This window comes from Mustela lutreola, chromosome 16, assembly GCF_030435805.1.
Source record: "Mustela lutreola isolate mMusLut2 chromosome 16, mMusLut2.pri, whole genome shotgun sequence".
Lineage (NCBI taxonomy): Eukaryota > Metazoa > Chordata > Mammalia > Carnivora > Mustelidae > Mustela > Mustela lutreola.
This window is the reverse complement of record NC_081305.1, coordinates 59616865-59684618: the sequence shown is the minus strand read 5'-3', so window position 1 is coordinate 59684618 and position 67754 is coordinate 59616865. Positions and strand designations below refer to the sequence as shown.

At 53.6% G+C, this 67754-nt stretch overlaps 4 protein-coding genes and 1 long non-coding RNA gene across 14 annotated transcripts; 3 read left to right on the top strand and 2 right to left on the bottom strand.

Moving 5' to 3' along the window:
- Positions 1-7391: 7391 nt before the first annotated feature.
- LOC131817527 (interferon-inducible GTPase 5) lies at positions 7392-11105 on the top strand. 4 transcript variants are annotated; one of them, XM_059150977.1, is made up of 2 exons: positions 7392-7667; positions 9570-11105. In XM_059150977.1, the coding sequence occupies exon 2, from the start codon at positions 9635-9637 to the stop codon at positions 11027-11029; it is 1395 nt and encodes a 464-aa protein (XP_059006960.1). In that variant the 5' UTR covers positions 7392-7667; positions 9570-9634; the 3' UTR covers positions 11030-11105. The 4 variants fall into 4 exon arrangements, with proteins under 4 accessions (XP_059006960.1, XP_059006961.1, XP_059006959.1 ...); XM_059150978.1 differs by having other exon boundaries at positions 9532-11105; XM_059150976.1 differs by lacking the exon at positions 7392-7667 and adding an exon at positions 8071-8095 and having other exon boundaries at positions 9532-11105.
- Positions 11106-11500: 395 nt separating this feature from the next.
- Positions 11501-17428, top strand: LOC131817528 (interferon-inducible GTPase 5-like). Of its 3 annotated transcripts, none has more exons than XM_059150979.1 (4): positions 11501-11556; positions 12966-13095; positions 14140-14785; positions 15376-17428. In XM_059150979.1, the coding sequence occupies exons 3-4, from the start codon at positions 14182-14184 to the stop codon at positions 16017-16019; spliced, it is 1248 nt and encodes a 415-aa protein (XP_059006962.1). In that variant the 5' UTR covers positions 11501-11556; positions 12966-13095; positions 14140-14181; the 3' UTR covers positions 16020-17428. The 3 variants fall into 3 exon arrangements, with proteins under 3 accessions (XP_059006962.1, XP_059006965.1, XP_059006964.1); XM_059150982.1 differs by having other exon boundaries at positions 11513-11566; XM_059150981.1 differs by lacking the exon at positions 11501-11556 and adding an exon at positions 11579-11734.
- An 11-nt stretch (positions 17429-17439) lies between these two features.
- SMG9 (SMG9 nonsense mediated mRNA decay factor) lies at positions 17440-36749 on the bottom strand. Of its 3 annotated transcripts, none has more exons than XM_059150970.1 (14): positions 36459-36746; positions 33782-33937; positions 31410-31484; positions 31056-31320; positions 30868-30965; positions 29015-29127; positions 25587-25698; positions 23732-23827; positions 23225-23310; positions 20634-20740; positions 19808-19915; positions 19511-19639; positions 19056-19200; positions 17440-17970 (listed from the first exon to the last, which is right to left on the bottom strand). In XM_059150970.1, the coding sequence occupies exons 2-14, from the start codon at positions 33929-33931 to the stop codon at positions 17892-17894; spliced, it is 1563 nt and encodes a 520-aa protein (XP_059006953.1). In that variant the 5' UTR covers positions 33932-33937; positions 36459-36746; the 3' UTR covers positions 17440-17891. The 3 variants fall into 3 exon arrangements, with proteins under 3 accessions (XP_059006953.1, XP_059006951.1, XP_059006952.1); XM_059150968.1 differs by lacking the exon at positions 17440-17970 and adding an exon at positions 17977-18597 and having other exon boundaries at positions 36459-36749; XM_059150969.1 differs by lacking the exons at positions 17440-17970; positions 36459-36746 and adding exons at positions 17977-18597; positions 35610-36213.
- A 218-nt stretch (positions 36750-36967) lies between these two features.
- Positions 36968-47723, top strand: LOC131817529 (uncharacterized). Its single transcript, XR_009348541.1, has 3 exons — positions 36968-37219; positions 38507-38649; positions 47584-47723. It is a non-coding gene; the product is annotated as an uncharacterized LOC131817529 (long non-coding RNA).
- Positions 46739-60056, bottom strand: KCNN4 (potassium calcium-activated channel subfamily N member 4). Of its 3 annotated transcripts, XM_059150972.1 has the most exons (9): positions 58773-59888; positions 55614-55709; positions 53955-54388; positions 51947-52082; positions 49594-49704; positions 49352-49470; positions 48935-49004; positions 47714-47881; positions 46739-47296 (listed from the first exon to the last, which is right to left on the bottom strand). In XM_059150972.1, exons 1-8 carry the CDS (start codon positions 59220-59222, stop codon positions 47717-47719), a joined length of 1581 nt encoding a protein of 526 aa, XP_059006955.1. In that variant the 5' UTR covers positions 59223-59888; the 3' UTR covers positions 46739-47296; positions 47714-47716. The 3 variants fall into 3 exon arrangements, with proteins under 3 accessions (XP_059006955.1, XP_059006956.1, XP_059006957.1); XM_059150973.1 differs by lacking the exon at positions 55614-55709 and having other exon boundaries at positions 58773-59895; XM_059150974.1 differs by lacking the exons at positions 46739-47296; positions 47714-47881; positions 48935-49004; positions 49352-49470; positions 49594-49704 and adding an exon at positions 51463-51687 and having other exon boundaries at positions 58773-60056.
- Between the last annotated feature and the right edge of the window lie 7698 nt (positions 60057-67754).

Sequence of the window (67754 nt, the reverse complement as noted above, 5' to 3'; positions counted from 1 at the left end):
CAAGAAGTTTTAAAACAAATCCCAGATGTTGTATTTTCCACAGAAATACCTCATTGTGCATCAGAGCCTGCACGCATAACCTCTGTATTACGTGTCCTTCCTGGGAGGGAGAACAGACTGAAATAAAGCCGCTGACAGTTTCCCAGACCTGCCCTTGTCCCTGTCCATTAGCAAAAGGCCCTGGAGTGTCCCAGCCTTCAGGGGAGATCTCCCCTTACCCCCGGGGGCTGCGATATTCTTCTCATGTCAGAAGTGCCTATCTCGATATGCAGATGGAAGTCGCACCAAAGAGAGAGAGAGTGGTTAAGAGTGTGGACTCTGGGAGTCCCTGGGTAGCTTGGGCGGTTAAGTGTCTGCCTTTGGCTTAGGTCTTGATCTTAGGGTCCTGGGATCCAGCCCCCCAACTTGCTCTCTGCTCAGTGGGGAGCCTGCTTCTTCCGCTCCCTCTGCCCCTAACCTGTGCTCCTGTTGTGCTCACTCGTTCTCTCTCTCAAATAAATAAAAAATTTTAAAAAGATTTTATTTATGTATTTGACAGACAGAGATCACAAGTAGGCAGAGAGGCAGGCAGAGAGTGAAAGAGAGAAGCAGGCCCCCTGTGGGGGCAGAGAGCCTGATTCAGGGCTTGATCCAGGGCCCTGAGATCATGACCTGAGCTGAAGGCAGAGGCTTTAACTCACTGAGCCACTCAGGTGCCCCTAAATAAATAAATTTTTTTTTTAAGATTTTTGTTTATTTATTTGACAGAGAGAGATCACAAGTAGGCAGAGAGGCAGGCAGAGAGAGAGAGGAGGAAGCAGGCTTCCTGCTGAGCAGAGAGCCCGATGCGGGACTCGATCCCAGGACCCTGAGATCATGACCTGAGCCGAAGGCAGCAGCCCAACCCACTGAGCCACCCAGGCGCCCAATAAATAAAATTTTTAAGAAAAAAAAAACACAAAAGAGTGTGGACTCTGGAGGCACCTGGGTGGCTCAGTTGGTTAAGCGTCTAACTCTTGATTTTGGCTCAGGTCATTATCTCAGGATCATGAGATAGAGCCCTGTGTTGAGCTCCACACTGATCGTGGAACCTGCTTGTGATTCTCTCTCTCTTCCTCTTGCTCTGCCCCTCCCTGCTTTCTCTCTCTAAAAACAAACAAAAAAAAGAGGGTGGACTCTGGTACCAGCCTGTCTGGGCTCAAATGCCAGCTTTGCCAGTTACTAGTTTTGTGACCTTGGGTGAGGACGATATGTGCACAGAAATCAGAATTCAATACAAGTATACAATAGCCTTTAATGAGTAACCTTGGGGAGGCTGAGCGCCCTTTGGGTCACATGGCCCAGATATGTGTTTAACTCCCAAAGCCCCTTTCTTTCTGCACCTAGTATGGCCTCCTGTCTGCCTGGCTGGATGCCTGCCTTAAGGTGGGGTGCAGAGGAGCCTGGGGTGGCGAGGAAGGAAAGAGACACGTTTCTGTGAGATTGGAGGCCCAGGGGGAGGCAGCCAGGATGTGATCCACCTTGGCTGAGATGGGAGCCCGCAGAGATGCTCAGGAAATGCTTGCAGGCAGAAATAGCCATCTGGTGACCGTGACCCTGGGGTCCGTGGGGGTGGGGGGTCGTGGAGGGGTAGGGTGGAGGGAGTCCAGCCTGGGCAGAGAGTTTAATTTTATTGTACGTTCCTACTTTTCTGTAAGGGCACCGATGAGAGCACATTATTCAAGTTTTTCACATTTATTACAAAAAGCATACACAAACAAACACAGCGTAAGCTGTACTTCTCAGCACTCAGCTGACAGGAAGCCTTGAAACAGCTTCAGTCCCCGTCGGCCCCTTCCCTGACCACTGCCTTTTCCTCCTTCCTCTCCCAAGATAAGTGCTACCCCGAACACCATACCTGTCATTTTGCGACAAATGCACATGCTTTGAATTTTTTCCCTTTTCCTTTTCCCTCCTCCCCCTCTTTCCTCCCCATAGACTGTCCCCAGGGAGAGTGCCCCTCCCTGGGATTTCACGTTAACAGCTTCCCGGAGCTCCTTGTGTTATTCTCCGAAGTCAAACAATCCTGTACAGACGTTTGATGCGTAAACACGTACAGATGCGTTCATATGCCTGCCTTGATATCAGCATGTGCGAAGATACATATACACGGGCACATGTATTTTGGTATATAGGGGTGTTTTTATGGGATATTGGGTCTTTAATAGGGTATTGACTGCAGCTCTCTGCATCTTGCTTTTTCTCCCTCAACAGCGCCTCATGGAAATTCTCCAAGTCTTTTGATTCACCCCCGTTCAGTGACTGGATGGCGTGGTCTTCCCGGCCTGTGGAGTGGATGTACCAACATTTATTCATTCGGGGTCCCACTGAAGGAATTCATGGTTCCCATCCTGCTCCTCCCCACCATTGGAGCCAGCAGTAAACATGCTGACAGCAGTGTTTATGTTTCTGTATGTCTTTTGAAAATGTCAGATGCATTTGAAAAGTTTGGATGACATAGGCCTTTAATGCATTGAAAGTTACTTCTAAAATGTAAATGAAATGGAATGGGGCACCTGGGGGGCTTAGTTGGTTAAAGCGTCTGCCTTGGGTTCAGGTCATGATCTCAGGGTCCTGGGATCGAGCCCCGCATCGGGCTCCCTGCTCAGTGGGGACCCTGTTTCCCCCTCTCCCTCTGTCCCTCACCCTGCTTGTGCTCTCTTGCTGTCTCTCTCGCCACCCAGGCGCCCCATCTTGGGGTTTTGACCAGTGCCATGCTGAGCCATATTGAAACCTGATGAAAAAGGCCCTGTATACATACTTTGGCTTCTTTTTTAGTGGTTTTAATTTTTTTTCCAGAACACTAAAGTAGTTGGGAAAAAATACTGAAAAAAATAAGAGGGGCATATAAAAATTCACATTAGTTTTAAAGTATTTTATTTATACCAAGAAAAGAATTTAACATAATTTTATTTCAGTCAGTTAAAATTTGTTTAACATCATCATTTGGCCAAAAGAAACTGTCAAGCATGAAAATTCTCTTGATCGAAAATGTGATAAGGGGCACCCAGGTGGCTCAGTCAGTTAAGTCAGTGAAGTTAAAATCCAGTCGTGATCTCAGGGTCATGAGATGGAGCCCCGTGTCAGGCTCTGTGCTCAGTGCAGTCTCCTTGGGGTTCTTTCCCTCTTCCTCTCCCTCTGCCTCTGCTCTCTCCCACCACTTCTGTGCTTGCATGCACACATGCACATGCTCTCTCTCTCTCTCTCAAAAAAAATTCTAAAACAAAATGTGATCAGCCAAGATGCAGATTAAAAAAAAAAAATCATTGATGAGTTGGCTTCCTGCAAAACCAGGAGTGGACAGTTTTCCTTCTGCTTCAAGCACCAACATGGCTCAGCATGTTGCTGGCCTTTATTTAAAATTTTGGGATCCTCTTCATTAAAATATGGATTGGGGTGCCTGGGTGGCTCAGTGGATTAAAGCCTCTGCCTTCAGCTCAGGTCATGATCCCAGCATCCTGGGATTGAGCCCCGCATCAGGGCTCTTTTCTCAGCAGGGAGCCTTCTTCCTCCTCTCTCTGCCTGCCTTTCTGCCTACTTGTGATCTGTCTGTGAAATAAATAAATAAAATCTTAAAAAAAAATAAAATAAAATATCATGGATTTTTGCATTAATTTTTGTTTTTTAAAAAATATTACATTATAATATCATTTATCTCGATAACAGTTTTTTGCCCCCCCCCCCCATATTTTGCACCCAAGGCCAGTGTCTCACTTGTTTGGCCATAGTCCTGGCCCTAGTTCTAACCAAATTGTGTTGCTGAGGGCAGAATGATCCCTGCCTCATCCCTGTGCTCCTCTCACGACACTCTTCAAAAGGCCTTCAATGCTTTCAATGAAAGCAACAGGTAGCAGTTATATACATCCTCAGTGTGGTCTATCATGAGATCTGGGCCCTGATTGCCTCTCAGACCTCATCTTCTAGCACTCTCTCCTTGGGTCACTCTGCCCCAACCACACCAGCCACTGGGATTCTCCCCCAGACACACAAGACTCAGTTATGCCTCAGGACCTTTGCATATCCATGCCTTCTGTCTGGGCATGTCTTCCCCCTGATGTCCACATGGCTTGTTTCCTTACTTCATTCAGACCTTGGCTCAAACAGAATGTCACTCTCGGGCCTTCCTGCACCACTCTTTCAAAAATAGAACACTTTCTCCCCCAAGTCACTTGGCTATTTGGTGGCCTAAAACAATGCTTGATTTCCCACAAGTCTGTCCCATAAGTGGGAAATTCTAAGCTCAGCTGGTTCTTCTGTTTCCATGTGGTAGCAGCTGGGGTGGTTCTTGCGGCTGCATTCATTTGGAAGTCAGTGGGGACCCGAATGTGGTGGGTGGCTTCTGTCTTTCCATGGGATCTCTCCAGCTGGGTAGGAGGACCTCTACTTGGTAGGTCACTTTCTGAGAAAGAGAAAGCAGAAGGCGCCACCTCTTAAGTCTAAGCTTGCAAGTCTCAGCAAGTCCCTTCAGCTATATGTCATCGATCAGAGCAAGTTACAAGACCAGCCCAGGTTCAAGGGGAGAGGCCAGAGACTCCCACTCTTAGTGGAATAGTGGCATGCACCACCCAACATTACAGGCAACCGACTTGATCCTTGCTTTCTTGTTCTTTTTTCTTCTCACTATTGATACTACCTTATTTTGGTTTATTATCTTTATCTTTCAAAAAAATATAAGCTCCACGAGAGTAGGGGTGGTCTGTATGTCAGTGCCTACAACTGTGTCTAGCCAGTACATACTGGAAGGAAGGAAGGAAGGAAGTCAGTCAGTCAGTCAGTCCTTGGGGACCAACTTCCGGTTTCCTCAGGACTGTGGTGACTGGAGACAAGGTGAAGACCACATGTGTCGACGTTCCTAGGGAATTGCTTTAGGCTTTTGAAGAGACACGGGGAGGACAGGGAGGGAAGAAGGATTGGGAGCAGTCAGGAGAAATGGGAGGAAGAAGAGGAGGCAAAGGGCTGGGAGTTCTGTGAGGGAGGCAGGGCCTGGCACAAAGCAGGTGTTCAGCAAGTGTGTGTTCTGTGAATGAACTTCCTCCAAGAAGCCCTCCCTGACTCCACCTTCTCCAGCGCTGGCTCAGGCATCCCCTTGGTTCTCACACTCATCCCGGGACTCCAACCCTACTTTACCCCTGTGGGTTGTCACTGTCAGGGGAGGGTTCTATTTCCCTCACCGGACTCCTGTGAGTCCTATGCTGGGTTCCGAACATCAACCAACAGGTCCTCGGTGCTCAGCAAGCATATGCTGCGGAAACTGCCCCCCTGTAGGAAAGGGCTATTGCTGTCATTGCTGTTCCCAGCCTGGCAGACACAGAGTGGACACTCAGGAATCACCTTCATTGATTCTAAGATGCACTCCCCCTGCCCTGCCCCCACATTTTGACGATTCTGAAATCAGGAAGAGTCACCGGGCATGGCACTTAACAGTCACCGTGGGCCAGGCCGCCATTGTGACGTAGCCTTCACTGCCTGAGGTGATAATGAGCTGCTTTTAATAGCATCGTCCCTGCTCCTGATGGCACGGGAGGGTGTGGTGTGTGGGAAAGCAGGGGTGTCCGCTGCTCAGAGGCAGGAGTGATCCAACAGCGTCAGACTCTGTGGTTAGCAACAGCTTAGCCAATTTATTTCCCTTGTATCTTCCTAGTAAGATACACCCACAAAGTGATGCACAATAAAAAAAAAAAAAATCGGTACTTTCTACGTTAGTCTACAAAGAGTAAGTGTAAAATAAAAATTTTAAGTGACAAGGAAACGTCGTGTCAGACTTGTATTGGCAGCAATTTGTCCCCTTGTTAGGGGAATGGAAAATGGTGCGACTGACACCCAGTGACACCTTCGATCTGATTATACAGGGAACCCGTGGAAAGAAGGAATGAATAAATGCGTTCATCTCATTTGTCTCCGTCTTCCTCTCGATCCCAGTCTCAGCTCCTGGGTTTTATGTCTGTCTGGGGATGACAGGTGGGAGAACAGAATTCTAGTCCCAGTTAAATGAGCTACCTCGTCTGACGGGCTTCCCACGGCGCCTGGCACTTTGGAAACACCCAGTCCGTGGGCGCTCTGCCTCGTGTGTGGCTGTGTCAGCCGCCCACAGCAGCCTGTGGGGCCTATAAGGGCAGGGATGAGTTTGAGTCTCACCTCCGGACCAGTACAGGGACTTGGCTATTCGGTTTCAGCAGATGTTCGTGGAATGACCGAATAACCGTGTGAATTACAGGGTAAATGGGAACTCTCTGTCGTATCAGGGTCTTTGCACCAGCTGGTCCCTTGGCCTGGGAAGCAACTCCCTATCAGGCCGTCGGGCTCACAGATCTCAGCTCAGCTGCCCTCTCTTCCAGGAAGCCCTCCCTGACCCCCAGGCGGGGTCAGGTATCCCCTTGGCGTTCCCACAGCCCTCTGGAGACCTCCGTTGCAGTGCTGGGTCATCACTGTCTGCGGATGGATGAGACTCCCACATGGGAGAGAGCCCAGGGCGATCTTGGTCACTGCTGCCCAGGCTAGTGTGATGAATGAGCAGGAATGAGAAGGCTTGGCAGACAGGCTGCAGCCTCTCCCTGGCGGGCACCCTCAGGAATGGGTAGCGGCGCCCCTGGCAGCATGCGAGCCTGCATCAGAGGCATTTCGGCAGGTGTCCGGCTTTGTCTTGGCCCTCGGTCACCCGGGGCCGAGGGCAATCTTCCTTCCCTCTGACCTGGAGCCCCTGAGGGCAGAGCCTGGGGCTGAGCACTTCCGGGGCGCTGGCTCGTGGCTGGCTGGGGCCTGGGGATCCGGAGCGGGGGCTGAACGAATGAGGCCCATGAAGCGGGAGGTGGGCTCCCAGGGCCACGGCCCGTGTGTGTCGTCCACGTGTATTGGAGTCTCTCGTGGCCGCAGGGCTGTGTGTGCCTGAACGTGTATGGCTGCACGTCGCCTGACTGCCGCTGTCCTGTAACAACTATATTGGGGGGTCTGGGTCTCTGCTCTCCCTCTTGGGCTGGTGCGCGTGTCTGTAAATTTAGGGAAGAATCCAGGTCTGCGTGCTTGGTGTCTGGGAACGTCCGCAAATATTTTTTAATCTCTTGACCTCCAGCTCCTTCCCTGCGCTTCCGTCCCATCCCGTGGCTCTATACCTTCTCGTCCCCTCCGTAACCGGTTCCTCTGACAGGTCCTCCCCCGGCTCTCTCTGAGGTGGAGACTGGTCCATTCTGTCTTCCTGCTGGCCTCTCCCTCTACTTTTTCTAGGGGCGTCTCTTTCCCCAACCCCAACTCTGCCTTGTCCCGGGGCCGTTGCCTCAGCCTCGCTTCTCATTCATGTTGCTCCCTACTTCCACCTCACCATTTGTCACAGTGCTGCCACCTTCAGTGATCGAGAGGAAGCAGAGGAGGCAGAGGGACCGAGGGGACCAGGATGTCACACTCGATTGGGCAGAGAGCTGGGATTTGGACGGGCTGGGCTGGGCAGGAGAGGACGGAGGACGTTAACGTGCGGGGCAAGGAGAGGCCTGGACACTGGATAGTGCACAGAGCTGTGGCACTGCGTTAGTCCTGGCCAGGACCCAGCAGAGCCGTGCTGGCAGTGACCTTGTGGGTGTTGCAGACCTGGCCTGTCCCCGCAGCCAGCACTGGCGAAGCTAAGCCAGCAGCCTCAGAGTACGCACACCGTGGGACAGTAGGTGAGTAGATGGTGTGGAGAAGAGAGCGTGAATGGCTTTTTGGGCAATAGTCCCCTGAAAGGAGAAGAAATAGAGGGTGGGTGGTGAGCAGGGTCAGGCCCTTGGATATGAGGTGGCAGAGCTGGGACTGGGTCCTATGGGTGACGGAGAGCACAGATGGGTGGTCCTCCCCTTGTTGAGGGGGGACTGAGGGCCCAATGTGACCAAGAGGGGGGCCGCAGGAGCAGCTGGGGGAGGGGGTCCCTGCCCCAGAGTGGGACCCCGCCCCCTGACATCACTGTCACATTATTGCGCTAGGGTTGGCTGACCAATAAGCTGCTGCTTGCTCTTATAATGGGTCCTAGCAACGGGTCTGACCTTGGGCTAACAGGAGAGGAGACCCCACCAGCGGGGAAAGTGTGAGGGGAGAGGGAGAGCCTGCAGGGCGGGTGAGTCTGGCTGGGCCCTGTGGATGAAGGGAGGCGGGGGCTGCCAGGACCAACCCGAGCTCCCTGGCTGCCTGGCCCTGGCTGCTGGGACTTGCCCCCGCACCTGCTTTCCTCTCCTTGGGCCATATCGTTCCATGGCTCAGGGGGACAGGGTGCAGGGAGAGTGGGCATAGCACGGGAGAAATGTCCCTATCCGGGATGGGGGTGCAGAGCTGGCGGGAATAATGTAATAAGGAAAATTTCTGTGGGGCGTACACAGGGACAGCCAGGAGGCAAAGAGGGAGGCAAAGACGCGTAGCCGAACGGAGAGCTCCGGAGGGATGAGGGAGCCCAGGGAAATAAGCTTGAATCCTGGCTGGACCTCCGTGCAGGGACCTCACTTGGGTGGTCTGAGCGCCTCGGTCCCTCTGTCTGATGGGGACAGTGATCTCTAGTGTGAGCTTACCTTGGCCACCGGGGCAGGGCTGGGTGTTTAAGGAGAGGGACTCCCAGTGTCTGGGCATCTCCTCATGCCAGGCTCCGTCCACCAGCTGAACCCCAGGACGTTGCCTAGGGCCAGACGGGTGAGCTCACGACCCTCACAGGCCGCCTTAGCCCCGTGAGATAGCAAGGGTGTCTTCCGCGTGTCTTCCTCGGGGCACTCGAAGTCTCACAGCTTGAAGTCACCCAGCTAGGAATGCTAACCAGGCTGAGAACGCTTACTGCCTGCTGTGAGCCACGCAGTTTCAAAACACTTTCTATGTATCAACTCACTTAATTCTCGAAGACCTGAGTAGGGGTTTGCTATTAACCACAGTGACTGGCTTCATCTTACAAATGAGGGGAAGGAGACGGAGTGTTTCAAGTCACTCAGCCCGTACGTAAGGGAGCCAGGATTTGAGCCTGGGTCTGGCTCCAGGGTCGGGGTCCCCCTCAGCACCCCTTCCCGCTGCCCCCCCATGGCAGTAGGGGCAGGAGCCGAGTGTGCTCAGCCTCGGCCCAGGGGCTGAGCTTCCACCCTTTCCTTCGGAGGCCAGGCTACCACATTCGTGCAGCCTGGTGCCCAATGAAAACACAGGCCCCTGGCTCAAGTATCTGTAAGAATTTCAGTCAGCATCAGCAGAGCGTTAAGCTGAGAGCTGAGCCTTCCAAGCCTGGGGCTCTGTGTGACCGCCTGGGTCACAAGCAGCCATCAGGCCCTTTCCCTGAAGACTCCTGCGCACCGCAGGAGGCACTCGCTATGCCTTTTACGCAGAGGAACAGGCTCAGAGAGGTGCCTCGCTCTGCCCCAGGTCACACAGCAAGTCAGAAGCAGGGATGGGATGTGAGCCTAGGTCTGTGAGACCTCAAAGCCCCCCACCTCGTGCCAGATCTGTACCCGGGTTTTTTGAGAAGGGGTGGGCCAGAGGGACTGCCCTTATGTCCTTGGTGTCTCTCTCTCCCTACCCGGCACCAAGGCCTAGGAGAAGTGAACGGCTCCCTTCTACCCCCGCAGACGCTGAGGACCACGCGTCCTGTGACTCTCCCCCAGCTCCCGTGCCCTCCGAACCGCTGGTCACCATGGCTACTTCGAAGTTGCCAGCAGTGCCCGGGGAGGAGGAGACCACCATCCTCATGGCCAAGGAAGAGCTGGAGGCCCTGCGCACGGCCTTCGAGTCGGGCGACCTCCCGCAGGCGGCCTCTCGCCTCCGGGAGCTGCTGGCCTCCTCGGAGAGCATCCGCCTGGAGGTGGGAGTCACAGGCGAGTCCGGCGCTGGCAAGTCCTCCCTCATCAACGCCCTCCGCGGCCTGGGCGCCGAGGACCCCGGTGCGGCCCTCACAGGCGTCGTGGAGACCACAATGCAGCCCTCGCCCTACCCACACCCCCAGTTTCCCGACGTGACCCTGTGGGACCTGCCGGGGGCCGGCTCTCCGGGCTGCCCGGCTGACAAGTACCTGAAGCAGGTGGACTTCGGCCGCTACGACTTCTTCCTGCTGGTGTCCCCCCGCCGCTGCGGGGCCGTGGAGACCCGCCTGGCCTCGGAGATCCTGCGCCAGGGCAAGAAGTTCTACTTCGTGCGCACCAAGGTGGACGAGGACCTGGCGGCCACACGCACCCAGCGGCCGTCGGGCTTCAGCGAGGCAGCCACCCTGCAGGAGATCCGGGACCACTGCGCAGAGCGGCTGCGGGCGGCCGGCGTGAGCGACCCCCGCATCTTCCTCGTGTCCAACCTGTCGCCGGCCCGCTACGACTTCCCGCTGCTCATGTCCACCTGGGAGCACGACCTGCCAGCCCACCGGCGCCACGCCGGCCTGCTCTCTCTGCCCGACATCTCGCTGGAGGCCCTGCAGAAGAAGAAGGACATGCTCCAGGAGCAAGTGCTCAAGACGGCCCTGGTGTCGGGCGTCATCCAGGCCCTGCCCGTGCCCGGGCTGGCGGCCGCCTACGACGACGCCCTGCTCATCCGCTCGCTGCGCGGCTACCACCGCAGCTTCGGCCTGGACGAAGACTCGCTGGCCAAGCTGGCCGAGCAGGTGGGCAAGCAGGCGGGGGACCTGCGCTCCGTCATCCGCTCCCCGCTGGCCAATGAGGTGTCGCCAGAAACAGTCCTGCGGCTCTACTCGCAGTCGTCCGACGGTGCCATGCGGGTGGCCCGCGCCTTCGAGAGGGGCATCCCCGTGTTCGGCACCCTGGTGGCCGGTGGCATCAGCTTCGGCACCGTCTACACCATGCTTCAGGGCTGCCTCAACGAGATGGCTGAGGACGCCCAGCGGGTCCGCATCAAGGCCCTGGAGGAGGACGAGCCGCCGTCTGAGGTCAGCCTGGAGGCTGCCGGCGACAATGGCGTGGAGAAGCGGGGTTCCGGGGAGGGGGGCTGTGAGGAAGCCCCGCTCTCGACCCGCCGGAAGCTTGGCCTCCTCCTCAAGTATATTCTGGACAGCTGGAAGAAGCGGGACTTGTCGGAAGAGAAGTGAACGTGCAGACCCACCCCCTGCCTCACCCACAGACCAAGCCTTAACAAAACCAGCTTAACAAAGCCTGTGTGCTGGAAATGTGTACGCCGAGGGCCTGAGCTTGTCACTGGGGGGGGGGGGGGGGGCGGGAGGCGGCGCAGAGGAGCCCCGGGAGGCCTGTGGGACACACTGAACCCGGATGGGACTTGCTCGGGGCGGGGAGAGCTTCAGGGTGTGGATGGCAGGCCAAGGGCGCCTTGGTGGGGTCTCTCTCCCTGGTCCCCTGGTAGCCAAGGGAGATTTGTGGGGCAATGGGACAGCCAGGCCTGGATCCAAGACAGGCATCAACTTAGTGGAGACTGGGGCTGGCAGTGGTACTTATTTTTGCTGCCATCTTCGGTCCCTTTCCGGGAAGCCCCGCATCCCACAGGCCTCCTCTGGAGGGGGAGGGGCAGCCAATCGGTGCCCAGGATGGGCACAATGGTGCCTGGCAACCGGTCAAACAGGGTGGGGGACATGCAGGACATCCTGGGTCAGTCCTGCTGCCAGTGAGTGATGGTGGGTGTGGGGGGCCGGGGAGGTGGGAGGCCCGACGGCTTTGTGCTGGCCTCCGTGGGGAGCCTGGGGCAGAGGGAAGCTGGTGGTCCTTTCTCTGCCCATCGGAGGAGAGAAGGGGCTGAGGGTGAATCCTGCCACCTAGAATGGGTCGCGTTGGAGAGCGTGCAGGTGTGTGTGTGGGAACCTGTGTGGTGATAAGCTTTCTGGTGTGTGTGTGAATGTGAGGGGCCTGGGTGAGCGTCCAGGATTCCAATGCTGTGGGTCTGAGGTGGTGGGCAGCCCGCTGACTGGAGTTGGACCTGTCGTGTCTGCCTGGCTGTGTGGGTGCACGAAGGCTGGGGTTGTGCTGAAGGCCAAGGGGCCCAAGCCAGGGTGACAGCGGGGGGTGGATGGGGAGACTCTTGAGAGGCACATGGCTGCAGGCGTCCCTGTGTGTGGGCAACATGAGGCAAGGGGATCCGTGTCTGCAAAACCAAACCCGGGGCGTGCGCTCACTCTGCCCTTGGCTCTTCGGTGGGAATGCAAAAGTGAACCTGACCCCTTCTACACGCTCAAGCCCGACCTCACATGCCAAGTCAAGGGTCACATATTTAGAAAATTTAAAACTACCCGATTAGGGGCTCTGGACAGGACGGGCTGCCCCTAGGGCTTCTGTGGTCTTGGACAAGCGGTCGGGGAAGGGCTGGATTTAGGTGCAGAGAAAGATGAGTTTCCAGGAATTTACAAGGCAGCTGTGTGCAAGACCGGTGGCGGAGCAGGGACTGGAGGGCAGGGGAGATGGCCTCATCCCTAGGTACTCACGAATACTGCCTATGGATATTCCTAGATCTGGGGAGGGTTCTTGCCTTCCTTGGGGGCCTCAAATGACCTTGAACCTAGGAAACAGGTCCAGACAAGGAGGGGCCACTTTCCCCTGGGGGATTAAAGAGGGTGCCAGTCCCCTCTGCTGCAGAGCTCTGGGTTTTGCAACAGGATTCTTCCTTTCCTGGAAGGCTCTGTCAGGACTCTGTTTGGGTTCACCTGGACCTTTCTGCACTCAAGAGGATGTGGGGATGATGGAAATTATAATAGTAGAAATCCCAGACTCCCAGATATGAGGTCGGGATGGTCCACTCCAAATCTGTTCTCAAAAACACAGCCCACATCCCTATACCTGTGCACCCTCAGACATCATCCTAAACACAGGACCCCTGGGCCCGAGTGGCTGGGATGGAAAGGTCAGGCGTGAGTAGTGTTGCTCCCCACACAGATCCCAAGGTTAAGACCCATGGGTCACCCTGTCCTGTCCTTCCTGCCACCATCTCTGCCTCTGCCTCATCCCGCAAAGGCCACTGGGGGCGCTTTCAATGTCCACCACGCACCTCTCCCTTACCTGTTGAAAACCCATGGCTACCCACAGAGAAAGACCAAGTGCAGCCTGATTCTCCAAGCTCTTCCCAAGCTGGCCTCCGAACCTCGTCGACAGTAGACCCTGAGTCTTCCTAAAACAGAGCTGGAGGGCCCTGGGGAGTCATCGACCCATTTCACAGGTGAGGAACGGAACGGATGGGGGAAATAAAGGCTGCAGAAGGGGACAGAAGCCACCCAGTGTAACCCAAGTCCCTAGCATGGCTGGGACTAGTCGCTGTCCTGCGTTCAGTGTCCGCACTGGTTACCCAGGCCGTCACACCAAAGAGGACTCGGAGGCTCAGAGGCTGGGCGGGGTGCGTGGAGGCGCGCACTGCGGTTCCCGGGCAGATGGGGGTACTGGGAAGCCAGTGACAGTGGGGGCGGCATCTTCACACATGCTCCAGGCCCGTCCTGTCGAGTCTCTCTTCTTGGTGTTGGAGCTGCAGTGCCCAAAGAGGTCCTGCCTGGCCCACAGTGGGTGACCGGCTGCGCAAGGATGGGGTGGGGAGGCTGTATGGCAAAAGGATCGGAGGGGGCCGGTCCATATCCTGGCTCCAGGGCAGGCTGGAAGACATTTGGTGAGTGGCTTTTACCTCCCTGAGCCTTGGTTTCCTACCCTGCATAGTAGGGACTTCATCAAATGATGCTTGTGGTTAGAACAGTGGCTGGTCCTGGGTACACAGTGAGCAAACATTAGCTGCTGTCAGCAATGATGACAGGTCTGGCCCTTCATCACTGCCCTATATTGCTGATCACGGTGTTTGGCCTCTTGCTTGATCTCAGGGTTGTGAGTTCAAGCCCCATGTTGGGCAGAGAGATTACTTAAAACTAAAATCTTAAAAAAAAAAAAAAAAAAGAATTTGAATTCTACCATCGTAAGACCCACTTCCCATTCCCAACACTTCATGCACGAGCTGGGGGCCTTGGGCATCTGATTCCTCCTCTCACTGCCAAATGCAGATAGTCAGGGAATCTCCTTTACCGGCTGTTGGGGTTTTCGGAGATACTCCAAGGAGGAGAACCTGGCGGTGATGAATCAGAGTGAACTGAACTCAAGCATTTAGCACCAGGGCCTGGCATATGGTTGCTCTCTCAGTACGACTGCCGGCGATGCCTCAAGGACTGGGGCGTGCTGAGGGGTGAGAGAAACGAGGGCAAACGCTCCCTCACCTGTCCTGTTGAAGGTCGTCGATCCTGAAGACGGACGCCTGGATGTCGGGGGGCCCATGGCGAGCAGAGTCTTCCCGTCGAGCCTCAGCCAGTCCAAGATACTGAAGCTATGGGGGGACAGCAGCACTCTGAAGGGAGTATTCGAGGCAGGGGACATGTCATCAGTAGCCACCAAGCTCCAGGCCACCCTTTACTCGCTGGAGAATGCCAGGCTGGATGTAGGCATCACGGGGGACATGGGCTCAGGCAAGTCGACCTTTGTCAATGCCATCAGGGGGCTGGGAGACGAGGACCCCAAATCGGCCTACACGGGCGTGGTGGAAATGACGGTGGGGCCCACGCCGTACGCACACCCGAAGTACCCCAACGTTGTCATCTGGGACCTGCCGGGCATTGGCGCACCCACCTTCCAGGCTGAAAAATACCTCCAGCGGGTGCTGCCAGCCCGTTACGACTTCTTCATCATCATCAGCTCGGAGAGCTTTGCTGCCCACCACGCCCAGCTGGCCCGTGAGCTCCGGCAGTGCGGCAAACGCTTCTACCTCATCCGCTCCAAGGTGGACGTGGACATCGCCGCCTCCCGCAGCCGGCGCCCCAGCACCTTCTCGGAGGAGAGGGTGCTCAGCCAGATCCGGGATGACTGCTGCCGGCGGCTGGAGGGTGAGGGGCATGCGCTAGGGGCCAGGGCGGGTGGGTTCTGGAGGGGTCCCCTGCCCCTTCCCCTGCCTCTGCCAGCCAAGGCCCGCTGAGAGGAGAGAGGTCGTCCAATGTCACACTGTGTGACCGAGCTGGGCCCCGCGGTGGGGTGAGGCTCACAGCTGCCATTCATTTACTGAGAGTTGGCGCTCTTCAGGCACAGGTGACAGAGACCAATCACCTGCATTAAGGAAACGGGAGGTGGGCTGGCTCGCGTATTTGCCAAGTTAGAGCCGTGCAAATGCTACGTGCCTGTGGGGCATGGGCACCTGTGGCTGAGCACAGCTAGTGTTTAAAGGATTACCACAGGCACTGCTTCCATGCACTCACTTCACCAACCGGTTTCCCCCTTGTGTGGTTTGGTAACTTGCCCGAGGCCATTCGGGGGGGGGGGGTGTGGGGCGGCAGGGAGCAAGGCTGGGATCCGGGGCGGAGCCCACACTCTCCAGCAGGGCACTACACGCTCCTGGGAAGTGCTCGGCCTCCTGGGCAGCTGTAGGGACCTCGGGGCCTGCTCTGGTGCCAAAACGGCATGGTGCTCTTGTATTCTGCAGTGGGGGGCCTGCAGGACCCCAAGGTCTTCCTGCTCTCCATGTTTGAGTTGGGTAAGTATGACTTCCACCTGCTGGAGGAGATGATGGTGAAGGAGCTCGAGAGCCACAAGCAGCATGCGTTTCTGCAGGCCCTGCCCAACGTCTCGAAGCCCATCCTGGAGAAGAAGGCAGCCTCGCTGCGGCAGCACATCTGGCTGGTGGCCGCGGTGGCCTCTGGCATCAACCCGAGCCCCGTGCCAGGTGTACGGGATGTGGCATGTGACCTACACATGCTCATCAACTCCCTGCAAGGCTACCGCTGCAGCTTTGGGCTGGACAAGGACTCCCTTGTCACGTTGGCGGGGCAGACGGGTCAAGCCCTGCACAAGATCCTGGAGGCAGCACGGGGCCCAGAGACCCAGGTCACCGAGGCACTGGTGGTGGAACGACTGGGCCAGGCCTCCCGGGATGCCTCTGCTTTCACCCAGGAGCTCCTCAACGTGCCCATCCTTGGCACCCTGGCCAACTGTGGCATCTCCTTTGCCACCATCTACCAGATGCTCCGCACGTCTCTGGATGAGGCGGTCAAGGATGCCCAGAGACTGCTGCTTCAGGCCTTCCTCGACGACTCCGAACACGAGTTCCCAGACAGATCCAATCCGTGATCCCAGCCCTGAGCCTAGGCCAGCTGGAGGTGGCAGCGATGGACTGGGAGGATACGGGTTCTGTCCCCAGGCAGGGTGGTGCTGGGGGAGGGAAAGAAACTCAAGCTCTAGCTCTCCTGGACTGAGCCTGTGTGCCGTGTTTGTGGTTTTGAGCTCTGGGTTTCACGCCCTCTTTGGCCACTGCCCCCACCTTCCCTGCTCTGAACCCCCGCGTCAACCAGCAGTCCCCTGGGATGGAGAAGGAACAGGCAGGACACGGGACAGGTAACCTTTGACAAGGTGGGGAGGAACACCATTGTCTAGCTAGAGAGGGCACTTTGGAAGGTGTTGGCATAGGTCAGGGCAGTGGGGCAAAGGGTTCAGAAGCATTTCCCTAAGAGGACAGTGAATGTCACAGCTCGGAAACGGCCAGTGAGAATGATTGAGGTTCTTGCCTAAGGTCTCGGTCAGCAAGTGGCAGGGCTGGAGCCTGCTGTGGGTCTCCTGCCCAAACCTCAGCCCCTCCCTCTTGGGCTACTCCTGGCCCGTGTTTTCTTCCCCATGCCCAGGATTCCAACGACCAGGACACCAGGACTGTGTGGGTATGCCCAAGGGCAGGAGAAGGCAGGGAGACCAACGGGGTATGGGGCAGCTGGCGGACAGACTCAGCTGGTGACTGAAACCAGCGGCATCCGTGAAGAGAGTGGAGCAGCAGGACTGGAGGGTCACGACTAACTGGGGATGGGTGGGATGGCCAGACCGATTTGGAGACAAACTTTGAGAAACAGCAAGCTAAGACGTAACAGATTGAAACCGAGCAGATGAGGGCAGGGCCTATACTGAAGGCCATGGTGTATCTGACCGAGGGTCCATTCTGGATTTAAAGGTAGAGACTACTTTTCAACAAGAGTAGGTAAGGTCTAAGGGGAAAGGAGGCCTCCATATTTAACCAACAGGAGGCATCGTGTGTAAGGGTAAGGTCCTGTTTGCATAAGGGTAGAAGCTGTTTCAACTCAGGGTAAATACTATGTTGAACTAGAACATGTCCTACTTTTTAACCACGTACTGAATTAGGTCCTGCATTTAACTAGGCATTTCACCAAAGGCAGGCACTGTCTTCAACTGAACGCAGAGGACATGAGGGTGCAACTGCATTTAGCCAAAGGAGGGCATGGGATTTTCCTATCAGTAACACGGAGATGGGAGGCTTGATGTCACCCCAGGAAACAGAACAGCCATTCCTAGGGGCTTCCTCCTCAGCAAAGACTGGTTTCCATCTGCTCCTGACAACTCTATGACCTACAGTGGATGTGTCCCCGTGGGAAGGTCACTCAGGCTCTAATGGTGGCTATAGGTAATGTGCCCCCAAAGGCTGGGACCCCACTTTGTTGCTCCCATGACAGCTCACCGAGGAGGTAAAGAGAGAAGCACCAGAACAGGCTTGTGTGATTGTTTTTATTCAAACCACCAGGTCTGCCCCAACGAAGAGCTCCCCAAGACCCTGCTGCACCTCACAGGAAAGGGCTCAGGGTCAGGGAAGAGGGACCTGCTGCTCCTGTCCCTGCAGAGGGAGGTCAAGATGGAACCTGGGATGCTTGGGGACCATTCAGACTACTCCCACTGCCTGTCCCTGCAGGGAACCGAGGATGGGCTGCCCTGTCCCAGATTGGGGGTGGGATCTCAAAGTTGCCCCCCTGAACAATACTCCATTTAGGGTGGGGGGCCTAGCCCTGGACACCTCATGTCTCTGGGCGAGAATGTCGCGGTCCTTCATCCATCAGGCCTGCTGCCACTCTCCACCCACGGTGGGGCGGGGGGCAGGACAAGTGTGGTCCCTCACCAACCATGGGGACCCAGAAGGGGGTTCTCCACATGACGCTCCTTCCCTCGGCCTCAGGCCAGCAGGCGGCTGTACTCTGCCAGGGCAGAGGACTTTTTCACGCCGTCCCAGATCCGGGCAGCGTAGTGGAACCTGTGGGAGGAGGTCAGCAGTCAGCTGCCCCGGCTGCGGCCTGTCAGCCTTGCACTGACCTTGCCGGGTGGGAAAGCAGGCACTGCATACGACCTGCACACCCTGAGACCAGAACCTCCGCGGCCCGGACACATGGAAGACAGCAATGCTGATGGGACTGGCCAGGCTCACCCCGGGTGAGCCACACTGAGGGTGCCTGGTCTGGAACCCAGGCCTCAAGCCCCAATTCCGAGTCCAACTCCGAGTCGCCCCACCCCACACAGTGTTGGCCTCTGTGAACTCCCTCCAGAGTCTTACAACAGTTAGTTGTTAACAGCTACGTGACCCTTGCCTCCCTGGGCTCTGCCACTGACAGTGAGAGGAACAGAGCTCCCTGTCCCCACCCCTGAATGGCTGTGCTGCTGTGTGTGCTCCCCAGAACCCCTTCTGGCCCCAGCTGACCACAGACCCAGGGGAGCCACGCTAGAGGCTGCACCAAGGCCAAGCTAGTTCCCTCTCAAATGTGTGGCTCCTGGAAACGAGATGATGCCGACCTGAGATGCAGACCTGCTGTGGGCTCCGGACACAGTCACATAGAGTTGGGGCTGGGGAGGCTCGGGGCTCTGTGAGAGCAGGTAGGAAAGCCAGCTGGCAGAGAAGGAGTGAAGGTGGAGGCGGACAGTGGGAATGTGCCGTCCAGCGAGAGCTGGAAAATGCAGCTGCTCTGGGGACTTTCCAGTGTCTTCTGGGAGGCCACACTTTCTGCCCTCAGGGCCTCAGAACAAACACTCCTCGAGCCTGACTGGGATCCCTGTTCCCACTCCTCACTGTCAAATGATACCTGGCCACAGCTGCTGTGACAGAGCTATGTGACATCTCCTGTCTCCAAGCCTAGATTTCCCCACTAGTAAAACTGGTGACAAGACTTCAACCTGCTGGCTACTTGGGAGGACTCAAGATCCCATGGAACAGCATCCTGCCGGGCATGGAAGCCATCAGCGATGTTTCCGAGAAGGAAACCGAGCTGTGGAGGGATCACAGAGACCTTCCTCTTGCCTGCACCAGGGTGGGGCCCTCACACTGACCCCTCTGCCAAGAGCTCTTACCAGTTCTTCTCAGTGAGGATTGTGTGTGACAGCTGTGGCCGGGCCATGGACATCACTTGGCTCCGGAGCTTGCTCACCAAGGACTGGAAACTGGGGTGGCCCCGGTACCCAGGGAGCAGGGAGAAGAGCGGGCTGGAGCCGGGTCCTAGAACGATGAGGTAGGGAGGATAAGGGCGCCAGCCTGCCAAGAGAGGGCCTTGCCTTTCTCCTGGCCACCCAGCTTCCTGGACTGGGACACCAGGAGTACGGCCCCGTTCAGACCAGTCCTTCCTGTACTTCCACAACTTGGACACATGCTCCTAAGAAAGGCTCCAAGCACCTTAGGGACAAGCCAGAGTCTCCCCTCAGACCAGTGTGGGTCCCTACCACCCCAGACCAGGGCATCCTGTGTCTCCCTCCAGACCAAGGAAGAACTGGCAGCCCTTGGACCAGATTCCCTCAAGGAGGAACCGTACCTGCCCTTGGTGGGTTTTCACTCTCTGCTTCGCTGTCCATGAAGGGCACCAGGAACAAGTTGACCTCAGAGTCCAGGAAGTCAGGTGGGAGCCCAGGGAAGACATTGCACTGTAGCATGGACAGGGTACCTGTGGGAGAGAAGCCATCAGCCTGCAGGTATGATGCCCAGGGGCAGGGGAGGTACACGGATGATCTTCAAGCTAGGGGCAGGAGGCCAGTCTGGACGCCGGGCCATGGGACCAGACCAGGAGTCAAGAGGCCGCTGGCCAGCGTTGGCGTGGTTCAGGGACCCTCACCCTTGTAACGTAAGTGCGAGTGAGCCATGAGCTGGTCAATCATCAGGTGCATCTGTCGCAGCTTTCGAGGACAGAAGTCTTCTCGACGAGCTTTGTTCTGCAGGAAGACTGAGGGGCGGGAGGAGAGACGCAGTCCTGTGAGGCCGCTGGGGCTTGGCTGTGTGGACTTCCCCCCTCATGCCAAAGATCTGCGGTTACCCTGGGTTCGGAGTACTCGTAAATATTTACGTGACATGTTACTTTGCTTCCAGGCTCTGCACCAGGCCCTGGGGACCCAGATACGAGTCAGATGTGGTTTCTGCCCCCAAGGAGCCCCCAGTCTGATGGAAAAGACAGAAGAGGAAGATAGGCACGGGATCAGGAGTGAGACGGGAAGGCACCAGGGGCTTGGTGAGACAAGAGGAAGTAGGAAGTCCCGGCCTAGGGCAGCATAAATGAACTAGATCTTTGTGGAAGAGCAGTGCGTGGGCAGAGCACAGCAGAGCGAGGACGGAGCAGGCAGTGTAGGCAGAGGGAGGGTGAGCAGGGTGCCCGGGGCCACTCAGGTTAATGGCAACTCATTCCGAGTCTATGCTGGAGATGTCACGGTCAGAGAAATGGGCGGATGTGGGTCCTTTCTGCAAAAAGCGATCATTCTGATCAAGGAGCTGGAGCCGGAGCCAGACCCAGACTTAGGCTTTGTGCTCTTGGTGGCCAGGTGGGACCCTCGAGGAAGGAGCAGCTACTCTGCTCTTTCTTCCTCCCAGCTCCCCACTTACCCAGTGCTCCTGGTTTTTGCCCCTCATTCCTCCTCTGCCCACCCCTCCAGCCCCAGAAAACCTCTCACCCAGGTGGGGGTAGTACTCAGTGCCTTCATCGGAGCCTGAGGAGCTGCTGGACTCATGGCTGGGGGACGGGGTGGACGGCTTCACCATCTCGGCTGTCTGGAGGAACCTGGGGTTTGGGGTGAGAGGTTGGTGCTCTGGCACCGGCACCCCCATCCCACAGCCTAGGGACAGGGCTCTCTCTGTGGATCTGGTAAAACTACAGCCACACTCAGATAAATGAATACACACCCTCTTTTGCAAGCAATTTTAGGGAATTCATAGACAACTCTCTCACACACCAATCCGTGGACCCATGCTAGATGTACACATTTTTTAATGAGCTTATGCTGTTAAAAAATACTTACACAAAAACAAAACAAAACAAAAAAATACTTCCATTTTTTAAAGCATTTGTACGATCACAGCAAAACTGAATTAAATACAGGGATTTTCACAGACACCCAGCCCCCACACATGCACAACATCCCTCTACTATCAACATTCCCACGGACCTATGACCCATTATCATCACCCAGTGTCCGTGGTTTACACTAGGGTTTCCTCTTGGTGTTGTATACAACCTCTTGGTCATGTGTCCACCACCCAGTATTACAGCACTCTGTGCTCTGCCCTACCCACCCCTCCCTCCCCTCCCAACCCTTGATCTTTTTTCACTTGTCTCCACAGTTTGGCCTTTTCCAGAATGTCATATAATTGGAATCATACAGTAGCCCTTTCAAACTGGCTTCTTTTACTTAGTGGTATGCACTTAAGGATATATACTTTCTCCATGTCTTTTCATGTAACTAATATTCCATTGTCTGGATGTACCAGTTTATTAATTTACCTACTGAAAGACACACTGATGGCTTCCTAGTTTCGGCAATTATGAATAAAGCAGATTTGAGAGAGAGAACAGGTGCATGAGCGTGCAAGAGTGGGGAGAGGGGAAGAGAGAGAATCGTAAGCAGACTCCACGCTCAGCATGGGGCCCAATGTAGGGCTCAATCCCAAGACCCTGAAACCATGACCTGAGCCAGAATCAGGAGTCGGACACTTAACCGACTGAGCCAAACAGGAGCCCTGTGAATACAGCTGCTTTATAAACATCCATATGCAGGTTTCTATGTGGGCCTAAATTTCAATTTATGCTATTTTAAAATAACTTTTCCAAATACATAAACAAAATACAACTGCTATCAGAGGTAAGGGATAATGAGACCCAATAAAAAGCTACGGATATTCTCCTCACACAGACACATACCCAAGTATGTCATTCAGTTTCAAGGGGTTCACCTGCCAAGAAGCGCACCGCGAGGCTCTGCCCCGTGCCGTCCTGCATCTACGCCCCCGTCAGAACGTGAACCACACAGGGCAGTGTTTCATTCACACCTGTGTCCTCAGTGCCCAGAACAAGGAATGGCATCCATAAATGTTCAATATCTTTGTCATGTGAATGAATTCAAATACACAGTGGTGTGTGGGGGGGTACAGTTTCAGAAATAAGACACTTTTATCTGGTCACAACGGCTGGATGTCCCAGAAAGTCATTTTTACTGCTGGCCAGACCCACACTTCACCCCCACGCCCAGGGTCATCTGTAGACGCTCAGCTTGCAGTCATCAGCTGCTCACGGTGTCCAGATACGACGCGATCACTGAACACTTTCGAGTCTTCCACTCACTTAGTCTGAATAGAACAATCTGCTTATGAGTAGCCAAGGAAAAAGAAGCCACTCCCCTAGTAAAAGCTGGGGTTCAAACCCAGGGCTGCCTCACTTTGGAGACACCTGCTTCCCTTGGCTCCGCTCTCCCCTCCTCAGGAGCTCCTGCTCCTTCCTTCTGTCTGGGCCCTGTGCCCAAGGCGGCTGGCCTCCACACCACTATGCTCTGGGGCCTGAAGCCAAGAGGAACCCTCGTGCCTCAGGTTCTAAGCCAGTTCTGTCTTGGGGGGTGGATTTCTAGAACCTCCAGCTGCTTCAGGTAGGCCTCCTGCCAGATCCCAACTCCTTCCCCCTCTTCTTGCCTGCCAGGGCAGCGACAGAATGGTACGCATGCCTGCAGGGGATGGGCAAGATGGCCAAGCTGGATCCCGACGATGTTCTCCACTCAACGAACGTGCATTAATTATCTAGCTTGGGCCAGGCACTGTGGGAGGCACTGGGGCTCCTGGGGCATACATTCTAATGGGGGAGGCGGACCATAAAGAGACCCACAATGTCCTGTCAGGGAGCGATGAAGGCAAATGAAGGAAAACACAGTGGGCTAAGAAGTGGAGACTTCAAACGACATGAGAGAGACTAAGGCTCTCAGAAGAGTATTTCTGGCTGAGAGATGGAGGAATAGCCATGGAGTCACTAGGGCTTTAACGGAAGGAGCGAGGGAAAGCAGTGAGAGTAAAGGTCAGTGAGGTGACCGGGACTGTACCACGGAGGACCCTGTAGGTCATACTTGGGAAAGACTTTGGATTTTATTCTGAGTGATGGAAAAAGTCAGTGGAGAGTTGTCAGCATGTGTATATATGCTGGATGGTGGTGACCCACTCCGGCTCACATTCTAAAGGGGTCCCCATCTCTTGCCTGGCTCCCCCTCCCCACCCACCCGCTCCTCACCTGTACAGGCTGAGGTCTGTGAACCAGTCCTGGACGACGATCACCACATGGCAGACCGTGAAGAGGAAAGCAGCAATCTGGAGTGACTGAGAGTGGGCAGGAAGAGACGACAGAGTTGAAGGTCCCCTCTGCCCAGGCCAGGGTCCCTGTTCCCAGGACTACACTAAGTGGGCAGCAGGGCAAGAGCCTGAGCCTGAGCCTTGAAGCACCTCCTGCATGCCCAGGCTGTACTGGCTCTTCCTTTACGACCATCCGTAGAGTGACCACCCCCACCTCACAAAGGCAGGTAACAAGGCCTGAAGGGGGAGGGGGCAGGAAATGACTTTTCTGAAGAGCAGGGCCAGGAGGTGAGCCAGACAGGACTCTCAACGCTATTCTTTTCTACAGCTCTTGGGGCCCCCAAGGCTCTTTATGAAGCATAAACTGGGTAAACCCACATCCAGCTCCCCATCACAAGTTGAGGGGAAGGATGCGACCTCTCCTCTAGGATGGACTTGGCCCCCTCACCTGCATCTCAACGTAGGTGTGGGGCAGGTTGTACTCCGGCGGCAGCTTGCGGTCATTGTTGATAAGGTGGTCCAAGATGGAGGGACTCAGGATGGGCTGCAGCAAGGGAGAGAAGGTGTCAGGAAAGGGCTGGTGGCTGGGGCTCTGAGGGTCGCAGCCACCCAAGTTCCACACGTTGAAGGCAAATACCTCGCCTCTCTCAGGACAAAATGAGCTCAGGAACACGGGCAGTTTCTAATGAGTCAGTGCGAGTGAGCAAGAGGAGGTGAGAGCAGAATGTTTCAAAGCAAACACACTTCCCCCAGCCCTTTCACAAGTCGTCACTGCTTTCAAGTGCCTCACGCTCGAGAACTCTCCTAGTGCTGCTAACCATAATGTTGACTTGAATGACAAATGTCCTTTCGAGTGTCTTTTTCTTCCCTTAGTTGTCTCAGAGGCTTTTAAAACTTCACTAAGATAATTACTTTGGTCCAGAAACAACGATTAGTGTGAAAGTTGGCGAGGATTTAAAAATTACATCCGTGGGTGTAAAACAGTCAGTAGTGAATGAGTTCATCACCTTGTCTCTAAGGAACACTCCATCTCAAAGGGTTTTGAGAAGTCTTCTTGACTTCTTACAGCCATGAGTGGAATTCTTTAGGTAAGAGGCTCTCCCACTGCTCGCTTTCTTGGACTCCCAATGCTGCGTGCTCTATTCTGCCTTAACTCCTGTCCGTTCCACATGGGTCCCGGACCCAGCTTACAGCGCCTCAGTTGGTCTCTAGCACAGAGACGAGCCCCTGCACAGGGCCTGGCTCAGATCTCATGCCGCATTTGTAGGTTTTCCACTCTCTGCGTCATCAATGCCTATGAGGACTTGAACTCTGTTCCATCAACACTCAGTGAGCACCAAGCATGGGCCAGGCCCTGACCAGCAAGCTGCTCCCTGAAGAGCACCCGGCAGGTGGGGAGGGGGAGCCCTCCACATGCAGGGGGCTGCGACAGAGCAGTGCTGTGATGGAAGGTGCATGCGGCACTGGCGGGTGCTCGGAGGAGGGGAAGTCCTCTGGGAGGAGAAGGCACTAGCCAGGCAAAAAGGCAGGGGAGAGAGAACTTCTCACGATCACGATACCACCAGCTAAGAGGAGGAAGTATGTACTTCATGTCCGGCACTGTCATTAGGACTTTACTCGTCTTCGCTCACTGAAGCCTTACATAACCCTACCCGGTAGGCAATAGTATTCTTCCCACTTAAGAAAACTGGGGAACAGGCAGTTTCAGATAAAGGGAACAGGCTGGGGACACCCCAGAAGGAGAGAGAGATCATGACCTTGTGGTGTGTGTGGTGGAGCTAGACACGCAGCAGAGAGGGCAGGCTAGAGTCCGAGAGAGGAAGCTCCACAAGCCTTGAACACCATGCTAGGGACGGGGACTCTGCCTGAGGTCAAGGGAGAAGATGAGGAAAACCACCAGTCACACACATGACAGGTCAGCTCGAATGACAGTGACGGGCCTGAACACTATGGGACAGGTCCAATGCCAAGCACTCCACTGGACTGTCCTACTAAATTCCTGCAATGACCTAGGAGGCTGAGAACAAACTATCATCCCCTTTTATAGACAAAGCAACTGAGGTCTAAGTGGGTAGACACATGGTTCAAGTCACCCAGCCCGTAAGAATTAAAGGCCAAATCTGGACATACACAGACCGACTTCAGGGCCCACACATTTAACCACTCTGCTAGAAGATTCTTTAGGCTACTGTGTACAGGATGGATGGGAGGGTGGGGAGGGAAACATGAAAAGAGACTAAAGCCCAAGAAAAGACATGAATCATTCTGGGATAAAGCTGAATGCGGAGGTTGGAGGTTGGCACCTGTGTGTCCAGGAAAACGATCCGCTCTTGGGTAATAAAGAAGTCGATGCCACTGGTCTGGTTGCCCCCACGTTCCTTCATTTCAGCACTCTGGGCCCGGAAAACATATGCCCTGTGGAGAGGGGCAGGCGGGGTGTGTTAGAGGTCTGGTTCTTAGCCTTCGACGCCTCTGGAGCACGACGCTGCGAAAGGAACGTGTGAGTGATGGTGCCCTGCCTTTCCACAAAGCCTTCCATATGTGGCCCCTGCCGTCTGGGGGCTTACATTTTATTCCGCATGACTTTACCCTCACTGTTAAGATCTGTCCACCACTGAATGAAGTCAGTAGCCTGAGGTATTTAAGAGCAGGGACTTTGCTCGACTGCTGGGATTTCCAGTGCCAGCTCTGCCTCTTCCTGGCTAGGTGGCTTTGGGCAAGTCCTTCATCTCTTTCTCCTCTGTTTCCTCACCTATGAACGGGGATAACAACAGTCTCAAAACTCTTGGCGTTATGATGAGGCTAATGTACGGGAAGCCCCTAGGAATGTGCCTGATGCACAGTGATGTGTATCTGGGAGCCATTAACTACCAACTGCACCTGCCACAGGCCAGACGCTGCAGACACAGCACTGAGCCCTCCCCACCCCCAGGACAAGAGGCCATTTGGCTATAGAACTCGGTTCCCAGTTCCTCCCTTGTGAGGAAGTCTCCCTCAGTTCCACCTGCGCTGGACGGTGAGAAGAGACCAAGCAAAGCAGGCAGAGCTGAGCCTTGCCCTAAACCAACTAAACTAACTTGGTCATATTCTGTGGCTCGGACAAAGAGATTTCCTCTTTCCATCTGTAAAATCAGGGTAATGGTACCTAGCTCGCCAAAGGTACTCCCCGCCTCCCTGAGACGCTTAGTATGCAAGGGCCTCCCGCCTCAGGAACACCGCCCTGAAGGCCTCGCATGCGCGCAGCAGCGCGGACATCTCTGCTCCCGTGGAGCTCCTGGTCTACCTCTCAAACCAAGAGAAATCAGTAACTTCGAGCGGCAGGAAGAAGAGGTGTGAGGCCTTCTGAGTGGGGGTAACTCGGCTGGTAGAGCTGGGAAGGGATGCCATAAAGACGTGAATGACCACACTGAGAGTCAGAGAGAAGAGAGTTAATTATGCAACTTGAATTAAGTAAAAGGGAAGGTACAGGGGGGATGGAGGATGGAAGCGAAGACGGTCCCAGGCAGAGGACAGGTGGTGTGTATGAGGCATCAAAGCCGAGTACGGTGAGAGCAGAGAACAAGGGGGCTGGGAGCCAGAAGGGGGTATGCAGGCCTGTGAGACACAGTAAGGAGCTGCGGCTTTGGCTAATGAGCCTGGAGAAGCCCTGAAGACGTTTAAGTGGAGAAGTGAAAGGACTGGATGTAGGTTTTAAAAAGCTCCCCCTTGTGCCGTACGCTGAGGACCGTAGTGTGGAAAGAGTAGATGACAACTTACAGGCCCGACACCCTAGGCCTCTCTTACCACTCCCCCCCTTTTTTAAAAGATTTTTTTATTTGACAGGGAGAGAGAGAGAGAGAGCACATGTGCACACAAGCAGGAGGAGGGGGAGAGGGAGATGCAGACTCCCCGTGGGCCTGGGAACCAGACACGGGTCTCCACCCCAGGACCCTAAGATCACGACCCGAGTCAAAGGCAGCACCAGAGCCCCTCCCTTAACCTCTCTGACCAGGTTGCCTGTGACTTCCCATCCTGTTCACTCTGCTCCAGCCCCACGGCCTCCACGCTGTGCTGCACGCACACCAGGCAAGCTCTAGCCCCCGAGGCCAGCTTGTACCACTCCACTCCCTGGTTAGAACGCTCTCCCTCCTCCAACTCTGCTTTTTCTCTATGTCCTGCTTGGGAGGCATCCCCTGACCACTCGAGTTAGGACTGTCATCTATCCCCCATACTACTTCCTTAGAACCCCTTCCCCTGTGATTATCATCTTCTAACATCTCCAAGAACTTATCTGTTTGCTACGGACAGAGGTTTTTGCCAATTTTGTTTGCTGCTGTATGCCCAGCATCCAGAACAGCACCTGGCACATCATTAGCACACGATAAACACTAGCTCAACTGAACTAAAGCAGAGAGACCAGTTAGGGGGCTCTTGGCATCCTCCAGGGGAGGGTCAGGAGACAGGAATGAAGAAGGGAAGAAGCAGATGAGTTCTTAACATAATCCACAGACCCGATGGCAAGAGCTGAAATCAAAATCCACCATGCCACAGGCGGACGTGGCTCAAAAAAGACCAGCTAGGCCTGTAGAATTCTCTCTAGCTCAGGAATCTGAACTCAGAGCTGGGGGGAAATTTCGCTGGCTGGGGGAAGCGGAGATGGAAAGAATGCTATCTGAGAGCTGGGGCTGCTCCCCAGCGGAGCCAAGGTGAGCCGAAGTTACAACTGAGTAAGTTACAAGTTATAAGAGAGGAGATGGCGTGGACTGGGAGGAAGGGCAACCCCACAGCTCTGGTTCTAGTGGATGTATATGCTCACAACAGTGGTTCTTAACTTGTTCTGGGTCTCCCTCAGACCCCTCTAAGATCCAGTGGAAACTGCAGACCCTTTCCTTAAGAAGAAAAGCCTGACTGCCCATACACGTAAAATTCTGCATTTTACTGTTAGGAGGTTCGTGGAACCCCTGATGCCAATCCATGGAATGCAAAGTAGTATCGCCTGTTTCATTAAAAAACCAAACCCCTGTATTTTTTAGACAATCCCAAGTGGCTACTACCCTTTTACCTTCCCAGTTTGAGTCTTCTTTAATCAGACTATGTATGGTCCCTCCTTCCCAGTCCCTGCCTTTCCCCCTTTCCTCCCCTGCCCTCAGTTTTGGTCCCTAGTTCTTAAGCTCCCTCTTCCCCTACATCCTCTCCTGTGATTTCATACTTTACTTTACAATCATGCCATCCTTCTTCAAGAATGCAGAACTGAAGTTGGTTTAGAACCCACGCCCGACATCTGGGTCTCTTTCCCCTTTCTATTTACCATGCCTTATCAACCAATATCCCACAAGCATTTGCTCTGTGTCAGGTTCTTACTAATGTTTGCCTTCCTGATCTCATCCTTCAAAAGCCCACTTTACAGGTGACAAAGTGAGATCTTGGGAGGTGAAGTAACCTGGACAAGGGCAAACAGTTGGTGAGTGGCAGGGCTGAGAGACTGAGGTCAGCCTAAATCTAAAGCTGGGTTCTGTACCATTCCTGGAGCAAGGCAGGGAGGGAGGGAGGGAGAAACAAGATTGGTTTCCCTGGAGCTACACAAAGATTTAGTCCAGCCCCTAATCACCCCCATCTGACAAAGGCATGGAGGCCATGGGAGGTAAAACATTATCTCTAAGTCCTTTTGGCAACACCACTTGCTATACCTAGGCCCACCCTTCCCCATCCCAGGTGGGTGCCCACCTCCCTCCTGGCCTTCCACATCCCTTACCTCTGGTCCTCCTCAGGAGTATTGGCCGACAATAGTGACATGACCATGGACTTGCCTGTCCCCTGGAGGCCCAGGACACCAACCACCAACACGTCAGTCTGATCCAACAGGTACTGTGGGAAGATGAAGGACTGTGACCCTCATAAATGTGTCAGTTGCTGGAGTGGGAGTGAAACTGGGGTGGGGTGGGGTGGGGTGGGGTGGGCAGAGACTTCCAGACAAGGCTGGCCTGATGAAGAAAAACTTCCATGGCTTGAATCCTGAGCTGGGCAAAGAGCCTGTACATGTATGTGGCGGCACAAAGGATAACTCTTGTCAGAGATCCCAAGTAGTAAAGAGCCTGGCATGGTCAAGAAGCTGACAGGAGGGGTGCCTGGGTGGCTCAGTGGGTTAAGCCTCTGCCTTTGGCTCAGGTCATGATCCCAGGGTCCTGGGATCAAGCCCCACATTGGGCTCCGTGCTCAGCGGGGAGCCTGCTTCCCCTCTCTGCCTACTTGTAATCTCTGTCAAATAAATAAAATCTTTAAAAAAAAGAGAGAAGCTGACAGGAGATCAGTGTGGCTGGAACACACTGGCTAAAAGGGGAACCTGACTTTGCTGAAGAGAAGGAGAAGGGTACAGGAATGAAGGACGGGTGGAGGAAGACAGGTCTTGTTACTGAGGGCTACTGGAGCAGACTCCTGCAGGGCTTTCGGCTTAGGGAAGGCCGGGAAAACATATGGAAGCATGAAAAAGGGGAGAGAGTACAGGAAGGGTTGCTCAGTCTGTCCTGGCTCCCGTCTGTGGGATTTAAGGGTCTCGGAAAATCCTGAGGCCTTCACCCCTGGCCCACCAGTGCTGATGCCTTCCACCACCAGGGGGCGTGAGAGGCACTCCTCAAGAAAAACAGGGACGTCCTCAACTGGCTCCTGGGAATCACCTGGAGTTTTTTAAAGGGAAAAAAAAAAAGGCAGCTAATCTCGGGCCTCACCCTAGACACATTAGAGCAGAAAACCTGCCCAGTTCAGTAAGGCAGACGCTGTCCACACATGGCCATTTAAACTTAAGATTAAACAAAGCTATATTGGCCACATGTGGGGTATGTGGACTTGTAAGTGTCCACGAGCCACACCTAAGAAGAGTGGCTACCACACGAGATGGTGCAGATACACTCTCAACACTGCATAGTGTCCTACCTGAAGAGCAGGCCTGGACACTGGCTTTTGTTCTGTTTTGTTTTAAAGCTCCCCAGTTGGTATCCGTAAGACAGTGGACACAGAAAGGCAGCAAGCCAGGTAAGAGATGGGCCTGGCATGTTGTTTTAGTAACTCCAAGCTGCCAGAGAAGGAAAAGGGACACATCTGGGGGAATCTGGGCAGGGATGGGATGGGAAAAGCAGCAGAAGAGAAGTGAAGCCTGGGAGACCGGAGGCAGGGCAGTCCAGGAATGTGAGGTCTGAGCTAGAGCGGGGGCCACCGTGATGGACAGGGAACCTCTGGGGAGTGAGATTCAAACCAGTTAGCACTGGTACAACATGGGTTTCACTCAGAAATGGAACTGGAGCAGGGTCCAGGAGGCTGCCCTGCTGTGGGATGGCATCTGGGTGATAGTGGGAGTCCCTCCTTGCCAACCAGTAACCAGTGGCAAACCATTTCAGTATTTTAACAACCAGCACAGCCGATCTAGTGGAAGCTGCTGCCATCCAGCCCTGGCTGAGGACTCTGATTCCTTCTGTCTCATTGTTGCAACTGCCGGAAAGCTGGCCAGGCTCGTACTGCCTGCCAAGAGGGTGGCGGTGGGGAGTGGGGTGGATGTGGTGAGATGTGGCACCTAGGGACGCTCAAAGCGCGGAGACACGATGGCCCCCTCAGTACCTCAATGGCGCTGTCACACCAATTCATCTGGTCGTCCACCAGCTTGATGCTGTGCTTCATGCGTTCTGGGGGCAGTAGTTTGGCCTGGCCCACGACCGCTGGAGACGGGGAAAGCAGGAGACAGGATGTGGTGAGGCTCCGTGAGGGCATTCCGGCCCCCAACCAGATCCTGCCCGGCCCCAACTCACGGTCCATGGCTGCTGGTGCGGCAGTGCCCATGCCTCGGTTCTGGATCTGGTACACAGGCTGTGTAGGCCTCTGCCCCTCCTTTTCTCCCTTGGGTGGTGCAGGGGCTGCAGGGGGCGCGGGGGCAGTGCCCTCGGGGGTGGAGGCATTTGTTGCAGCCGCAGGCCCTTTCCCCTCTTCCCGCGGCTTCATGAGGACGATGGGCTTCTCCAGAGGGGCTGGGGCAGGTGGGGCAGCAGGGGCTGCTGGAGGTGGTGGCTGCTTTGACTATGGGAGAGAGAAGTTTCCAGTCAGAGGGAGGGATCCTTGCCCTAACTGCTCCCAGCCTCCCCTTCAGAAGATTCTTCCCCGCTCACCCGCTCTGCTGGAGGTTTTGAGAGGATGATGGGGGTTTTCTGCATGACCGATGAGCTGGTCTCTTCGCTGCCATCCTGTGGTGAGGGAGGGCAGTTACTCAGGAACGGCTCCCCTGGCTCCCCTGGGACACTCCCAAAGGCCGTCACGTGCCAGGTACAATTCTAAATGCCTTCATATATCAACTTCTCAATTCCACCAACGACCCCGGGAGATAGATACGATTATCCCCATTTTACAAATGAAGAAACTGAGGTCCAGAGAGGTTACTGCCTTGCCCAAGGTCACACAGCCAATAAACAATGGAGTCAGGATTTAAACCCTGGCAGCCTAGCTCCAGAGCTGCACTCCGTGGCCTCTGCCAGACAACAAGCCCAGGCAGAAGGAGCCAGGGCCCAGGAGCTCGATGTGGGTTCAAACTTGGCCATGCCATTTGCTGGCTGTGTGAACTTGGATAAGGAACAACCCTCACTCCAGACTGCTTCCTCATTTCGCGAACAGGGATAGGAATTTCTTCATGGGACTCCCACAAGATTGAAAGTAGATGAACTTGCAAACAGTCCGTGTGGCAGGAGCTCAGTGCCTGCCGGCTGCGATCCTGCCCGCTCCTCCGCTGATTCCCACACCTTGCCCTTCCACCCCCGACCGGCCTAAATGGAAAGGGGAGAGATCCAAGTTTGAGTCTTGTTCTTTTCTGGCTCCCTGACGAACCTCAGGAGAGCCATGAACCTTCACCGGGTCTGTTTCTTCACCATATACTGGGGATACTGGCCTATGGTGAGGAACAAACAAAAGGGCACAAAAGTGTTCTAGAAAGAACAGTTATGACAGAACTACAGGAGAGGCCGTGGGCCTTCAGAAGGCCAGGGAGGAGGGGAGGATATGTGGGGCCGAGGCTGTGAGGGCAGCGAGAAGATGGTGGACAGGAGATGTACTCAGGAGGCACAATGTCCAGCCAGGGTGTCGGACTGGCTTGGGGAGGGGGTGTCCAGCCAGGATGAGGCCCGATGGGCTGTCACGGATACTGGGAGAAGGAGAAATGGGAGGGAGCTGCTGAGATCAGCAGGGGACACAGAGGATGTGAGGAGTCCACTGACCAGTCAATGCCAAAGTCAGAGACAGACCAGAGACTCTGGAGTTGCTTATCCCCCTAGGAAGATGGTAACGTTCCCCAGGATATGTGTGGAAGGAAGAGAGATGCTCTGTTCTCTCCTGTGCTGCAATTCAAGGGAAGGAACAAGCAAGAGCTGAGCTTACTGTGAAGAAATTATTCTTCATGTTTGCAGTTTTATGGTTCAGAAACTGGTCCCAATTGCCCCTTTCTTCCCTCCCCTCCCCACCCAACCCAAACCTCTCAAAGGTGGAGAAAGAACCTCAGTGGGGAGCAGCTTCTGGCAGTGACTCACCTAAGCACACGAGGGGAGCAAGGCAGGACTTGCACCTGTGCCAAGGCTCCGTATTCCCAGCCCAGGACACTCGAGCAGAGAGAATAGGCTGGGCTTGGGCTCAGCTAGATCTGGCCTTGAGTTCTGGCCCCAAAGCTTACTGGCTGTGACTTTGGGTTAGGTCTCTTCTCCTCTGAGACTCATTTTCTTCATTAGTGAAAATCAAACCTAGGTTCTATTTCATGCGGGTAGCTCTAAGGGTTCAGGGAGACCCCAAAGGATGTTAAAGCACTTTGCGCAGCACCAGCATACCACATGCTGCCCAACACAGTGACAGCTGCTATTGTTAGGGGGCGCCTGGGTGGCTCTGTTGGTCAAGCATCCACCTCTAGATTTTGCCCCAGGTCATGATCTCGGGGTCATGGGATAAAGCCCTGCATCAGGCTCTATGCTCAGCGCAGAGTCTGTTTGTCTCTCTTCTCCCTCCAACAACCTGCACGTGTGCTCTCTCAAAAAAATAAATATCTTAAAAAAACAAACCAAAAACCCCAAACAGCTGCTGCTGCTATACAACTCTTTAAAACACGAGCTTATGGCACCTCTCAGCTCAAACTCTCCAATGTCAGTTTCATTTGGCAAAATCCAAAGTCCTTTCCCAGGTCTCTCAGGTGATCTCCTATCACCTTTCATTCTTCACCCACTGCAGCCACACTGGCTTCCTGGCTGCTCCCGGAATACACCACACTTAAGGCTCAGGGCCTTCACATTTGCTCTTCAGATTTCGTTATGATGTATTTCCTCACCTCTTCAGGGAGGCCCTCGCTGTCCACTTCATCTACGACAGCCACCTCTGTCTCTCTCTGCCATTACTCCAAGTTTTGTTCACAGAGCCTCAGCATCTAGATTAGTGCCTGGCACATGGCAGGTGCTTAAAAAACATTTGTGCAACGAGTGGATACATGATGTTGCCCTTGGGCCCACTCACTCACCCGTCTCTCTCTCTCCCATGGGGCAATGTAGTCCCTCTCCCGACCACCAGGCCCAGAGAGGTTCTGGGGGCCACCAGGGCCAGGCTCCTTCCACCGTCGCCGCCTCTCTATCCCATAGAGCCCAGGCTGACTGTGGCCAGACTCAGACATGGTTGCCTAAAGAAAGAAAGAGGTTGATTTCAGGGTAAAGAGACGCTCTGCCATCTGTCTGGCTCACTCTGGACTGTAAGAAGGCACTTTGTTTTCAGAGACCTCTGTGGCTGTGGCAGTGACTGCCAGCTGCCTCTCAGGATCTACTCTTTTCTCACTTCTTCCAAAAAATATAAAACTCTCAGTTCTGAGCAGGGCACTTGGCTGTCCAGAACACACTTCTCAGCGTAATTTCCAGGTCGGTGGTCATGTGACCAAGTTCTTTCTGGCACTGGTAGGACACCAGAAGTGTGTTTTGGCAGCTTTCAGAAACTTTCCTTCACAGACAACGGCACATGCCTTTTGCCCTCCTTCTAGCTGAAAATGTGATGTGCAGGCTGGAGCTCAAGCAGCTACCTTGGGCTGGAAGGAAGGAGAGAAGGCGTGGTAGAAAAAGATTCAGAGATCCCCTATTAACCTTATATTGTCTACTTCTGGATGCAGTGAGAAACAAATATACTTCTCTTACCTGTAGCCAAAACTATTCCCAACTATTAATCACTTTGCCCCAACATAAGCACAACTCACAGGGGAAGGGTCACGTAAAAATGGGACATGTTCTTTCCCAAACTGCAGCAAAACATTTCCTTACACATCAGTAACATGATCCTCACTCTGACAACTACTGTTTTGATTATGAAATACTGGCATACACGGGGCACTCAAGGGCCTAATTTCATCTGGTGTCTCATCTGGCATCAGTCTGTTTACCTTCCATTTCTGATGGTCAGCTATCCCTCACACTCCAAGGTCTCACCAGTGGTTAATCTAAGGTGTTATAAAATGTACTGCTACCCATATGATCCACCCTACCATTTAACGAACTTTATAGGTTCCTCTAGGGAGTTTCCCCAGCTGTTTACCAGACTTAACAGTCTGTCTGCAAGACTGTAAGACCATCTACTATTGAGCTCACCGATCAAGCTGGCAAACTGTAGCCTATGGACCAAATCAGGGCTGCCTTCTGCTTTTGTAAATATGTTTTACTGGAACACAGCCACGCCCATCAATCTATAAACTGTTTATAGTTGCCTTCTTGATAGAATGGTAGAGCTGAGTAACTGAGACAGAGACACTATGGCCTGCAGCATCTCTGGCCCTTTATGGTTTGCTGACCCTTGCTTAGTGCTTAAGTGCCTGTGAAATCATTCTGCGAATCCCCCCTCCCACCCAAGCAAACAGTGACTAACTGGGCCCAGTGCCAGATTCTTTCTCCAGAACTGCAGTGTTTACAGGATGTGGGAGCAATTTTGCTAGCCAGGTGGGGCTTATCTAGCTCCTTTCTCCAAGTGCCTTCTCTGCCTGCCACAAACAGCTCTAGACGGCCTTGGGAGACAGGAGGGCAAGGCCTGTTTACACACGCTAATGGAAAACGATCCACTCAGCACTTCAATGACTGTTTACAGTCTTGGAGGGAGATTCCCTCAGAAATCGGAACTCCTGCCTTCCTTGCAATTAAGTGTTGGTTTACACATTATTCCGGAGACAGCGCCACTCCCCCACCCAGTGCTTAAGTGTCTCTCTTCTTTCCTCAATGGGGATTCTATCCCAGTGCTCCAGCGTCCGGTTAACCAACCAGAGGACCCTCTTCCCAGACTAAGTGTCCTCTCCCACGTTATTCTGGGAACTTCCATGGTACCTGCGTCTGCTTGACAGCTCTTTGGGGGAGCTCCCCAGAATTTGAGTCCACCTACATGCAATGTGGGGACCCCCAATATTTCCAGGCTCCTTTGAGGATTCTCCCAAAATGCCTGAAGCCAGTCTGTGTTCACAGGACTCTGACGGACACCTCGCAGATGCCAGGAATCTAACTAGGCATTCTCCGGGCAGCTTCGTCAGCACTAGTGCATTTCTCCACATGACCCTTTCCGGGACTCTCCCAGAACCCAAGTGTCTATTGGCAAACTCCTAATTCCTAACCCCATATTTATGCCCGCCCACCCCCCGAACCTAAGGGCCGATTCACACTATTTTTCTGAGGGCTCTCTGACACTCAAACACGTATATTTACAAGTTTGTATACGGGGTACCCCCCCCAAGAACTTATGAGTCTATCGATTACTCAGAGGGCATCCCCCTTAATTAGGCACCTGCTTGCAAACCTCTTATGGGGAACCCTACAACTTAAGTTTCTTTTTACACAGTATTTGGAGGACCTCCTGGGCATATAGGGTCTGTTTGCAGACCCTCTGGCGAGCGTTTTCCCAAAACTTAAGTTTCTCTTTACACGTTCTCGTTGGGACCTTTGCAATACTTAGACCCTCCCAGAACCCAAGCTCCTATTTACAGATTACTTATCGGTCTCCACCCCAAGCCCGCAAGCCCGGTATTTTAACGGCCGCTCCCCCCTCCCTACTCAAGTTACGCGAACCCGCCAGCCGTCCCAGCGACTGTTTAACGGTCGGAAGGGGGGCGGGGCCCCGAAATGCGCCCCGCGCCCCGCCCCCTGCCGGCGCACGAGCCTCGCGCGGGCTGGAAGGACCCTTACCTAAGGCGGCTGCTGATTGGCTCTTGGGGCGCAGCGCTACGCGCGCTTTCCGTGACGGGGCTGGTGGGGGGAGGTTCCACCACAAGCCACGGGCTTGTAAATGGCGTCTGGGGGACAAGGAGCGTGGGGTAGACCGAGAGAGCAGGTACCGGTCACTCCGGAACCGGTCTAGGAACCCCGGAAGCGGCCCCCTGGGGAACGCGGGGCCGAAAGAGGAAGAGGAGGAAGTAGCGCGGGACGGAGCTTAAAGCAGGACCCGCGGGGTGTCGGCTTGGCGCATGCGCTGAGGGCTAGGCGCGGGAGAACTGAGCGTCAGCCCTGGGCTGAGCATGCGTCGATGGACGTGGCTGGCCTCAGCGCGCATGCGGATGAAGGAAGGGAAGGAGGGAGAACACCGCGGTTCCGCCTTAGTGCGCGTGCGCATTAGTGGGGCGGCCCCTCTGTGGGTGTCTAACACCGAGGGAGAGAGGGCGGTTACTGGGATAAGCAGGTTCGAGTCCCGCCTCTTCAGTGGCCTAGGGGTTCAGTGGGGGTGGGGCGGAGGGGAGGAATTTCAAGGTCCTGGGCCGATAAATGAGAACACAGGAATGAATCGAAACTGGCGTGAGCGCTGGAGGCTTCCCGCTTTGTGATGGGAGGCAGATTAAATCACACATGGAAAGGACCCAGGTCCGGCTGGACCTTGAAGCACGGCTAAGAGCACCCCAAGCACAGGGAAAGGTTTAGACGGTCTCGCATTCAGAGATCCCCCGGGGTGGAAGGTGAGGCAGCACCGATGGGCAGCTCAGATTCTGAAGGGATTTCGGGGCAGGGTCTGTTGGGAGATGGGGACTGTGGGGAACCTTGGCGGCCGCAGCAGAGGAGGAGCCCAGGACTAAAGATCGAAAATTCAAGACTAGCCCGTGGCAGAAGCCCCTGCGCGCGGCCCGCGGAGAGCGCATGCGCAGCGTCTCAGCGCGGGCGGGAGGTTACCGGGGAGGAAAGTTCGCTCCAGAGGAGAGTGATTCATACGTATGTCGGCGACTGGGGGGAATTTACCACTTTTCATTTGAAATCTCAAAGCGTTTTCCTTATTTCTGTTTGAACAGGGAATACAAGTACATGCTGACGGGTTTCAAGCAGCCAATGGGGTACATAATAAAAATAAGTCTCCTACTCTTGATCCCATATAACGGTACTAAAGCACCGGCTCCTGGTATCCTTCTGGAACTCCTGTTAAAGCATTGGCGTTAAGAGCTTGAGTTCCCATAAATGGGTGTTCACATATATGGCAGCCGACCTTAACCCTGTCTGCCCGTGTCTAAAATGAAGCTGGCATCAGAGTTACATGGATGAAAGTTCCTAGAACAGTGCCTCGTGCATAGTAGCTCTGTGCGTCATGTTTTGTGGTTTACGATGGGAATGATAGTGACGGATTCTGAACTGCCCTCTCCCCTCCAGGCCTCATCCCTGCGGCTATTTTCTCAGCACCTGTGCCAGGTGGAACTGTCTCCAGGCTGCCACAGGCTGGTTGAAAACACCAGTCACTTAAGGCGAGAGCCCTGTATAATGATTCTCCAAAGACTGTTTCCCAGAGACACACATGACAATCAGGCCGTCTGCATTCTGTCAGTCAGTGTCCCTCTTTAGCATCTTCACCTCAGTTAGATGAGTACCAGTTTTTCTTTCTTTCTTTTTTTTTTTTTTTTAAGATTTTATTTATTTATTTGATAGAGATCACAAGTAGGCAGAGAGAGAGGAAGGGAAGCAGGCTCCCTGCTGAGCAGAGAGCCCAACGCCAGACTTCATCTCAGGACTCTGGGATCATGACCTGAGCAGAAGGCGGAGGCTTTAACCCACTGAGCCACCCAGGCACCCCTGGTGATTACCAGTCTTTCTTAACTAAATTTCTCAATACCAGAACACCCTCCATGCCGGTTTCACAGCTGAGCAGCCCTCAGGTGGAAATGACTTAAAAAGGAAAAAGAATGGCACTGACATTGGGCCTACTGTGTACCAGGCTGTGTTTTATATACATCACTACAACCTTTGCCTTCCCCATTTAACAGATGCAGAAAATGAGTCCGAAAGAGAAGATCCTTACAGAAGTCCACTAGCCAGGAAGCAGCAGGGCCTGGATTCAAATGCAAGCCTATCTCACCACAGAGAAAGCCCACATTTTTCCCCCTGACAACCGGCAGCCTGCCTAGTGGTGAGTCAGTGGTGCAAACAAGCACCCAGAGACCTGCCTTTTTTTTATATTAGTGACATGGTTGTGTGGATGTACCATGCTTTAACCATTTCCCTATTGATAAACATTTAGGCCGTTTCTGGACTTTGGCTCTCACATTTGCTGCAGTTAATATTGTTGTACCTCTGATGGTATGCATATGGTAGTATTATCAGTGATATCTTATTTGAAAGTGGAATTGCTGGGTCTGGGCTACAAGCTTGGGAATGTTGAGAGCCATTGCCAAAGGATCTATGTGTTTCTTCATTCACTTCTCTGTTCATTTTATTCATCCATCTACTGAATGAATTATGGAAGTCTAGTCAGCTGCCAAGCATGGCTGTAGGCCAGAGATCCTACAGTGAATAGGAGAGAGCACCTGCCCTCTAACAGATATTCTAGTAAAGCAGATGATGTCAGGTAGAAGAGACTTGGAAGGAAAAGTCAGGGTAAGGAAATTTCGAGTGACAGGGGTCAGAGAGTGACAGGTGGTCAGAGAGGGCTCTCTGAAGAGATAAATTTGAGCAGAGGCCTGAAAAAAGGTAAGGAAATGAGCCATGTGCAGATGCTGAAAAACAGTCAGTGGAAAGACCACTGGAGGAAGCAGGAGTGGAGCCAGCTGTTGAGAGATTGTCAAGGTGACCAGGTGACTAGAGCGGAGCCGGGGGAAGAGAGGAAGGGTTGTTTAGGAATGGAGCTATGGAGAGGGGCCAGGTTACACCGGGTCTTGTAGGCCATGGTAAGGGCTTTAGAAGTTACTTTCCAAGTGACAGGAAGCCATTAGAGGGCCGCGAGCAAGGACCAGCATGTTGGAATATTTGTTGTATGAAAATTTCTCTAGTGAACACACCGAATTAATGACAGTGGTTGCTTGTGGGGAGGAGGGTCATAGACCCGTGGATCAGAGTTGTGAGGGCGACTGCTTAAGACTTCTGCATTTATGAGCCATGTGACTGTTTATGCACAAAATGGTTAAAGCAGTGCTGGTTGCTGTGGGGAGGATGGCCTGCAGCTGGGCAGGCATGGACAAAGGCCATGAGGAAACCCATGTCCCTGCCTGGATGGGAGATGATGGTGACTCAGGATCAGGATTGTGTGAGAGGAAGCATGAATCAGGGATGACTTAAAAGTTATCCTAAAGGTTTCTGGTTTGAGCAACTGGATGAAGAGTGATGCTCTTTTATGAGGATGGGTTAAGAGTCATCTTGATGGGAAACTGGCAAGCTTTGAAGTTAGCCTGAGATACTCCCTAGGTATCAAGTAAGGAGTGACAGTTTGGGGGAGAAGCTAGGATTTGTAGATACACAGTGTTTACTGACTTGATGAAATTGTATTCTGTTAAAAATTTTTTTTGCTCTATGAAAATTTAAAAGCAAACACAAAAGCATTGTGGTGTAAAGAATTCTCACATACCCGTCACTCAATATCGATAGTCATTTATGTTCCATTTCTGTTGTTCTATTTTCCCCCCTCCCACACATAAGCACAGTTTTTACTTGGAGTTTCCTTACTTTTTTAAAGCAAGTCTCAGATGTCCTGTAATTTTATTTTTATTTATTTATTTACTTTTAAGATTTTATTTATTTGGGGTGCCTGGGTGGCCCAGTGGGTTAAAGCCTCTGCCTTCGGCTCAGGTCATGATCTCAGGGTCCTGGGATCGAGCCCCGCATTGGACTTTCTGCTCCACAGGGAGCCTGCTTCCTCCTCTCTTTCTGCCTGCCTCTCTGCCTACTTGTGATCTCTGTCTGTCAAATTAAAAAAAAAATTTTTTTTAATTATTTATTTGACACAGAGAGAGAGATCACAAGTAGGCAGAGAGGCAGACAGAGAGTGGGGGGGAAGCGGGCTCTCTGCTCAGCAGGGAGCCCGATGCTGGACTTGATTCCAGGACCCTGAGATCATGACCTGAGCTGAAGGCAGAGGCTTAACCCCATGATCCACCCTGGCGCCCTGTCCTGTCATTTTATTAGCAGGTCTACAAGTATGCTCCATTTGGAGCTTTTAGTGTGTAGATGGTACTTAAAGCCCTGGAGTTGGCCGAAACCATCCAGGTCGAGTGAGTAGACAGAACAGAGATTAGGTCCTGGGCCTCTCGCATCTAGGAATCAGGGGGAGGACCAGCACCCCAGAAAGGGGCTGACAGGGAGTAGGAACGTCAGTAGAAGGGATGACCTAGAGCCAAGGGAACAAAGGGTTCCAAAGAGACGGTGATCAGCTGGGGACCAGAGGTCTGGAGAAGTTGTTAGGGGTAGGTGTGGGGTCCATCATGAAGAAGACATGGCTTTTGGGGCACCTGGGTGGCTCAGTTAGTTAAGCTCTGCCCTCAGCTCAGGTCATGATCCCAGGGCCCTGGCTCCCAGCTCCCTGAGGGGTTCTCCCTCTCCCTCTCCTCCCCACCATTTGTGCTCTCTCTTTCTCACTCTGTCTCTCTCAAATAGTAAATAAATAAATATATAATAAAAAAAGAAAAAGCATGCTTTCTTTTTTGTTCCCAAGTCTAACTGTTAATGGAAACTTCTCAATATTGTAATACACATTGTGTGAAGAAAAGTTTGAGTACTTTTCTTTTTTTTTTTAATTTAAAGATTTTATTTATTTATTTAACAGAGAGATCACAAGTAGGCAGAGAGGAGGAAGCAGGCTCCCTGCTGAGCAGAGAGCCCAATGCCATGCGGCTCTATCCCAGGACCTGTGCCGAAGGCAGATGCTTAACTGACTGAGCCACCCAGGCGCCCATGAATACTTTTCCTCAGCTTTTTTTTGATGAGATGGAGCTTAAGTATGGTCAAGTGCATAAAAGGCACAGACCTTAAGGGTACAGGTCAGTGAATTTTTACAAATCTGTATACTGATCTAACTACTAACTAGGTCAGGGTAGAGGTCATTTGCAGCACCCCAGAAATTTGTTTGGTGCGTTTTCCTGTCCGTTCCCCTGCCCCACATTGATCTGATTCTGGTCCTAGACAAGTTCTGGCTGCCCTTGAACTTCATATAAATGAAATCTTACAGCAGGTCTCCTGTGTGTCTGGTTTCCTTTGCTTTTTTTGTTGGTGAAAATCTCCCATGTTGTATGAAACGGCAATTGGTTCTGTAAGAACTTACTTTAAAGGACTTCTACCTCCTGATTGTTTTACAATATCTAAAATCTGAACTTGAATCCCAGATGTTTTGTAGTTCAGTGAGTTCATAGTGAACTTTAAACATAACACCGGATCTAAGGTGCTAAAAGTTCTAGTGGGATGTTGTGTTTTTTTGTTTTTTTGTTTTTTAAGATTTTATTTATTTATTTGACAGACAGAGATTACAGGTAGGTAGGGAGGCAGGCAGAGAGAGGGGAGGAACCAGACTCTCTGTGGAGCAGAGAGCAGGGCTCAATCCCAGGACCCTGGGATCACAACCTGAGCCGGGATCACAACCTGAGCCGAAGGCAGAGGCTTTAACCCACTGAGCCACACAGGCACCCCTAGGGGGGTGTTTTTAAGGTGGTAGACGTTTCACCATGTTTGTATGCTTTGGAACGGTCCTTAAGGAGGTAGAGGGTTTGCTGACAGAGGACAGGCGGAGAGAGGAATTAGACTTGAAGTGAAGAGGGGCCTGTTCATCCTGGTAAAAGAAAAAAGAAAGGAAAGCCGTGCCATCTGACATCCCTTCCAGATTGTAAAAACCACTCTCTTGCATTCTTTGTTGGCAGCTATTCCAGTCAGCATAAAAGCTCAAGATGGGTCTACAGTCTGGTGTTGATGTAAATTGTAGGGATTCCTTTGTGAACCATAATGAAGAAGTGGGTAAACGCTGGTGACATTTGTTCTAAGTGGATGGGGCAAGAGGGAGAGGACAGTGGTGGGCAGCTACAGCAAGGAATGTTGGGGAAGAGGAGTCCCTGGCAGGAGCAGGGGATTTTTTTTTTTTTTAAGATTTTATTTTATTTTAAGATTCTAGTTATTTATTGGTCAGAGAGAGAGCAGAAGCACGGAGAGCTACAGGCAGAACAGGCAGAGCAGGCAGAGGTAGAAGCAGGCTCCCTGTTGAGCAATGAGCCTGATGTGGGACTTGATCCCAGGACCCTGGGATCGTGACCTGAGCCGAAGGCACTTAACTGACTGAGCCACGCAGGCGTCCGGATACTGTGATTTGTATCATGTATTTGGTATGCATCCCATTTCTGGCTCCTAGTACCTAAAACCATTGGAATTTTCTGTGGTGAGAGCAGGTAGCTGTGTCTTTTGTGATGTTAATGAGGCGGCTTTGGGAAAGTACCCAGGTAAAGTACCGAGGGCTGGGGGCTGACTGCCAGGGACCCAACCTTGTGAATAAAGATTAGAATATCCGGTCTGACCCTTGGCCTTCGGGGGCAGGGAGAGGGGTGTTGAATCAGTTGCCAGTGGCCAGTGATTTTATTAATGATGACTATGTAATGAAGCCTCCATCAGAGGACAAAAACCCCCTCCAAAACCGAAAAGGACAGGGTTGCAAGAGCTTGCAGGTTGGTGCACATGTGGAGATGTGGGGAGAGTGGGGCCCCTGGAGAGGGCATGGTAGCTCCCACCCTTCCCCATACCTTGCCTGCGTGTCTCTTCCCTCTGGCTCTTCCCAAGTTTTATCCTGGCTTATATCCGGTTAATAAAATGTTTCTCTGAGTTCTGAGAGCTGCTCTAGCAAATTAATTCAGCCCAAGGGGGCATTTGTTGGAACCTGCGATCTATAGCTGGTTGGTCAGAAGCACAGGTGTCAACCTGGACTTGTCATTGGCGTCTGAAGATTCAAAGGGGTGCAGTCCTCTAGGACTGAGCTCTTCACCTGTGGACTTGAACTCTGTCTCCATGTAGACAGTGTAGATGAGCTGAAGTGCAGGACACCCAGCGGATGGCTGAGAATTGCTTGGGGTGTGTGCGGGGGGAGCCCACACACTGGAATTGGGTGCAGAATCATTAGCAGCCAGGATGGGGTTGGGGGAGACTGGAAGAAGGGTGGGGCCGGACCCTAAACAGCCCCCCAGGTGAGACCTGTGGGTATAACACGATGTGATACTATTCAGCAGTGAAAAAGTAACTGGACTGGATGGAGCTCATGGCCACTGTGCGGAGCCCAGGAAGCCAGTACACACCAGCATGTAGAGCAGGGTTCAGAGTTGGGCACAAGAGGTCAGGATGGTGGTTACTGGGGAGGGAGGAGGGTAGGTAGGGACGGGACAGCTTTTAGGGGGCCGGAAACTTCTAGCTTGATCTGTGTGGTGGCTGCTCAGGTGAATAAATTTGTAAAAATTCATTGAGGCTGCATTTAAAATGTGTGTGCTTTAAGTAAAATGGGTCTCAATAAAAGAAAAAAAATAAGCTGAGCCAAGGAGCCAGACTTTGACAGAGAGCGGGTGGGAGCCCCGGAAGAGTTTTGGGCCAGGGCCAGACCGGGTCATATCTGAATGTTGGGAGAGTCCTCGGGGTCTGGTGAGGGGGTGCATGAGAGGGGCCAGGGTCTGCCTCAGCCTCAGCTCCTGACTGGCTTTTTAGCCCTGGTAAGCCCCCACCCACCCCTTTCTGGGCCTCTTTTCCCCATCCAGTCATCTCATGGGCATGGAGGCAAAACAAGCAGGGGAGGGAAGAAGCCCAGAGCACAGTGAGACTGAGCCCCTTGACAGAGCTCTCTGATTCATGCCTACAGTCCCAGCCCCTGGTGCAGGGCCTTCAGGAAGTGCCGATTTTATGAGGTGCAGTGCAGAAACTGCTGGGAGGGGGGCCTCAGGATCGATGCCCCGCTTTGGGGAGCCGGAGCAGGTAGGCGGGGGCAGATGCAAGGTGCTTCAGAGCAAATCTCCCATGTGTTCTCTAAGTTTCTTTCTCGCTCTCTCTCTCTCTCTCTTTTTTTTTTTTTTTTTTTAAAGATTTTATTTATTTATTTGACAGAGACATAGCGAGAGAGGGAAACAAGTGGGCCGGGGGCAGGTTGTGGGAGAGGGAGAAGCAGGCTTCCTGCCCACCAGGGAGCCCGATATGGGGCTCGATCCCAGGACTCTGGTATCTTGATCTGAGCCGAAGGCAGATGCTTAATAACTGAGCCACCCAGGTGCCCCGTTCTCTTAGTTTCTTAGTGAAGAGCCCGTTCTAACCAGTTCCTACCTCGTCTCAGCAGAAACTACCGTGGTAGAAGGTGAGGAGTTTGGGCCACCCCAGGTCTTCAGTGTTTTCATTCAGTGATCTTCACTGAGGCCCGGCATGTGCCAGCCCTTGACATTGAAGACACAGTAGAGAACAAAAATGAAAATGTGGTGCCGTGATCTCTGAGCTAATGAATGGGCCTGCTGGCTACGTGCTGGGGCTCTGTGGTGCCGTGATCTCTGAGCTAATGAATGGGCCTGCTGGCTACGTGCTGGGGCTCTGGAGCCAAGCTGCCTGGGTCAGATCCCAGCCCTCCCCGCCCCAGTCTGTACGGTGACTGGGCCGGTTTCTTAAATCTCTCTCTGCCTCAGTTACCTCATACATAAAACGAGGCCACAATACCTACTTCGCCTTCTTTTAGAGATTTTATGAGGTCATTTATATATAAAGGGCTGAGTGTGATGGTGGGCTCGAAAAATATTGTGATAAAGGGGCACCTGGGTGGTTCAGTTCAGTGTCTGCCTTCAGCTCAGGCCCTGTTCCCAGGGTCCTGGGATCGAGCCCCACGGTGGGCTCCCTGCTCAGCAGGGGGCCTGCTTCTCCCTCTCCCTTTGCTGTCTCCCCCCCCCCACCCCGCTTATGCTCTCTCTCTCTGTCAAATACATAAAATCTTTAAAAAGAAATACGGTGATGGAGACAAGATTCATGGGACTGTGAGAACTTCAGAAAGGGCTCGCTAGAGAAGGGGATATCCAAGCTGAGGCCTAAAGGAGTGTGCGGGCAGCAGTGGGGTGTGACCAGGGGGAATAAGTTTGGTAGGAGATTGGCAACACTGTGAGGAGGCCTTCCTGCAGGGGGAGGGGTGTTGGAAATGTCATCAGAGATCCCATCTAGTTCCTGTCTCCTCTGCTCCCAGGTGGGCTGGCGTCCAGAGGAAAAGGGCAGTCTATGGCAGTGGGTGGTACAAGCCCCAGTTTAGCTCTCAGGGCAGTGCATGAGACTTGCTGTGGATTTGGAGGGAAATCTAAAGATAGCTCAGCAGAAAAGGATGACTCGAAGCCCGGGCTTCCCCGCAAATCGAAGGAAGCAAGGGTGAATCAGCTTCTCAAAGTATAATGAAGTGGCTGTGGGAAGTGAAACCTCAGTTGGAAGGCCTCAGTCCAAGGCCACTCTGTCTCTGACTCACCTCAGACAGGGCAGAAGGAGGGCGTAGCGCCAGGGCAGGCGGGCTGTGAATCAGGGGCCTGCAGCCAGATTCCCCGGCTCTAGACCGGGCTCCTCTTGAAAGCTCAGTTTCTGCATCTTTACAATGGGGTGGGGCAGGGCGGGAAGTCATCGTGGTGAATTACAGAAGGGAGGCACACAGTAGGACCTTCAGAAGTGCCAGCCCCTTCCCTTTTCCTGTTTGAGTCGTAGCAGATAATGAAATGAGTATGTGGGGTGGTTTGGGGTTCTTGTTAGTCTCCTGATGGGTGAGAAGTCATCTAGGTTCTGGTGAGATGAGTTGGGGGGAGAAGGCAGCAGAAGAAACAGCAGCTGCGTGTTGTGTCTGAAAATCAATAGCAATAATAAAAATGATCAACTGTCTCTTGAGTGTTTGGTTCTTGCTAAATACCCGATCCTCTATACCACTCTGTTGCCGTCTTCACAGCAGTTCCATGGGAAGGTGGACCCATCTCAGAGGTGAGGTAAATTGTTCAGAGAGGTGAAGCCACTTGCCCAGAGTCACACAGCCAGTGGATGGCAGAGTTAGGCTTTGGACCCTGAACCAAAGCCTGGGTTTGAAGCCCTTGCTCTTAGCCTCATATCTGTAGGGTGGGGGCTGTTGAGGGCTTCATGGCCTAGTTGTGGCCTATGGAGCTGGGAGGAGACTTGGAGTAGGTGTCTGCTTTATAGATTGGGAGATGGACAGGGCAAAGGCCTTACGCTAGATGACCTGCCTGTCGGGAATGTACATATGTTTAGAAAGAAATAGCAGCTCCTTCTGGCTTTGTTGAACATTTATTACAAAGTTAAGAGCAGAGACTGGTGAGCTGTACCCCCCACCCCCCTTCTCTGCACCAGATACTCTGCAGCTCTGGCAAACTGTGTCCTCCCGGACCTCCCGCCAGGGGGCGCTGCCTCCCGCCACCTCAACCTCAGGCCTGGTTCCATTAGCTTGGCAATTCCGTGGTCACTAAGGCATCCCAGGATCTTGGACTCTGGGACCCAGGAGTCTCAGCCCCCAGGCACCTCCACTTCTAACTGAAAGCTGGAGGCCATCCATAGCAGCATAGTAAGGATGTTTCTGTCCAGGGTATGTGGGATAGTAGTGAGACCATTTTCCCTTTTGGGGCAGGGGTTTGGGTGTATGTGGCCACAGCCTTTCTCCTTGAGCCAGTGTCTCCTCAGTCAGTCAGGGAGTGAGACCACCCTAAGGTGGGGCCCCTTTGGTCCTTGCACTTGAGGTGCTTTATTCATAGGGCTGGGTCAGGAGTAGCAGGGACAGTGTCCTCCACCTCAATCCTGGGGAAAGTAGCTTGGTTCTTCCTCCATGGGTCCTGGGGAGACAAGCAGAGAGATGGATAGATAGGCCGGAAACCAGAGGGAGGGAGAGCAAGAGCAGGGACACTGAGGTGGAGACAGACAGACACCAGTGGACTAAGGGGGAAGAAAGAGGGTGGGTGTATCTGCCACCAAGAGACCAGGCATCTGGACAGAAACTAGGAACATGCCCAGAAACAGGCATGGAAGGGAGAGGGTATTGAGGGTCAGCCAAGGGGAGAAAGAATGTCTCCTTCCTCCCAGGACTGCCAGTCCAGCCCCAAACTTGAGTCCTCTCCTCCAGATAGGCAGAGCAGAAGAGAAGGAGTAGCATCATCTCCAAGGCCATCCCCTAGTCCTTTGGCCACGAGCGGAGCTATCTACAGGCACCGTTTCTCCAGGATGTTTTCCTGCCCGAGTCCCAGCTGCCTCACCAGCTACGTGGCCTCCTGGCTTGGTTCTGGAAGCTGCCTCGACCCCAGGGCAGTGCTAAGCAGCTCAGTCAGCGTGTCCAGCTTCCCTGCCAGGGCGTCCATCCGCTTCTCCAGGGCCTGATGTGAGCTGCTCAGACCCAGCTGCAAGTCACACAGGATCATGTGCATCTGGGCAGAGAAGAGGGGGTGGGAGGTAGCAGCAGGCTGCGCTCGACTTCCTCCTCACCCCAGCTGCCTGGCTCAGTGCTTTTCACACATGGTGTAAATCCTCTTAAAAGCCTGGGGAGTGAGGATTCCATTCCCGTTTTTCACAACTACGGAAATGGGCCTGGAACAGTTAAATGACATGCCCAAGGCGGCTCCTCCGGTGAGGCCTAGCGTTTGTGGAACTGATGAACGACTTCAGGATCTACATAGCCCTTTCATCGGCTTCTCGGACTAGGAGCCACAGCTTTATGAGAATTCTCGAACTCTCAGTTTTTGGCTGGATAATCTTCAGAAATTATGACCTGCCAGTTCTGGCAGATCTAGGCCCCCACCTCCTCCCTGAGACCTGCCATGCAGTTTAGGGGCCCTGCATCTGTGACTGCTTGCCATGGCCTTGGTGCCAAGGGCCACTGTTTGAATTGTCTTGGGCTAATAAGAAAAAGCAAAGGCGGCTTAATAAGCAAAAGGTGCTGTGAGCCAAGCCAAGGGGTGTGACGTTACCGTCCCCAAGCGCCGGCGAGTCCGGTGGTCCCAGCCGGAGAATGACAAGCTGAGTCAGCCCCGTGGCCCTGGGCCCCTCTTCGCAATAGCAGCAGAGATTGCCTTTTACTGAAACAATGTACCCTGTCTGTGTCAGAGTTGTTAATTTGTGTTTTATTGGTCTTGCCATTTGTGTTTGAACTTGGTTTGTATATTTGCTTTGGTTTTATTGCTGTCTAAGAGTCATAGTTGGAAGGAATTTTGTATCCGTCCACATTAACTCGACAATAAAAATAATATAAAACCAAACACTAAAGTTCTTTGTGTGATTTCTTTTTCTAAGGTTAAAAGGGATCGGTCCCCTCCATGAGTTTAAGAAACTGTCCTATCATTCATTCAACCACAAACCTTTGTTGAACATGTGTGTGTTTGCCAGACCCCTGCCAGTGTTCATTATGCTGGGGCCGGATGTCCCTGCCAGCTGCCCTGGCCTCCCTTTTCTTCCAGACCCTTCCTCCCACAGGGTCCTGGTACCTTGGAGATGTCCACCATGGAGTTCACTTGTTCCCGGAGCTTTCTGTGTTTCAGTCGTACCTGGCGGAACCTGTGGGAAGAAGCCAGAGGTCAGAAGTGATCCCAGCTCGGGGATGGGCTAAGCGGAGGAGAGACTCACATAGATGTGGTCCGGTGAGGAAGGGTTGCCAGAGCTGAAACCCCCCTAAGCCCATCTCTTAGGTAGAGCCCCAGGTATCCTGACTGCACCCCCATACAGATTGGCGCGGACCCACAGACACAGACGCACAGGACAAGCCATCACAGAGTCACTGTGAGGTCTAGGTGGACATCTGTTCAGCGGGCCTGCACGCCAGTGTCCCAGCCTGGCCGCACACGCACATTCGTTGCCACACACCATATGGAAGGGAGGTGATGCGCACAGAAGGAGGCCCTCACCTGTTGATGGCGGCCAGCAGCCTGCGCTGGTGCCTGCGGGCAGCCCCGCGCTCCTTCCTGCGTGTGTGTTTGTAAAACATCCAGGCCTCTTGCAGCACTCGAGCAGCTGATTCCTTCATCTGGGGGTGGGCACAGTGTCAGTGGAGGCAGACCCCTAGGGCTCTGGGAGGAGGAGGGGGTGGCGTCTGGACTCCTGGGTCTGAGGGAGGCGGGTGCCTTGGGTGCCATGTGCCCATCCTCACCTCTTTGGCGTACTGGATGTCCATCATAAAGTTGTGCACGTGCTTCTCTGCCTTATTAAACTCCAGCTTCCGGGCCACCACGGCCACCAGCAGGGCTGTGCAGCAGACCCCCTGTGGGCACAGCAGACACTATGATGGAGGGCGGTGGGGCTCTGGAGCCACCAGACTCCCTCCTAGAACCCTCCCAACAGCCACAGAAGGCAGGCCAGACCGCCCCGGTGGACAGATGAACAGGCCCAGAGAGGGGAATGGGGGTCCCACACACCCCCGAGGGGGTGGAGCCAGGATCAGAGGTCATGTGTCTGAGTCCCACTTGTGGATGTAGTGTTTATACCACCAGAAAGCTCTTGTTAAAGGTATGATTGGAGAAGAGGAGAAGGGCTGATCTTGGGTGAGAGGTAGAGCTTGGGCTCCTGCGAGAGCCCTTCCTCCCCACTGCTCACAGCCTGTTGGCCATCAGGTCACCAAAGGTGTCCCTCCCCCTCCTTCTGCCCCTGTGGCTCCTGGCCAGTTCTGGCCCCATCCTTTCCCTCCTGGACCATCTCCTGACCCAGACCCGAAGGAGATCTAACATTATGACCCTGCCCCCTTACCCTACTGCCCCAAACTTTTTACCCTCACTTTCAGAGCCTTCAGACAACTCAGCCTGACCTCAGTCTGCCATAGCTTCCCGAGCATCTTGGACTGAACACTCCCCACTTCTCCCAAGACTTCTGAACCATCAGCTGCTTGGCGCCATCAACAGATTGGCGCGGACCCACAGACACAGACGCACAGGACAAGCCATCACAGAGTCACTGTGAGGTCTAGGTGGACATCTGTTCAGCGGGCCTGCACGCCAGTGTCCCAGCCTGGCCGCACACGCACATTCGTTGCCACACACCATATGGAAGGGAGGTGATGCGCACAGAAGGAGGTGGTACCTGCTGTTCTTCCCTGAGTTACAATGAATTTTCTTCTGAAGTCTTCCCCTTCCCCAGAATGTGTCTCAGCTCAAGAACACTCTGAACAATTTACTGGTTATAAACACCATTTCTAGGAACACTTGTGTTCCAAGGCCAGCTCTGAGCATGTTACTTAATGTCTCGGGGGCCCACTTTCTTCCCTATAAAATGGGCATGCCCTCACAGAATTACTCTGTGGGTTCCTTAAGTGAACACCTGGAAAGGGTTCAGCGCAGAGGCTGGCACAGAGTCTGTACTTGATAAAGTTACTTATGATTATCCCATTGTGTCAGGGAACCTCCCTGCCAGGAACTGAGCTGTGAGCCCAAGTGCGAATCGCCTGATCTCTCTAGGTCTGTTTCTCCTTGTGTCAAATGCGGGAGGAGGTCCCAGGCATCCCTGAGGATCCCTGACCCTTTGGGAGTGTTTCCCTGGCTGAATCTCTGCTCCTCTTTCTTGGTCCCAAAGACTCACTCCTGTGGGCAGGGGATCACACTTGCCCATCACCCCATCCATGACCAGTGGAAATGTAGCATATCTTTTTTGGAACAGCGTCAAGACTGGGGGCCGCAGCCCTGAGTAGGGGGAGCCAAACTGCAAGGGGAGGTGAAGCCAAGGTTTTGGGTGCTGGGTCCTGGACGAGGATAGGGGCTAGGAAGGGGGAGCTGGATTCCTGGGTCTATGAAGGGAAGGTGGTAGATGTCTGGTTTCAGGAGGAGACCAACTCTGGGCAGCCTCTGCCACATCCTTGACATGAGCTAGGGTGGGCAGCTGGATGCTTGCGGCTAGTTACAAATAACAGCCTTCCCACCCCCACCCCTTGACCCATTTACCAAGAATTTCCTATGTGCTGGGTGCTGAGACCCTGTGTGTGGTTTAACTCATCTCAGGAACCCCAGGAGGAATACATTAGTACCAGCATCCCCATTTTATTATAGGCTTAATCCCAGCTTGGAAGTGGCAGAAGCAGGATCTGAAGACAGGCAGCCTGACCCCACAGGCAGGCTTTGGATGAAGCCCTATGGAGGCTGGAGACTAGGTTCCCGTGTCCTGGAGAAGCTGGGAAACCAAGGGCCTGTGTCCTAGACTGAGAGGGTAAGGGCGTGAGGAGGAGGGTGTCTTCATGAGGATCAGGGTGGATTCCTGGATTCTGGAAGGAAATGGGGTTGGGAAGTCAGGGGCCTGTGTTTTCCAGGATGGTGAGGTCTAGGGTCCTAAGTTCCAAGGAGAACAAGGATTTAGGGATGGGTTCCTGGATTTTGAAAGGAAATGGGGCTGTGGGTGTCCAGATACCCAAGTTCCTTGGGGGGTGGTGTCCTTGAGCCCCTTTGTTGGCTCCATGATTTCTTTGGGCCCAAGAGATAAGCAGTTGGGGGAAGGGGTAGGGTCCTGTAGGGGGCTGTACTCACCATGACTCCAGTGCAGAGACAAACAATCTTGCCCCACATGGTGCCTGGCACCACATCTCCATAGCCAATGGTCAGGAATGTGATGGGGATCAGCCATAGTGTGTCTGAAAGGTGTCCGGTGGCATTAACGGCCTGCCTGTGGGGAAGGATGGGTTAGTTCTAAAACCCTACCCCAGGGCTTCCCTTGATGTCTGATATTCTCCTTCCTCACACACCCACAGTCCCCAGAAGCATTCAGAGAAAAAGACTGTAAATTCTGGGCTTTGGAGAGCCTGCCTGGCTTCCTCTCTGCTGTGCGAGCTGGGCAAAATGTGCTCAGCCTCTCCGGGCTGTGGTATTTGAACCTGGATTCAGCCAGTTCCAAGGCTTGTTTGGTTTTCGTTAGGTTTCCAGGACTGCTGCTTTCTGAGCAGGTTGAGAGGTTGAGAGGGGACAAAAACCCAGCCCAGAGTCCCCACACCCTGGCAGGGATCTGTGTACACACAGAGGAAGGGGTGATTTTTTTCTCTTCTCTTCTCTCTCTCTTTCAGATTTTATTTATTTTTTTTTCAGATTTTATTATTTTTTTAAATTAACCTCTACACCCAACATGGGGTTCAAACTCACAACCCCAAGATCGGGATTCATATACTCCGCCGACTGAGCCAGCCAGGCACCCCAGAGGTGCCTTTTTCTAATGTTCATAAAGATGCTTTATGGCCTACAAGTGGTCCTGTCAAGACTAAAAAGGCAGGATCCTGCCCTCCCTTCCCCCCACTTCATAGAAGGGGACATTTAATTTGAGCCATGGAAGGGACTGAAAATCCTGATTTGTCTAAACTTGAGTCCACAGACCCCTTGTATAAGAGTCAGCAAGGAACGCTTCATTTGTGAGGCCCCAGACATGTCAGACCCACTACACTTGTGTTTGGATGTGGGGACTGAATTTGCACTGTTAAGCCCTACTCCCCTCATCTGGAAGTACATTCAAGTTTGAGGACTTCTGCCTTGGGGTTGAGAAATGTGACCCCCCCTTGCCCACCCTCCCATTTTTCAGACGAGAAACATGGTGGCAGGAAAACAGAGCCTACAAGATGTATCAGTTAAAAATCCTGAAAGAGGGGTACCTGGGTGGCCCAGTGGGTTAAAGCGTCTGCCTTCGGCTCAGGTCATGATTGCAGGGTCCTGGGATCTAGCCCCCGCATCAGGCTCTCTGCTCTGCTCTGCGGGGAGCCTGCTTGCCCCTCTCTCTGTGCCTGTCTCTCTGCCTGCTTATGATCTCTGTCTATCAAATAAATAAATAAAATCTTAGGAAAAAAAAAAAAAAAAAGAATCCTTTGCTAGATGTACTAAACCAGATGTCCCAAACTTGAGCTGGGGTCAGAATGCCTTGTTAAAACAGACTGCTTGGCCCCCACCTGCCAGAGTTTGGGATTTGTTAGGTGTAAGTAGGGCCTGAGAATTTGGATTTGCAGCAGGTTCCCAGGTGATGCTGCCGGTTCTGGAACCACACCTTAAGACCAACTGGCTAAGATTAATGTCACTTTCTTTATCTGTAAGAGAGAGGACCTGAGGCCCAGCTTGCAGTCTGTCCAGTAGGCAGCCTAGAATCCTGCATCCATTCCCTGTAGGAAATTCCCTTCCAGGGCAACCTCAAATCACCACCGTCCCAGGATGGCGGGGGGGGGGGGGGGGGGGCCGCACCCCAGTTCATCTGTGCTAATTCAGAAAAGGTGTCCATATCCTCCAAGGAGGCAGTTGCAACCTTTGGCCAGGCCCCAGTACCTGGGTTTAGAGACTGAACAAGTGTCCCGAGACCTAAGACAGGACAGGTGTGGAAGCGGGGGAAGGAAGGGCTTGCTAGGGTCTGTGTGTGTCTGGGGAGACTGGAGGCTGCAAGCGGAGGAAGGGCGGGAGCTGGCCCGTTGGTTCCTCCCTGCCCAGTGGATGAGTGTGGACCCCGGGGGGCAGCTGCGGCTGTGAGCGGCTTCTCCAAATGCTCCCCCACCCCTCACCGCAGCACCCTCACCTCTCAGCCACCGACAGCACCCAGGCGGTGGTGAGCCAGAGGCCAAGCGTGAGGCAGAGCAGCAGGCGACCGGGATGCGTGTTCATGTACAGCTTGGCCACGAACCAGTGGCGGAAGCGGACCTGGTTGAGGGCACCGATGCTGCGGTAGGACGCGTTGAGCAAGACGCCGCTGCGCAGGAGGACGGCGCGGGGCACCAGGTAGAGGCGCAGCAGCATGGCCAGCGACAGCAGCGCCTCGCCCTCATCCAGGAAGCCCGGCCAGGACTGCGTTGCCGCGGCCGTGGGCCCGGACCCCAAACCCTGGGCGCACGGCGGACCCTGCACCGGCGCGGGATGCAGCGCGCACACAGCCAGCTCCAGCACGATCTGCGCTGCCTGCCGCCCGGTCAGCGCCACGCGCCAGTCCCGGAGCCCGTTGTCGGTCATGAACAACTGCGGGGAGGGGACAGACGGGGGAGGGGGTCACAAGAAGGTCAGGTGGCCGCCGCCTGCCAGAACCAGGAGATAAGGGGGCCCGTCCACCAGGGTCAGGGTGGGTGGGGTTGGGGAGAGTGGGGAAGGAGTGGGGCTGGACCTTGAAGAGGACCTCTCTCCACTTTCTTCCTAACGCCCTCCCCCTCGGTTTCGGCCCGCTTTCAGAATTTCCTGTGTACCCCCACATTGTTCTATATATTGAAGGTACCCGTGCACAGAGCAGAAAGCCCTGCCTCCTGGGAGCCTACAGTCCTGACGCACGAAGCCATCTCCTCCTGTTTCTGGGGCCAGGGGAGTAACTAACTGAAAACCGCGCCCCACTGGCAGTGCAGATAGCCAACATTTACAGGGCACTTTGAATGGGCCAGACACTGCTCTATCTGCTTTACATGTTATGACTCAGGGAATGCTCCCAACACAGTGAAATTGAAAGCATTTTACCCCATTTTACAGGTGCAGAAACTCAGGCCCTGGTCTTTCAGCTGTGGCGGCACAGCTGAGCTACAAATCCAGGCCACTTAACTGTTTGACTAGTGATGATAATGTGTACTTTCTACTGAGCAGGTGCCACAGCGGGGAATGACTACACATGATGGATAACCCCCATTTTGTATACAGAGGTTCTGGGGGAAGGGGTAGAGGCAACAGGATCTAGGGGTGTGGGGGATGGGATGAGGGGAGGGCGCTGGTAGAGAGTTGAGTGTCAGGATGAGACAGGACATGGGAGGGGGGTGATGGGTGGAACGCCCCCCCCCACCCCCGGAGTCTAGGGGGTAATTGGCACAGAGGTGGGGAGCTCAGGAGTAGGGAAGGACCCTCAGGCACATAGCCTGGATTTCAGGTTACTTGGAACTGGAGTAGGTGGCGCCCCAGGCAGGGGTGACAGAGATCTGGGGGGCTGGGCCTGGAGTGAGGCTGCCTGGGGGTGGGAGCCCTCAGCATCCATGAGCATGCGAGGGGAGACAGGGCTGCAGGGGAGCATGGGACTGGGTTGCTCCAGGAGGCTCGGTCTGTCTATCTGTGGTTCTTCTCATCTCGGTGGGTGAGGGTGTGGACAAATCTCAGGGTGGAGAAACCTCATTACTCAGACCAGGAGGAGGAGGGTGGAAAGTGTGAACTGACAGGGAGCCGTGGGGGCTGGGGTGGGGGCAAGGAAGGGGCCCAGGGGTGGGGCCTGCCCTACCTGGACCTCTTTGGCGTGAAATGCCACAATAAGACAAAGGAGCAAGAAGGTGGAAATGCTGATGGTGCATTTAACCAGGAACAGGTAGAGCGCCCACTGTTGGAAGGGACAGAAAAAGGGGTAAGATCCTAGGTTCCCAACTGGTCAGTCCCCTCCACCTTCCTCCCATAATGCCATCTCTTCTCAATTCCCTATTTCCTGGCCTCCGCCACCCATTCCTCCTTGCCTGTCCTCCCCCCACCCCCATCCCCACAAAACCTGGTTCCACCCAGTGTCTCAGTTTTGGGGAATTCTCAAAACCATCTGGTCCCCAAGGAAAGTGGTCCCTTCCTTCCCAGCCTGACAACCCCGGCTCAGAGGCCGGTGTGTACCCTCCTCTTCAGCCTTTCTCATAGGATCCACACCTGAGGGGAGACCTTACAATTCACAGCCCTTTTTAATTCCCGCATCCCTCCCCCACCAAAAATAGTTCCTCAGTTAGGGGGTGGGGGAGTGGGGAGGTCTAGAAACAGACATCTGGCCTCGAGAAAGTTCCCCCGACCTTCCCTGACCACACAGCTGGTCCAACCCTAGAAAGCAACCTGCCCTAGAAGACCCTACCACCTCCCCAATTACCCAAGAAGCCTAGAAATGATCACCCAATACTCAAGAAGTGAATGACACCCTCCCACAACCCCACCCCATCCAGGACACTGGGTCCCCGAGACCCCAGTCCCAGCTCTGTGGAATGCCCCTGGGTCCTGGCCCCTGCATCTCCTTCCCCCTGCCCTCTCTCCTGGCTCTAAGCCCAGGGCAGATCTAGCCGGAAGCACATGGCCTCCAGAAACCACGGAGAGACTTTTTTTTTTCCCTCTCTCTTTGTGTGGCAATACCTTGGAGAGATCTAGAATTCTGGAAGAAGAGGTTTAGGGGGGACTGGGACTGCTGGATCCCCTAGGAGGAGTGGGGAGGGGTCCCCGCCTGACAAATGTTGTTGGGGAGGAGGATCCACCTGGGCTCCCCTGCTGAGCTCAGCACCTGTTTCTCCAAAGATGTCTGCCAGCTCCCCCAGCGGGCCAGGGCCCCACCTCTATGCAGGGGAAGAGGGCCAATTTCCTGCCCCAGGGGACCTGCCCCCCCAACCCTCCCCAAACAATGGTGCTGTTGTTCTTAGCCCTCCCCTACCCCCTTATCCTCCTAAGGCTCCCTGGTTCCCTGCCCCTTTCTTTAGTTTGTCACAAACGCCACTCCGCCACTCCGCTAGACACACCCCCTGCCCACATAGCACCCCACTTCTACTTTGCTGGTTCCTCTTCCCCCAAACTCCTGACTCAGTCTCTGAAATTTCCCTGTCTCCGGGGATGCTTCTGTTTCGATCTCTGTTTATGTCTGAGGGTCTCCGTTTCTGTCAGACTTTCCATCTTTCTGTGTGTATCTCAACTTGGGGAGCTCTGTCTTTCACTGTCTCTTACTGCATCATTGTCTCTGTCTCACACCATCTTTGTCTCTCAGTGTCTCTGTCTCTCAGTCTCAGTCTCTCTTCGCCCCTCCTCCTGCTGATTTCAACAGCTTGTTCCCCTGCACTTCCACAGCTGGGCACCTGCCTCTCCTTCAACCCCTCCCCCTGGGGAGCAGGTGTCTGGGTCCCTGCAAAATGGGTTCCTAAGACTGAGATGGCGGTGGGGAGGAGGCATGGATGTTGTCAAGGCACAAGTAGAAAGGGGGCTGAGGAGGACCCTTAGGGCCACATATCTCAACCCTTACCCCCAGTTTACAGATGGGGAAACTGAGGCCCAGAAAGCTGCAGCCGCTTTCCTAGAGTCCAGCTGCTGGAGACAGCAGACTGGCAAATGGCAGAGGGCAGGAAGAAATGAGAGGTGAGAAGGGGGAGAGAGGGAGTAAGGAAGGAAAGACCCCCTGTCCCTTCCCCTCTGCAGGGAGCTCAGGCCCCACCTCCCCTGCTGGGTGGGGTTCTGAAGCGTGGGAGCGGCGGGTAGGCCCTGGCCATGCTTCCTGTTGGCATGGGCTCCGGTAGCCCCACCCCCCCGTGCCCGCTGCCCTGGCCTCGGCTCCCCGGCCAGAGGAAGCTGGCCTGCCCTGACCCTCCATGTGGCTCCTGGTCACTTTGGAACTGCGCTTCTCTGCCACCACCCCCAAATCCAAGCCTGAACCTCCCTCCTCCAGGAGCGGCCCCCAACCCAGTCCTCATGTCAGCGTCCCCAGCCAGCCCAACTCCACATCCCTTACCCTAGACAGTTCTCCAACCCCTCCTTTCCGGTTAAGCAACTCTGTTCTGTCCTTAAACCACTGATTCTGACCCCTGTCCTCTGTCTGCCCCATCTCTGCCCAGACTGGGGCTGGAATGTGCCGAGAGCCTGCTCAGGCCTGTCCTGGCCCCACCTGTCCTTTTCCTCCCCACCGACTCTATCCTCGGTCAGGCCCCCCTTCCCCCAAAGACACTCTAAGCCTCCTTCAGACCCAGGAGCCTGGGCTCCCTGCCCCCTCCCCTGGGACCTAGGAGCCCAAGACACTGTACACCTACTTCTGCATTATGCCCCAGAATAGCGTGCAGACCCTGGGGAGGCTAGGCCTGATGCACATGGGAGGGGCAGGGGCTGTTTTCCATTTCCCATCCCCACCCCAGCCAGTTTTTTTGGTCTCTGCCCTCCGCTGCTGAGGCACTGGGTAAACCTGCGTTTAGATAAGGACCAAGAAGCCGCCGCCTAGTTGGAAGAAGTTAGCCTTTCTCCCCACCCTTCCTTCACTGAACCTGAGGCTACCCCTCCCCTGATCTCTTCTTGGGAGACTACAGGATCTGGTCAGCCAACCCCTGACCTCACGGGGTCCCGGGCTTCCAGCTGTCCCAGACAAACCTTCAAAGACTGAGGCACTGAGACCCATGTTCCCTTCTTTTTGCAGAGAGAGCCCTGAACATTTACCTCCCTTGGGCCCCAGGAGTCCAGACCCTCAGCCCCCTCCTCCTTCAGACCCAGGAATCCAGACCCCTAGCTCCTCCTCCCTCAGAGTTAGGGGTTCAGGTCCCCAGGTCCTCCCCTCTCAGACTTAGGACTCCAGCCCCTCCTCCCTCACACTTGGGTCCCGACCACCAGTCCCTCCTCCCTCACACCCAGGAGTCTCAGCCCCCAGCCTCCCGTGGCCCAGGATAAGAGCTCCACTCACCGGGCACCCTCCGAACCACAGCATCTCCGCGTGCAGCACCATGAGTCCAATGCCAATTCCCGCCAGCGCTAGCGCCCAGCCGGCCAGCCACTTCTCCTGCTCCAGCAGCCGCTTTCGCCGCTGTAGGGCCCCCAGGCCTGGCACCAGCTCCCCGCCCATGGCCCCTGCGGTCTTGGGGCTCAGCCAGCTTCCTGCCCAGGGTCCCCCACCTCGCAGCACACAAAGGGCAGCCACTGTGGCTTGCAGGTCCTCGGCCTGCTCTGCTCCTCGCTCTGGGGCTCTTGCTTTGAGGCACAGAGGAGTCTGTGCCCTCTGGGGGTGGTGACGGCTGGGCAGGGCAGGGAGGGGCTGGCGTGGCCCTTGGGCAGAGGGAAGGCTCCCCAACCACCCTTCGCAGCCTGAGGAGGGACTAGGGTGTGTCTTGGGGCAGAGCAAGGAAGAGGCGTGCATCCACGTGGATGAAGACACATACTGGCACACAATAGATTGTGTCCCACACAACGGTCTGCCCTCTCTAACACACACCTATATTCAGCCACACCCAGACACCACAAGACACCCGGTGACAAACCCTCACACACCACGGCCGGAGACGGGACCGAACACACATGGGGCACACACCACAACCTACAGTGAGTGACTCACAACTCCCCGATGAGCTCTGCAGCCCACAGCCACACCCGACACCACACAGATGGTGTGACACACGCCAGCACTCAGCACGGCAGGCAGTGCCCTGTGGCTCCCGTGACCACCCAGACCGTTCACACACAGGCACAGAAAACTGCAATCGAAACTGGGACAACATCCTCTTGCCCAGACAGTCACCCCCGGGCTCTCTTGCTCCATTAGCATGACACACACTAACGGTTCCACGGACACACATCAGGTTACTGAGTCACACCCACGTGCCGCACTCAACATCCCTGTGTGAACCGTGCGCTAACAGCACCCCAGACGTGATCCACCTGTGCACTGGCGCCCAACACGTGCGGACACAAAACATTTGGGGACACACCTCAGCAGTCCTCAGGCCCCCAGCACACAGTGAAACGCACGCGGATGGCACGTGACACGTCAAGTATATACACTTGCACAATGATCCACAGCGCACACAGACTCACCAGGACACACAACACGCCCTGTGCCCAGAGCCATTCAAGCGTGTGGTCAGAACAGTGGGAACGGACATGTGTAGAGACCCACAGTGCACAGTGACACACACAGAAACCCAAACAGCCCAGGAAAGGTTTTGGTGCCTCACAGGGACATGACCTAGAATAGTAGCCCTGGGGGTGAGGGTGGGGGGCGGGGCCCCTACCGTGGAAATGCAGCATTGCCTCTGACTGACAAGCCACAAATGGCACACCATATACTCCAACACACGTGGCCACACAAACACCGAGTGACACAAAACATGCTGCCACAGTATTTCCCAACACTACCTTTTGTGAACACCCTGGATCACGTAAAACATCAGGTGTGACCCACCGACACAGCTGACACCTAAGCCTGTAACAACACCACACACCACACCAGGGGCTCCCCTCCGCTGTGGCGCACTACACAGCCACACAAACACAGCACACTCTGAGTGTGGGCACCCACACTGTGTTCTCGGCAGGGAAAGGAGAGCCTGCCCCACATGGACACAGTCCCAGGCATGTCCCATGGGGTCACATCTCTGACTGATAGCTCACCTTCGCACAAAAAAGGCATGTAACAGAGACACAACACACGGTGACGGACAAAACAGCAAATGCAGTACAGGGTGACTCCCGGAGGGACATGTGGTGTGCTGGAATGTCACCGCGTGCAGCTGTGCCAGAAAAGCACATGGGTCGGTGTACCGTACATGGGGACACAGACCCAAACTCTGGGGAGATGCTGGCCGGGTTACACTAAACACCTCGCACACACTGACCTCTGAGACATAGCCGGTGGCCAGGCAGGCACCAGAGGGAGCTCACAGACACGACCCCTCTCCCTCCCGTGTCGGATGTCAGGCAGGAACACGGACCTGCCAGCCACAGGGAAACGAGACACTCACACACAGACATGTCTGGCAATGCACCAACACAGCCCACGCAGACACACCCGGAGACACCAAACCGCACACACACAGACACGCCCGGTGACAGAAACACAACCCGTGCTGGTGCCCCGCCCGGTCCGTGGCACCCATGTGATTCCCAATCTGCGTAGAGACACGCGGGAGAGTGATGGAGACACACCCGGGCACACCCAGACACACCCAGACACCATGCGCGTGCCCGCCAGGAGAAGACGCTGCTGCCGGGCACCCTGGAGGCTGCAGCCGGGATGCCCCCCAGCTACCCGCCACCCCTGTGGCCTGGCACCGGTCTCTCTGCACCTCTCAGGTCCTTGGGCCTTACCTAGGAATCCTCCCTCAGTCTCTCCTGCTCTAGAAGCCACTGGGTCTGTGCTGTCTTTATTTCTGTCTCTGCCTTTCCCTGTCTCTTGTTCTCTCCCCCATTTCTTGACCTCTGTCTCTTCTGGCTCTGTCTCTCCGTATCTCTGACTTTCTCAGTATCTCCTCTCTCTCTGTGTCTCTCAGCCTCTTTGTGTCTCTGTGTCTCTCTTAGCATCTCTATCTCTGTCTCCATCTTTGTGTCCCTATTTTCTATTTCATCCTCTCTCCTTGTCACTGTCTCTCTGTCTCCATCTCTGACTGTGCTCTCTGTGTCCCTGCCTTTTGCTGACTCTAGGTCTCTCTATCTCTGCCTGTGACTCAGTTTCTCTGTCTCTGTATCCCTGCCCCCAGACTCCCTTTGGACCTCTCTCTCTCTCTGGTTCTGCCTCTCTCTCTGGACCTCTCCATGCTTGTCTCCGCCTCAGCTGCTGTCTTCCATCCACCAGCACAGCCGGGGGCAGCCGTGCCCTTTCTGGTTCCACCAGCCCCACTCAGGGGCATTAGGCCAGAGACACAGGCTGCCGCCGCCGGAGTCAGAGGCCTCGAAACGGAGACTTCCAGTAACAGCCCCTGTGCCGCCATGCCTCAGTGCGGACCCTAGTGAAAACTGATGGGGGGGGGGACAATCAGAGAGACCCTGAGGGGTGCAGCCAGGCGGGGAGAAGGAAGAGGAGGAGAGAATTTGAAAGATCAAAGAGGTGGAGAACAGAGGCGAAGGGAAAGCAGGCGCCGGGATGAGGACAGGGAAGTCAGAGCAGACAGAAGTTTCGTCTCTAAAGAGACCACGACTAAGAGAGAAAAACGGAGCGAAGGCTGGCCATGGGAGAGGCCAGGGTGGGCAGCAATGGGGTCACAGTGGGAAAGGCACTTGCCTCCAAACGGAAGTTCTGGGATGTGGGGGTCAGTCGGTAGGACACACCGCTCCAGAACCAGCTCCCTCCAGCCCAGGGAGGGGCTGAGCCAGGGGGTGGGGGTGACTCAGGGCCCCAGAGCTTCCTGTGACTCAGCCCTTGGTCCCAACCCTGAAGGGGGGAGTGGAGAGGGAGAGGGGTCTCTGTAAAAGAGAGGGAGGAGAAACACCAGAGGACCTCTCTGCCTAGGTTGCCCCTCTCAGAGGAGGGGGTGGGCTGCTGCAGGAGACTTTGAGGGGAGGAGGGGACTGCGGGTGTGGACTCCTGGGTCTGAGGGAGGAGGGGCTGGAGGCCTGGACTCCTGGGTCCGAGGGAGGAGGGGCTGGAGAACTGGATCTAGGGGTCTAAGGTAGGAGGGGGAGGGGGTGTGGACTCCTGGGTCTGAGGGAGGAGGGGGAGGGGGTGTGGACCCCTGGGTCTGAGGGAGGAGGGACTGGGGGCCTGGACTCCTGGGTCTGAGGGAGGAGGGACTGGGGGCCTGGACTCCTGGGTCTGAGAGGGAGGGAGTAGGGGGCAGGACTCTGGGTCGGAGGGAGGAGGGGATGGGGGGATTTGAGGGGGAGGGGCTGGATCACTTAGTGCTGGTCGAGGAAGGCTAGAAGTACCGATCCCAAAGTCCCTGGGACTTTTCCTTGGCCTCGTCCCAGCTGCCCCACCTTCATCCCAGCCCCATCTCCGGGCCTGGAAAGGACCCAGGTGCCTTGGGGCCCAGCCGGAAGGGGCTAAGGACAAAGGGTTGTTTAACTGGGCAGGGTGGTGGAGGGGAGAGAAGAGGGTGTCTCAGGCGGAAAGGTCACTCGTCGCCCCGGGCTTGTGCAGGGAAAGGCGGGGCTGCGCCAGGAGGAAGACATCCTTCATGAAAGTCAGGGACTTGTGGAGGCAAATCCACCACGGCTGGTCTTTCTGATTTAGGCATTTGGAGGTTTCAGGGCACGGGATACTGCCACCTAACGGTGGCTTTGGGAATTGCAGGCACCTGCTTGTCCAGGCTAGTTTCCTGTCTGCATATATTGAGTGCCGACTGAGTGCCATGTCCTGCTGTAAGTATTGAGGGTGTAATAAAAACAAAACAGACAAAATCCCTGCCCTCATGGAACTTCCATGCTAAATAAAGTTTTGTGGTTCCGTCAATCTCTTTCACTCTGTCTGAGTCTTTGCTTCTCTCTCTGTATCTCACTGGTCTATATCCTGGTCTTTGTCTTTCAAGTGCATGCGTTTTTCTTTTCTCCTTTTTGTTTCTCTCTGTTTCTGTTTACTTTACCCTTTACATATCTCTATTCACCACCAATTAAAAATGAGGTATATTAAGTTCAATTAGTTAACATTATTACATCATTAAAAATTTTATATATTATTTTAAGACATATATAAAGTTAAACTATAAATAGTATGTAACTAAATAATTACATCTCACAATTTGGGACTCCAATAACCTTGGTTCAAATATTGCCATGGCCACTGACTATAGCACACATACACCCTGGGTTAGGGATGGACCTGTGTTCACGTCTAGCTCTGCAATCTTAGCTGTGTGTCCTGCAAAATGGGGATGATACCCATGTCACAGGGATGCTTTAGAATTAGATGAATATCCACAGTTCTCAAGACAGGACCTGGTATATGTTTTGTTGTTGTTGTTTTTAGAGGGAGGAGGGGCAGAGGGAGAGAGAGAATCTTAAGCAAATGCCATGCCTAGGGTGGAGGGGGCTTCATCTCAGGACCCCGATGAGATCATGACCTGAGCTGAAATCAAGACTTGGACGCTTAACTGACCAAGCCACCCAGCACCCCCCCCCCCGGAGCTGGTATATGATAAGCACTTGGGGTACATTGTCTCTAAAACTGGCTACCAGTGTCTCCTGTCTGTGCTGATATGTGGCTTTGGTCTGTCTGGTTTGTGACATCTTTGTTGCAGAAATGATGCTGGGCCAGCTCGAAGTCCAGTTGTTCAGAGAACTAGAAGCTTCCACTTTTGTTCTCTCAGAACTCTAAGATGACCACACTGTGAGCAAGCCCATGGAGAGGCCTTGCAAAGGAGAGTCAAGTCCCAGCTGAAGGCCGTGGCATGAGTAACCCCTGGAGAGGTGAGAAGAAATGTCCGGTCAACCCTCAGAATCTCGGGAAATAATATACTTTTTGTTTTAAGACACTAGATTTGGGACATCTGGGTGACTCAGTCAGTTAGGGGTCTGCCTTTGGCTCAGGTCGTGATCTCAGGGTCTTGGGTCCTGCATCAGACTCCCTACTCAGCAGGGAGTCAGCTTCTCCCTCTGCCCCTTCCTGCCTCATGCTCTCCCTTTCTCACAAATGAATAAATTAAATCTTTTTTTAAAAGGACACTAGAGGTGCCTGGGTGGCTCAGTGGGTTAGGGCCTCTGCCTTCGGCTCAGGTCATGATCCCAGGGTCCTGGGATCGAGCCCTGCATCGGGCTCTCTGCTTGGCAGGGAGCCTGCTTCCCTTCCTCTCTCTCTGCCTGCCTCTCTGCCTGTTTGTGATCTCTGTCAAATAAATAAATAAAATCTTAAAAAAAAGACACTAGATTTTGTAGTGATTTGTTACACAATGATAATAAATATCATAGCTTTTTGTTCACTTTTGTGTTTGAAGTTTTCATAATAAAAATATATGTATACATATGAATATTATATAGTTGATCCTTGAGGAATGGGAGGTTAGAGGTACAGATCCCCCCACACAGTTGAAAAATCCACATACCACTTTTGACTCCCTTCAAACTTAACTACTAGTAGCCTGGAACTAATAGTTGACTGGAAGCCTTATTGATATCATAAACCATTGATTAATGCATGTTTTGTAGGTTATATGTATTATATACTGTATTCTTACAATAAAGTCAGTAGAGGAAAGAAAATCATAAGGAAGAGAAAATGCATCTATAGTACTGTATTTATCAAAAAAGGAATCTGTGATTAGTGAATCTGCACAAGCCAAACCCATATTGTTCAAGGATCAACTGTGTAAATATAATGGAAATTGTACTTTATAAATTGCAGATAGTATCATTTTGCCTTTTCTTTTTAACTTCTGGATCTTTCTTGACTCTTTCTTTTTTTTTTTAAGATTTTATTTATCAGGTTGAGAGAGAGAGAACAAGCGGGGTGAGGGGCAGAGGGAGAAACAGGCTCTTCGTTGATCAGGGAGCCTGATGTGGGACTCCATCTAGCAACCCCAGGATAACAACCTGAGCTGAAGGCAGGCGCCTAACTGACTGAGCCACTGAGGTGCCCCTTTCTTGACTCTTTCAATCTCTATCTTTCATACTATCCTCTCTTTCTCCTCTATGTCTATTCCTATCTTGCCAAAACTTTTCCTGCAAATCTCCCCTCCATTTACTTTGCTCTACTACATTGGGCTTCCTGCTGATCCTCAAACCTGCCAAGCCCCTTCCTGCCTCAGGATCTTGGCGCTTGCTTGTCCCTCTGCCTGAGTACTTGGCCCTCCAATTTCCTCATAAATCATTCTCTCACCTCAATCAGTTCTTTGCTCAAATATAGTTTCTTTCATGGCCACCTCTTTAAAAATGGTCCCCTCCGTCTCCATAAAGAATCCTGTATTCTGTTTAATTGCTTTGTCCTCATGGAACTTAGGATTCTCTAAATAATCCTATTTTCTTTTTTTTTAAGATTTTATTTATTTATTTGACAGATAGAGAGATCACAAATAGGCAGAGAGGCAGGCAGAGAGAGGTGGGGGAGGCATGTTCCCTGCCAAGGAGCAGAGAGCCCGATGCGGGGCTCGATCCCAGGATCCTGGGATCATGACCTAAGCCGAAGGCAGAGGCTTTAGCCCACTGAGCCACCCAGGCACCCCAATAATCCTATTTTCTTATTTGTCTAATTGGGACAGGGATCTTGTTGTTCCCAGTGTTCAGAACAGCGCTGGCAGCAAGAGATGCCCAGTGGATATTTGTGAAGGAATGCTCTTATTCAATGGTACCAATTGGCCATCCTTTGACTCTACCTTCTTACCCTGTTCCACACTGTCCTGGAGATGGGAAGGATGTCATTTCTCCATTTCTCGGTCCTTTGTCCCTCCACCCAGATAGTTGAAGTTGCTGTCTGTGGTTCTGAGATCCAATGCAACAGATCTGTCCTTGGTGCTGATTAGGGCTCCCACTTCTATTAAGCTGGAGAGGTCAAACAAATCTTGGGCAAGGAGTGATGTGTGTGTGATCCATCCAGGCATCACGGAGAGAAGGCAGACATCTGAGTTCCAAAGGGAGGGAATACCTGGGTCACTGTGTGTTCAATAGGTATCTGTCCTAACTATTTATGTGCTCATCTATTCATGTATACATACATTCATGTATATCCTTTTTATTTTGGAAAACATCAAAGATACAGAAAAGACGAGTATAATAAACTGCCATGTACCCACTTAACAACGACCAGCTCATGGCTGATAACATTTCACCTCCACCCACTTCCTCAGTTCCTCTATTATTTTAATGCAAATCCCAGACATGATATCATTTAATTATATGTCGTAGTTTGAATTTTGTTTCTTTTCATTGAGGTATGGCTTACACATTGTAAATCTTGCAAATCTTAAGTGTACAGATTGACGCTGTTCTACCTGCGTATGGACACGTGTGACCAGCACCAGATCAAGCCATGGGGCATCCCTATTGTCACAGCAAGGTCTCTTGTACTCCCAACTGACACACCAGGAATGTTCACTATTCTGACCTCTATCACCAAAGATTAAAAAGCCACAATATGGAAGTCCAAAGACCTGGACTCTGGCCTTAACTTTGCTGTTAGCGTTTTTTTTTTTTTTTTTTGTTTTGTTTTTTGTTTTTTTTTTTTGGTATGAAATGGGCCATATGTGCAGAAGTACCTAACATTCAGAGGTATATTTTGGACAAATAATTGTATTGTGAATGCCCAAGAAATCAACCTGGACACCCAGAGAGAATACTGCTACTCCTCAGAATCTTCCTGGATGCCCCTTTATGACAATGTTCCCTTCCCAATTTCCAGAGGAAACCACTATCCCCACTTACAAGGAACTTGACTCCTCCTACCCCACAGCCCTCACACACGGTGCTTTCTTTGTTCTTCTTCTCTCCCCAACCCTTCAACCCTATGTGGCCCCTGGCCCTTTGACCATGAGTGAGAGACCACCTCTTCTCTCTTCTCCCTGTCTCCAGTCTCACTCTTCCTGGTCTGTCCCCTGCATGGTCACAGGAATAGCTTCCCATCACTGGGCTTCCATCCTGTCTTTCCCCTGCTCTAAGCCCTTCCACTGATCCCCACTGGTTGTAGGGAAAAGTTCAGGGGACTTTATCTTCACCTGACATTCCAGGTCCTTCAGGGACCCTGCCACCCCTTTCACCTCATCCTCGTTCCTCACACTGTATACACAAACCAAGTCTTTGTGAGTGCTGTCCCTTCCTCCTTGAATGCTTTTCCCCCTGCTGCTTTGTCAGTTACTGTTAGTTACTGAGATATCTGCTCAGAGATTAATTCCTGTCCATAGCCTTCCCTGGTCTTCCCCTTTGGAGTTCCCTTAGACCCTCACACCTCCTGCTTTACCACTCATGAGCCTCTGGGTTTTTCATTATCTTCTTCCACACCAGGGAGGCAGGGTTGAACCTGACTCATTACTGGGTC

Coding starts and splice junctions, on each gene's coding strand:
- LOC131817527 (XM_059150977.1), top strand. CDS start 9,635: ATGGCTACTTCGAAGTTGCCAGCAGTGCCCGGGGAGGAGGAGACCACC.
- LOC131817528 (XM_059150979.1), top strand. CDS start 14,182: ATGGCGAGCAGAGTCTTCCCGTCGAGCCTCAGCCAGTCCAAGATACTG. Junction 14,786..15,375: donor CTGCTGCCGGCGGCTGGAGG/GTGAGGGGCATG, acceptor TGTATTCTGCAG/TGGGGGGCCTGCAGGACCCC.
- SMG9 (XM_059150968.1), bottom strand. CDS start 33,931: ATGTCTGAGTCTGGCCACAGTCAGCCTGGGCTCTATGGGATAGAGAGG. Junction 31,485..33,781: donor CATGGGAGAGAGAGAGACGG/GTGAGTGAGTGG, acceptor CCCTCACCACAG/GATGGCAGCGAAGAGACCAG. Junction 31,321..31,409: donor CAAAACCTCCAGCAGAGCGG/GTGAGCGGGGAA, acceptor TCTCTCCCATAG/TCAAAGCAGCCACCACCTCC.
- KCNN4 (XM_059150972.1), bottom strand. CDS start 59,222: ATGCACGCCTCTTCCTTGCTCTGCCCCAAGACACACCCTAGTCCCTCC. Junction 54,389..55,613: donor TTCACGCCAAAGAGGTCCAG/GTAGGGCAGGCC, acceptor CCCTCCCCGCAG/TTGTTCATGACCGACAACGG. Junction 49,471..49,593: donor ACATCCAGTACGCCAAAGAG/GTGAGGATGGGC, acceptor GCCCACCCCCAG/ATGAAGGAATCAGCTGCTCG.